Source organism: Sinohyriopsis cumingii, chromosome 14, assembly GCF_028554795.1.
Source record: "Sinohyriopsis cumingii isolate HCF-2022 chromosome 14, ASM2855479v2, whole genome shotgun sequence".
NCBI classification, from domain to species: Eukaryota; Metazoa; Mollusca; class Bivalvia; order Unionida; family Unionidae; genus Sinohyriopsis; species Sinohyriopsis cumingii.
The window spans coordinates 10,872,794-10,944,882 of NC_142974.1; the positions used below are offsets into that span (position 1 = coordinate 10,872,794).

Here is a 72,089-nt window from a genome sequence, read left to right on the forward strand (position 1 = left end):
AAAAATAAAACAGATACGCCGATATAAATGTGCCACCAGTTTCTCATATAACGAATGACGTCTTTATATTTAGCAACTGTCATATCATTGCCATCACTAAATTATATGCATTATAATAACAATCTTATACATATAATGGATCAGAAAGATACGTGAGTTTCGCAAATGAATTCGGAATCAGTGAAGGCGCAATATAGAGACGAACAGTTCTTTATAGGTATGTCTGCATAACTTTTATGTATACAACACATTGATTTTATTAAAATTGTATACAGTTTTATAGAATGCTTTAGCATAAAAGTCATTCAGATACAAAGTATTTAACCGATGAAACCAGTAACGTTCTTTAATTAGTCTGTTAATTTATCCATGCCAAAAGTCGATAATTTGCACTAAAATGTACTAAACCATTACAGGAGAACTGAGGATTGATAACATTTTATTTTAAAGGGTTTTATTCATTCTCGTAGAAACATGTTGAAGTTTTTATCCAAAAGATTGCACTTTTACAGATTATCAAATAAATTGCATCAGTTGATATGCAGTGTTGAAACGTTGAAAAACAATTCCTTTGTACTGGATCTACTGCACTAAGTACTTTCTGTAATATTTGTACATTGGAAGAACCGATGTTTGTTACATCTGTAAAGTTTCTATTTTGAAAATTATAATTTTGACACCCTTTATCACTTCATTTGCATGTTAACATCTGACCAGCAGATATTGAATGAAATGGATACACATGAAAGACCGGCTAAAATGTAACAGTCTAAAAATAAATAAGTACCGCCTCTAACATAATATTGACATCACCATTAGGTCTCTCTCTCTCTCTCTCTCTCTCTCTCACACACACACACACACACACACATGCGCAATGACAAACACATAATCACAGAGAGAATATTCCCGTTTAACCTTTACATATTTAATGAAAAACTGAAACAAATTAAAGCTACTTTCCTACGATGATGAAAATAAAACAATGCAGCTTTACTCTAATTCATAACCAATAAATTGAGCAGTATAAAAGATAAATTAAAAAAAAAAAAAGAATTACATTTTGAGTGAGTCTATCTAGAAGGGAATGAAATCGACAATTTGAAAATGCTGTCATGCATGACTTGGTGTTCTAAATTCAAGTTCAAGAGATAAAATGTAAGAAAAATAATAAATGTTTTGAAAATAAAGCGTTATAAAGCTTGTCTTAAAATACATTCCCTCTAAAATGACAATGATAGATAAGTAGAGTTTAACACAGCCTAGTTGTGTTAGAAACATCGTTTGTCATTGGATATTTAACTCGCGCATGAGCATGAGCAGAAGGGTAAAAGTTGGAGTTTGATTTTTTGATTATTTATTTTTTTGATTTTTTTTTTTTTTTTTTTGGTAAACGGAGCCATTATTTTTGTATGGAGAACACTCTTTATTCCAAATGCCCATCTTATCCTAATTTTTGCAAAGGCTCGTCTGTCTGTTTGCAGTTCATACCGGTTTGCCTTAGATCTGAGACGAAAAAGTCTAAAATCCGGACTCAAATCGGATTCCGACCACGGCCGATTTTTGGGTAGAGAAAAGTCGGTTCCAAAAAATGAGATTCTTTTATCTGAATTTTGTAGTGCAACTAGATATTCCAGATTATTTGGTATCATTGTAGAGCTACATCTGTCCACCTTTCTATGATGCCACCCACCTTAGTGTATCATGCATGACCATGACGCTACGGAGCTCGGCAGTAGGCTACTACCTCCTGCCCCGATAAGTCGTCGCTAGGGGTTAAGGTGTTAACAAAGAGGACCATTGACATCAGAAAGGGACATCACTCTTCCAAACAGTGCGAGAATAACATAAAAGTCTTACGCGATTAATTTTGGTTGACAGTATAAAATCTTAGTCTCACTAGTGCATCGGGACAGTTAGTAAACAAAGCCAAGGTAAAACGATGGGCAAAAGACCCTTGTGTTTAATTTGTAAATATTCACTATTGTACAAGTATTTCGAATCTTCAATGTAAAAATAATGTTGCATTCTTTTTATTTAAACTAATAAATAATGCTTGTATTAGCTACATGATACTATACGTCATGACGTAGTAATTGCGTCGAGTAAATGGTTCATACAGATTACTGTACAAGTTTACTGTTGACAAATCAGACGTGTTCTGTAATTAAAAGTGTTTTATAATTAAAAGTGTTCTATAATTAAAAGTGATTTATAATTTTGGGGTTAGATTAGTTCTTGTTATTATTCAACCAAAGATATCTGGTATCATTCAGTAGTACCGCCAGCTGTCGGTTGAACGGCCGGAATATGCCTTCTAGCATTTTCCTTGTTTCAGGAAGTATTTTTCCAGCAGACTTCTTCAGCTTCCCTTCGTAAAAGTGAGTTATATTGGATATCTCGTCTAGTTTCGTGGTAGGTATGGCATCTGAAGTAATGAAAAGAAAAACAAAGATAATCTGAAATGAGCACAGCCTAAGGCGAGCTCCTGACTTCTCGTGATTTTATCGGGACGTCACTAACTAGGTGCGTTACACTATGAATGTGTCATGTGAGCGTTCTCATTATTAGGAAAGGCAGTTATACCACATTACACGTTATTGATGATGATGGCGATGTCAATGATGATGATGATTATTATTATTATTATTATCGTACGTACGAATGAATACATACATATTATTTTGGTTTATTCTAAACTAATTTTAATGCTCTTTTAATTTGTCCATCATCTAAATAAAAAGAGCCACTGCTTTGCTAAAACGTACAGACCGAAATAAGTATAATTTATTGAAGATCTGTGGCTTTATCTCAAAGCTTTGTTCGGATTTCACGACAAACGTTCGTGCTGAAGTTTATTTTTTATTTCAAAACCGATCCAAACCGTTCTCCAGTTACGTAGGTAATACAGTCTGAACACCTTCGTCCTTTTCCTGTCAATCTAGAGAGAATCTCGAATGTGCAAAGTGGTTTTATTCCCTCATTTTGGGAAAGCAAACAAACAGTGCTATATTCTTGTGCAGCGAAATAGGTCTGGTGATTTGTCTACGGCGGGGTGCAGTACATATATTGTGACGGAATAAACAACAACGATCTGATTTTAACTTTCTCTCATCCCGCTGTCACAGTGTCCGATGTGAATAAAAACAATTCCGAATACAAATGTTGATGGCGGCAAATAACATTTCACGAATTCTTTTTTTGACTTGGCAGAACAGGCCAAGAATATTCCGATTGCACCACTGCCAGCACATACTGCGTAAACCCTGGTAAGCCCCATTTTATGATAGATTGAAACATGTGGTGATAAATATGAAAATTTAACATTTCCAGTTCGAATTGTTGCCAAGGCTTTACATTGTAAAGTTTTCAGTTAATTTGGCTATCCCCCTAAAAGGGAGATAAAAGCAAGAACAGCCATTTCTGCTAAAGAGTTACGAGATATTAACATGTGGTGGCAGTAGTCTTTCGATAAAAGTATGAACGCCATCTGTATAGTAGAATTAACACTATTAAAAAATTTTATGTCATAAACAACGCAACGACCAGCACGAACAGTTTGACACCGGAGTCAGATTTGTTTTGAAAGACATATTCTACTTTTTGTGAGGAACATTTTACAAAAATATAAATAACGTGAGTACGACAGGTGATTTAATTTATCTTCGCATCTTGGTCTTGACTTCATTGTTTGTAAGAGATTAAAAGGCATTCAAAGTGACAATTGTCAAACTTGTAAAGTTTTGGTTGACGAATATCCAGCTACATACGAAGAATAATCGTCATAATGAAAGAAAGGCGTTAAAAATGCACTTATCGACGTATCACCGTCATTGAAATGACTGAAATTTTAATGTTCAATGTAATTCCTCGAACTTTCGAACAAACGAAACGAAGAGATCACCTCAAAACTCTGTTGTTTGCATTTTTGTTAGTGATAACTCGTCATCAAATTGTCGGGACTTCAATGATGTCATTATGATGTAATAACAACAATTGGCAACAACTGTCAAATCATTTCAGCATTCAATAGCAACGACTGTGAAAGTTTCGAGTGAGCGCTATATCTTCTATCTTAAGCATGGTTTTGGTTTGCTGTAGGCTGCTGATTTCGATAAAATTAGAATAACGTTTCGTACTCAAAGACAAATCAAACTAAATAACCCAGACTGATCCGAGGGACGATCTCGGTTGCGAATCCAGCACGTCAACCACTGAGGGACTGTAGCTCATATCTACTAACTTAATCTTTAAATAGTGAGCAATTATCGGATGCTTTTGGAAATTTATTTTCCCTTAAAAAATATTTAATTGGGGAACGCCTCTCTGACAGCTTCTAGAGGCTTCAGCTTGTGGTGACAGGAGCGCTATACTATTTTTTTTTTTTTTGGGGGGGGAGAGGTAGCCCACTGTGAGATATATACAGCTTTCAATGCATACCCTGTGTACAAACTCCATAATCTTACACGTGTTATTATTGGAACTTAGTACTATGGAGTAAGCAAAACATAAGCTGGGTATAGTCGACAAACATTTGGTGACGCTACTGACTGACATTCCGCAAGGTACTGAAGGAGATGTATAGCAATACGACAAGTGGGAGTCCTTAGCCTTCGTAACAGAAACCGTGCTAAATTGCATGGTGTGTGTGTGTGTGTGTGTGTGTGTTTTACAGTCTATGTGTGTACCCCAACAACTCTACTTTCGTTTGTTCCAAACTGTATTCTAAGTGGTAAAGTTTCACGGTATTTTGTTTGCTCAAGAGGAATGGTCGAAATATTTAAAATTGTGTGGCGATCTTAGACTTTCTTTCGTACACTATTTCCATTTCAAACCTCTGGCTGACGAAATTTTAGCAAGACGTGCACTGCGTAACATCTGTATCTTGCAATAACTGTTATCAAATTGCTATTAACTTAACAATATATGTACTCATTGACACTCGTACCAGCTGGACGATTTGAAAAGTAAGCATTATTTCCAAAAATACTGAAATAGAGTTGTGCCAAAGAGAAAGTGCTATGACGCAAATTAATACATGCTGGTGTTTGACTAATATTGCCAATTTACAATGTTTATATAATACTGTCAGTTTAAACTTAAACTCCTTTTCTCGGCAATAATGATAGTTCCTTCCTGTCTATATTTAGACTAACTTCGGTTCCTTTTTGTCTTTTCTCGGTTGAGCTATATATGTTCATTTTGGATGGGTTTTTTTCCGTATCCATTTGTGGTTAATTTCGTTTTCCTTCGCTTAGGTGATTATTCATAACCTTCATCAGCCGTGTACCTTTACAGCTCAGAACCCCACCCTCCATTATGACTCAATTATTGACCTAAATATATTTGAACGAAAATTGAGATCACTTTTAAGAGCAAAAACCATCTTTGGAAACATTCGACAAAATCAATTTAATAATCGATCTAAAAATATTTTTTTCAAAAATAGTAGTGGTTGCTATGACAACGACTAGCACATGAATCAGAAAATTTAATAAACATGTGTTCTGCAGCATAAAACACTTGAAGGTTATAACAGAACAAAACTTTATCTATTTTGACGTGCACAAAAAGCACATATTCAATACAATACAAAATACATAAAAAATACAATGGTGAATAAATGATGGAATAAAGGCAATATAAAATGTGAGTTTACATAAATCCTCTGCGTGGGTGGGTGGAGTCGCATAGACAGACAGAGAGAGAGAGAACTATACGGTAAAACAAATCTTCAGATGGAATGATGAGCTGAGCAAAGTACAATAGCCGTTCCGTGCCGATCAGATGGTTTGTTGTTTTGGGGGCTTTTTGTTGTAATACATCAAAGGCTGTCTAGACATGACGGTCAGTGTATTGCATGCAGGAAGTACCTGGAAAAAACCGGGAAGAACCATAAACCCATGGGAAGCTACTGGCAGGCTTTCTCATGTAGCCACGTTTGCCGAGCCGAGACTCGGAAAGAGGTGAGATGTCACAAATATGTAAAGGAGAACGCATTAGACCACTCAGCCACCTACGATACTGTGCATCAATGTAGCTCTTTTGATTACAAGCTCTATTAGAGCTGGGGCCATGCAATTACATGTTTACTTTTATGCGTTCTGTACTTTATGGTGTATGGTAGTCCAATGAGAACTACTGCCATTTCGGTTTTCGAAATGTCAGTTACTTGTCATTAATATCGTAGCGGATTTTACTATTACTTCTGCGCCATTTCTCTGTCTCCCCTTGATGTTGATAATGCTTTGTGGTGGGATTTTGTAAGGAGCTGGCTGAAGGAGGACGCTTGTTTTATCCTGGTTTTAATGTCCGACCAAATGGCCCGGATGCCTCAGATAACTTTTTTTACAGTGGTATGTAGGTGGTTTTCCTTGTATGCCTCTAATGCACAGTCATATGCAAACAGAGCTTCGAGAAGTAGTCTTTCCAGTGTCGTTGTTCTTTCAGAGATCCGGCACAAACCAAACAGGGATCCATCAAGGCGATAATCGGCGTAGACTCCAATGTATAAGTCTTTCACTGCATGGTGTAGGCTTTGGGGAAAGAGAGGTTGAATAGTACAGTTGCGAGCAGCACACAGCCCTGTATCACTCTGGTCCAGACGCCAAAGTGCTCTGAGTACTCCTCGTTGGTCAAGACCTCTCCTACTAGGTCGTGATGGAACAACTTGATAAGGGTGTTAAATATTCTGGGGCAGGGACCAACCACAGGACTTCTCTATTAACGAGACGAAAGCTATGGTGGGGTCGATGAATAGAGATCCATGTGTTGTTACATTTATTTGTCCTGTACTTGCCCCACAGCTAAGATCATATCGACTGTGCTACGGCCAGGACGGAATCCGCACTGTGATTCATGGAATAGTTCAGGGTAGTGCGGACAATAATCTTCCCTTCAATAGAGAGATGAGAAATTCCTCTATAGCTGTTTCAGTCATTTCTTGTCCGGTAAGATGATTGTGGCGTCTCGTAGATATTCATACATCTCATCCTCGTCCCATATGTTAGTGAGGATGTCATGGAAAGCTGCAAATACTTATATGTCAAGCGCCTTGACTACCTCCGCAGGGATTCCATTTTACCTGCGTCTGTGCCACAGTTCATCTATTCGATGGGCTTCCATGCTTTTTACTCAGATGGAGGCAAATACAGCTCTTCGTAGATTGATATTTAATTGGTTTGTTGTAGTGTTGCACTATCGACAACGGATGGACGATCGAAGAGCTCGCTAAAGTGTTCCTTACATCTTGCATGATTCCTTCTATGTCTTTGATGGGTGGTGTGCCATTTTCGGAGAGAGGTAGAGGGATCCTTATTCGGAAGGGTCATCCCAATGCTCCCAAAGTCCTCGTCAATAAATAAATCCACCCCAAAAATAGCAAAACGGACCCGGAATATGAAGAAATAGAGCACTGGTGTCAATTCCAGGTAACAGCCCAAGGAAACGAAAAGCCCCCAGAAAAAGTAACAAAAGTCCCCAGAAAAGACACCAGAAAATGTATTATATCCACAAGTGAGCCACTTCAACCAGGACGCTACCTCACATTCGCAAACCCCGTCTTCAGTAACCTCTGGTTCTTCCACTTCTACGTTGCCGGTGATGCCTGCCAAACTCAGTTTGACATCCGTTCTTCCTCATTTGGTGTAATAAATGAAACCCGCGTCTCCAAAATCTTCTCAACCGTCAGTGACACACTCCTCCTCATTAGCTGCAGTAGCAGCTGTTCACAAAGTACCTACCCCGAAAATAAAAGTCCAAGAGAGATCGGCATGTTGCAGAGTTTACTGGATTTGTCCAAGCAAGAACTATCCCGATTTAGTCCGTTACGAGGCTCTCCTAAACGCGTGATGCCTGTCTTCAAATTGATGCAACGTATAAACAATCGTTGGCGATGCATTTAAGTATAAACAAGACATGAAACAAAGAATGGGAATCAGTGTTTTTGTGTTCCTGAATGGCCAAAGATGTCCCCCCATATAAGCGCGCTGCGTCACCGTCGTTATTCTTCTGTCAATAAACGAAAAGGCAAAAGAATGGATAGTATCGTCATCCGATAAAACGCTTAGCCAAGCATTGACGTCATCCGCAGAAAAGACACAATCGTGCCTCCAAAAAAAAGGAGCCATCAAATGGGAGGATTCTTATGCGATTTCGGAAAACATATAGTTACCTATTTTGCTAAGCGATAGTCCTAAAAAGATAAAGGGGTGTGTGCCAAATCATCGACGTCATTGTATTTTTGGTATGAGCCCCGGTTGCAACAAACAAAGATGTCACCACCCAGATAACATCATTCTTCACTCCCCAGTGGAAAGAAAAGGAAAGCACTTCCTCTTCGTTTAGACAAACGTTGGACGTGTTGTCCGTCCTGTCCAAAGCTTGTCAACCCAAGCGAAAACAACTAATTCAAGAAGCCTCCAAAGACATCATCGATACCGTGTACAAATGTTGTTTGAATGTCTTGAAAGACACGATAACTTTGTCTCCACACCAGAAAAAAATGCTTAGCAAAACATCGACACGTTCTTCGCCAAATGGTTCAAAGGGAAATACCTATCCGTCAAAACAAAACGATGTTAGTTCAAACAAGGATTTTTACCCCTGTTAGGAACTCTTGTCAAAGGAAAAGAAGGACCCACGTTTAGGCTCTTGGGAACTGTTTTACCCATGCTTCCAGGAAGATAAAAGAGACCTCTGGAGTACAAAGATCACACACCTGACCATTGAAATCGAATGGAAGGACGAAAACTGGCGTTACTGCCTTACAAACGATGGATAGAATACTGACCCGCATTTGCCTCCCGATCCTTATTTGACCGAAATATCCCAGATACAACACGAATTGCAATTGTTAATGGATCGCGACGATTTGTCCGAAACAGACAATTCTCAAATGTACGGTTAACTATTACAACGACTATTACAACGACTGCAACTCTTTCACATGAAATCTTTAGAAGACACAGCTCTGCCAACTCTGAAAGATTTTATGGCTCTGCTGAAAAGTCTATCGCCACTACCACCACTACCACCGCCACCACCTCCAGCGATCAAATCAGACACAGTGTTACGAATGCCTTAGGAAAAAGCGGTACGAGGAGTCTTTCAAATATCGTCCGCAGATCCCTTTTCTATTACGTTTTCAGCGTCCTTGTTGACCCTATCCCCTACTCACCAACGAGAAGAACTTAAATATTGGGTTATAAAGGTGATGTCCACTCCTCTTTCGACAAAAGTACAAACGAAAGAAGGGAAACAAGAAGGGAAAAAAATAAAAGAAGACGAAAGCCATCCAATTACCACTCCGCCCGCCACCACTGCCCTCGATCTCTACTCTCGTGTCACATCGGACACGTAAACCACCAATTGGCCCCATTCAAAGTAGCATCAGCGAAGAGTGTGTGACTTATTAAAAATGGAGAAAGTGTTAGGAAGCATTTACTACGATCCAACCCATCCTGCAGGTTACGGAAAAATTCAAAAATGATATAGTGCTGACAAAACCCGTCTGAAACGTTTCCATTTACCTCAAATACAACGATGGTTACAAGAACAAGCCACGTACACTTTTACATAAACCCATTCGACGAATTTTCCAGACGTCGCACCCGAGTGGAGGGCATCGATCATCAGTGGCAAGACGATTTAACCAATGTCTCTCATTTGGCCAGTCTTGTGTCATCGAAGTCTTTTCCAAATATGCCTCTCTCGTGCCCTTGACTTTCAAATCGAGCAGTGAGTTAGTGCGAGCACTCAAACTGGTGTTGAAACAAAGCGGTTGTCACCCTCTTCGATGGCCAAACGACAAAGACACAAAATGTCTAAACCAAGCTTTCCAAAAAGAATTGAAGAAACGAGACATTTTTTCACCAACGAGAATCGAGAAACTAAAGGTAGCATCGTGGAATGTTTTTAACGCACTATGAAAGAACGCCTGTAGAAATATATTACGGTTCGAGTCTCAGATTCGGCCAGTGTGGGTATGTGAGAAAGCATGCCAATAGCTTCTCGAGGGTCTGTGGTTCTTTCTGGGGATTTCCCGGGTTCTTCCTCCACTACGAATATTGGCCGCCATGTATAGCCTATCGTGTGTTGAAAAAGGGTGTTAAACCCTACAACAACAACAACAACAACGAGAAATACGCATCACACACTCTCAAGAATAGCGACTTCTTACCTCACTTTGTTCAAGCGTACAACCAATCCTACCCAGAAAGTGACTTCCGACAACGAAGTGACCGTTTTTGAGCGCCTGTTTGGTACGCCCCTGACGGTGTCAGTCCCCAACAGAAGTGGAGTGCTGGCAGCAGGAGATATGGTGCGCATTGGCAAAACCAAACGTAGTTTCGACAAAGGTTACTTACCCAACTGGACCACCGTATTGTTTCGTTTTACTGGACGATCGCGTGGTCATCTTCCTGCCGTCTATAAGTTTGAAGACATGAATAGGGAAGTGTTAAAAGGAGCGTTTTACTTGCCCGAGTTACAACGAGCGACCAACGAAGATGACAAAGTGTATGACATCGAAGCATTCGCAAACGAAGAACCCAAAAAGTGGGAAAACGACGTGTCAAAGAAGTAAAAGTTCGCTGGAAAGGATTTCCCCCAGTGTTGATTATTTAATCGACCCTTCGCAAGTCATCAACTATAAAAAGAAGTGACCATCAGTCCCTTCAACACAAACGCAGCTACCGCTATCACATCAGTGACCAATCCTTCACCCAGTTCTTCTCTGCAAGATCTATAAAAACAACCCTTGCGGATGTGGTGTGGAGAACATGTGCCTAAAACGCAAATCGTCTTTTTTCTGCCAAATATTCGTGGTGTATTGTGTCATCGGTGCTGCCGTTGCCAATTTGAGTTTTCAGCAAGGAGACAACCAGTAGTGTACCATTTTACTGAGCAGTTTCATCGGTTACCTTCTTCCCAGTCCTTCCCTCAAATACTCCTCTAACGGTAACAACGGCAGCCTTGAGTCCAACGTCAATGACCCTCCTATCAGTCAACACTCCAACCACCAAAATCCCCTTTTAGACACTTCTCTGACTTCAAGTGACCCCTCATACAGCAGAACTCTGGAATTATGAACAACAACAACCAATTTTACTTAACGTTAACTAGTGATAGTTCCATGTAGGTGTTTCTCAAATATGCTATCTGTTGTTACACAGCAAATTTACATTAACCCATCCAATTAGATCACGAAGCCCACCGGGAAGTGACTTGGGTGGGAATGATTCTCCTTTCGCAAGTTCTTAATGTCCCTGAGAATAAAAAACCTTTTGAGGTCCAAGGTATGGACGAAACACTGCAACAAGCCATAATTACCAGTAAGCAACATTAAAACTGCACTGCCAATCGAGCTGTACTCGGCACTACTCCGACATTGTACATCTAGGAGTTTAACATTAACCCAGGCCATTATTTGAGCAGTCAACATCTGGTGGACCCGATTGCTGTCAGATTCAATGCAGCATTTAACAAATTCCTGACCAAATTGAAAAAAGTAAGGAAAACGTGATAGGTATTAGATTTTGTCCTCCATTATAGGACATTTTGAGTGGGAAACTCAAGTTCATCAATGGTGTCAAAAACATTCGAGAAATGTCAATCATTGACGACAACTCGAATTTCGTGAAACATTTTCGTTCCCCGGTAAAACTGAATCAATGACAATTTGATTTTGTGTACTCTATTGTGGTGGAGTACAACGTGGTGGGACACACCTCCGTATCGTCAGTGCGTGTCATTCCTTTCAAAGTGAAATCTGCCACGAATGCTGACGAGTACGTTGGAAACACCTTCCTCATTCACCGCGAATTTGTGCATCGTCATTATTTACCCGTCAGCAAGTCGTATCTTACACTAACATTGCTATAAAAGGAGACCTGGGACGAAATATATCATTCACCAAATAGAAATTCACAGCGAAACTCCATTTTCGAACACGAGTCTCTGTGTATCCTGTGTACCGATACATCGCTCGACAGCGAGGACTGGGTTTAGGAGAAATGCTGAAATCCGCCTTTCGTTCGGTGACTCTTGTTTTGAAACCAATGGTGACACGAGGATTGCACGCCTTGAAATATGCCGCTTTAACGCAAGGCAAAGAATTTCTCGAAAGTGTCATCATGGAAAAACAAAACCCCAAAGAAGCTTTCTTGAGAGCAGGCAAAACTGTCTTGCTTCAAACGGGCAAAGACATAAATAACTTGGACGCTTCCGACTCAGGCATTTCTGCTTCCCTGACACCACAGCAAGGACAAGGCAGAAAGCAGCGATGAAGACATCCTTCCAGAGCCTTGACAACCCCAGAGCTAGAAAGACTAAGAAAATAAGAACCGTCCGAGAATTAGACATTTTTTATTATTAAATCACACAGAGAGTGAGAGAAAAAATGATGCACCAAGATTCTTGCACATGATCCAAGTCGGAACTGGATCTGTTTGCCATGCCACCAACTATGATGACGATGCAAGAATCCCAATGGGTCGAATTTCATCCCCTGTCCTATTTACGGATTCAGTTCCCATCGAGTTTGAAATCATAGGAGAGCGCGACGATTACATCGATCTGAATAGCAATTTGTATTTGAAAGGAAGAGTGATCAAAACGACAGACAATATCTAACCAGAGGACGACGATAAAATAGCCCCCGTTAACAATGTAATGCATTCTTTGTTCAGCGGAGTGGATTTGTACTTGAATAACAAACTGGTGAGTATCAGCATGGATACTTGCCCTTACCGAGCGTACCTATATAAAAAAATATTGACGTACGGAAAAGAAGCCAGGAACAGTCACCTGGCTGCGTGATATGGAAACCTGACAGAGCGCAGACGTTCGATGATACAGATGGTCAAAATAAGGGGTTCGTCGCCCATCGAAGCAAAGTCACACCAGCCAACAGCAGTTTAGAACTGACAGAGTGTTTGCTTTGGACACGAGAAGTATTTGCTGGACGTATTAGATGTCCGCCTGAAACTGAAAATCAACAGTACCTCTTTCCATTTGATACCTGATGACGCTACCAAATACAAAACCATCATCCAAGAAGCCCGACTCTACGGACGACGCGTGGAAGTGTTAGCTAAAGTGTGAAACGACCTCAGTCTCGCTTTGAGCAGAAAGACCGCCATGTAACCGATACGACGCGTGGAAGTGAAACCCTTCATCATTCCCACTGGAAAGCGATTCATGATCGTAAATCATCTGTTCCAAGGACATTTACCAAAACGTTTAATCATTATTGTCGTCGATAATTCAGCCTTCAAAGGATCCCCCAATACACATGCTTACGATTTTCAACACTTTGGCGTGTCCAAGATTGCAGTCAGTAGCGATGGCAAGACCTTGTGTACCAGACCCTTCTACCTAACTTTAAAGAGAAGAATTACTTCGAGATCATATTTATTGTGTATGAATCCCTGGCCAGAAAGGGACCAACATCAGTCGCGGCATTATGTACGTGGATTATGCAGGAGGCTATGCTTTGTGGGCTACTGATTTCACTCCTAACCACGGCAGCGAGGAGGGACAAATCCGGCCAGGTTCGTGTGGAACTTCAGTTTGTAAACCGAGAACTTGATGTAACTGTCAACGTCATCTTGTATACCGAATTTGATAATTCCATAGAAATCAACAGTTTAAGAGAAGTCCTTCTAGGTTATTATAAGTTATGGTATAACGTAATCCCTCTTTGATTGGTGGAGACTCTTTGGAAATGGAATGGGAGGATGCTGTGGAAACAGAAATCAAAGACAAATACGAGGAGGATGTGGTTGTTATTTACAGATGGCCAGAACAAGAACAAAATTTTATTTTGCCAAACGCCTGGCAGAACAGTTATGGCATTGATCAAGAGAGATTGCTATAGATGTCAAAACGATCATCCCAGCCAACTGCAACACGACAAAAATGTCTGATGATGAGAGAAGAAGACAAATTGGACGAATATATGTACGACACTTGCGGTAACATCTCAGAAGAAACCTTGTTGCATCAGTATTATCAAGACTTGCGTGATCATTCCTCCCCTCCATTGAGTGCTCTAGAGATCCGTCTCCTCGAATCTCTCTTGGCACAGAGTTCAAAGACGGAGCTAATAGATGTTTACTTGTCAGAGATTTACAGGCACAAAGTCAGAATTGAACTGATGACTTATCATTACTATGAAAGAAGAAAAATCAAAACAAAAAAAGGATACATTATTACCATTTGAACAACAGTTCGTACACTGCTTCTTGGAATCATGTGGTGTGTGCTAAAGATGAACTGCCTCATCGCAAACTTTAAGACCGTCAAGCTTATGTCATCAACAAGGACGACAGTCATCTCCCAGGAACTCACTGGGTAGACGTCTACTTCCCTAAAGAGGGTTTGTGGAGTATTTTGGTTCATATGGATTGCCACCTTTGGAAGACGACATCATCGACTTTGAAAGCAAAAATGCCCAGACAACACGATTCAATAATGTGAAATTACTTATTTTGGTCGTCACTCTTCTAGAAACGATGAAAAAGTAGATTGATGGTTTTGTGACCTTTGGTCCTTAGCTAGGAAACGTAGTGTAATTCAAAGAACCAATGACTTCCATCAGTAGAAATGTCACTTCACTTCACAACGTCGTCAACCTTGTCAAAAATAATTTGTTTGTTTGAAAACTTGTTTGTTTTATTGTTAATTGTTGATTGTTAGTTGATTGAATAACAAAATGTCGTGTTTTGAAAAAATGTGACTTTCGTTTGTTTTCAATTTTTATCATTATATATGCTCTTTGACTTATCCCTATCACTCACCCTGAAATCAACTATCGTAGGGGTCTGACCCGACAAAAAGATTGGGCCATCCATTGTTGACTCATCCTCCTATGAATATGTGTTCAAGACTACCCAAGCTGAATGAAGCTAACTTGAATTTACACCGTGTCAGGCAAAGCCTGATACCAAAGTCTGAAGAGATAGAGAATGCCTTAATGTTGAAAGGGACCGAAGATCTGAAAGAAGATCTCTTCAGAGAGGAAATCATAAAGAAAAAAGAAGAATGGACGGAGAAGTATAAACGTCAGAAGCAGAGAGAACAAAAGCAATAGTAACATCAGCAGGAACCATACAGACATTTTGTCGACCTTTTCAGGGCTACCCCAATACTCTAGAAAAGAGATACTAGTTCAACTGCCAAAAAAAGTGTCTATAAGAACTTCGTTCTTTGTTTGATGTTCAAAATTAGATGTGTTATTATAAGCACTTCCTTTCCGTATCTTGTCAAACAGTCTGCGTGTTTTTGTTTATAGTTGGTGATTGTGGGTAAAAAGTGAGTGAGTGTTTCTTTTAGGTTCGTTCGTTCCATGATTTTTGTGATAATAAAGATCTTGTTAGTGTTGGTGTCATTGAACGTTTTCCTTCAGGTACGCTCTTCACAAGCATAAAGGGAAGCGGTCGACAGTCTGCCCACCTGTCATTGATTCGTTAACTACAACAACATGAGCAGACTCATCAAGATTCTGGAACTCCAGATGCACCTGGAATATGACAGGCGCCTTTTAGATGAGTTAGCTATGGAGGCCATAGCGGGAAGTGATAGAATGGAAGAGGAGGAGAGGAAAAAGAAGGAAGAGAAGAAGGAAACTATCCTGTCTCACTTCATGCTGAGACCGTTGTGTGAGGTGAAGCCCGAGGTGATGAGGCCTTCATAACCATTAGCAGCACCACAACCAGTATCAGCACCACAGCCACAGCCACAACAACCAGTACAGCGTCCACATGAGGAAAGGAGGCCAGTTCATCCCCGAGTGTGGCACAGAAGACAGAGGGAACAACAACAACAAGTCTTCAATATTAGTTCAACACATGTTTAACATGGAACAACACGAAAGACAAAAACACATGAAAGAAATATGGCAAAAATACCGCCATCTGCGCTCCCACCCACATGCATCAAATGGGAGCAGGATTGAAGCAGACAATGTATCTGTGGTGCCCAGCCTGGGAGGTGCCAGGATTTAGCTGGTGCATCTGAAGATTTTAAAAAAGGCCAGCCCTTCTCAGGGCTAAACAATCCTCTATAAAAGAGACTATTCAAGTTGCCAATTTGTATGAGTGTGGAGTAGTATGACTATAAACACTCGCTCCTTCCCTGATGCGACTATGTGGAAGGTGTATTTGGGGTTTGTTTTTGCTTCTTCCCGTGTGTAGATAGTAGAGTGTGTGCATGTGTTCGCGTACGTTTGTCTGGATAGTAGATATTGTGATCGTTGTATTTTTTTCCTTATCGTGTGTGAATAGCATATTTGGGTTTGATTTTTCTTCTTTCCGTGTGTGGATAGTATATTTGGGGTTTGTATGCGTGTGCGTACGTTGTGTGGATGATAGATATTGTGTTTGTTTTTTCTCCTTCCCATGTGTGGATATTATTTTTGGGTTTGAATGCGTGTGCGTATGTTGTGTGGATGACAGATATTGTGTTTGTTTTTTCTCCTTCCCATGTGTGGATAGTATTTTGGGGTTTGAATGCGTGCGCATACGTTGTGTGGATAGTATAGTTGGGGTTTGTATGCATTCGCGTACGTTTGTGTGAATAGTATATTTGGGGTTTGTTTGTTTTCCCTTCCCTTCTGTGTCGATAGTAGATACTTTGTAGTTATTGTAAGGGATAGTTTCGTTCCGGTCCGTGCTTGACAAATATAAAGTCGAGCGTTAGTCATTCGCGCCTTTCAGCATTGAATAATCACAGGTGATGGCTTCAAACACAATGGACAAATGAAGACGTTGCAGGAAGTCGTGGATAAATTTGAGATAATAGAAGATATTCTAGTTAAACTGGATCTGGATTAGTATTCGTATAGCCCACATCGAGTCAAAATGGAGATCGACAACTTGAGAAAGTCTAAGGAAAAACTAAGCGGGCTTATGAAACAAGAAAGGGAGGAAAAAGAGGACGTAGAAGATAAAATAAGAATGAGTCGAAACGAAAAAATGGAAAAAGAAGAGGAGAATCAGAAGAGGAAGAAAAAGGGAAGGGAAAGAGGGAGGAGAAACAGGGAGAGGAAAAGAATGAGAAGAAGAGAAAACATGTTATGAAAACATTGAGGTGCTGGTGGATGAAAACAAGGAATTAGAAAATAGAAGAAACCGAAAAGTACTTTTCGGGGCCACTCATATGCCTGGAAAATATTTGCTTTCTTGCCTAATTTTTTTATAGTCGATATCATAATTAAGGTATGATAGATTGATGTTCATCAATCTATGTATATGTGTTGCATGTGTTATATATGTCTATGTATATATCTCTCCTGTATTTGTCTCTCCCTATAGTAGCTTGTATTTAGGTCAGGCCATTGCTACAGTGTTACCAATGTTTAGTACCGTTACGTCACATAAACTATTCCATTTTTATTATCGCTATCCAACAACCCCATTTTCCCTTGCCGCTAAACAGGTCCAATATTCCACATGTTCAATTCCCATTGACCCTAAACGTTCCCAGAGTGATCTGAAAAGTCTTGACACTAAACATTCACAGGGTGGGTCTGTGATATGTTTCGTAACCCTTGGTATCTGACTGTATTTATATTATATGAAAGTTATGTGCTTGATAGCAAATTTATAAAGAAGATATTACATAGCTAATGTTTTACACGGGGATAAATACATTTTTTGAGATATAAAAGTGCATTTGGATTGCAAAGGATCTATACACATATATTGGCAAGTTTCTAAAAAGAAAAACTATTTACAAGTTTGGGATTTTGGCTGGAGAGTCAGGTTAGTTCTTAGAAGAATTAAGTTATGTCCCATCGGATGGGCGAGGACACGTGAACAGGTATTGTGAAAAATTAGACTGACTAGTACATTCTGTCACGTAAGGTACATTGCGACATATAGGCGGAATATGTATTTACAGAAAGAATTGAGGAATCAAATTTATTCCTGTTTCATATTCTTATCTAATATGTTTCAATCAGTCTGCAGGTGTGCTTCATGTTTTGTTTAGATAATCTGAGTAGAGACATTGCTAGGATTGCTCATTGGAATTAAAAATTGCTTATTGGACTAGAACTTTGTTCTCGGACAAATGTAAATTATTCAAAGGAGTTTAGGACAATGCCATTGTGATAAGCACATTAGAGGATCTTAATTCGTTTCGACTTGAATATAACTTTTTACGATTGTTTTGGATTTAATTCACAATACGATCAGTTCATCTTCCATGACCATTTCATTAACTTTGATAACTAATTGTTTTTTAAGTTTTACAAAACTTGGTTGTTTCGCTTCTTTCTGGTATTTAGTTTATGACCATAGATTCGTAATAATACAAATTATAAGAATCACTTTACTCACATAGGAAAATGAGGGTAGCAGTTCTTAAAGCATAAAAATACATTGAAAAGCATGTAGTAAAATTACCTAATTCCAAAAATTGGAATATTCTTAGAAGACTCCCGGCAATATCTTTAGAATAATCCTCCGTCCTCATTATAAAAATCTGTTTTCTTGGAAACACCTTTAACCACTCCTTTAGGTGTATAGAATATAAGCTGGCAGAGATAGGAGTCTGAAATTAGATAAATAATAAACCATAATGCCAGTATGTCTTTATTAACTTTATGTGATGCCCAAGTATATTAACACATTGTCACACCAAGACAGGGTGAGTTCGGCTCTAGTATGCACATCTAGATGACTATACACAAATAACTAGTGATTTAACAATAGGTGATTAAAGGCACATCGGAACATGAATTGCTTTCAATGCCTACTCAAAGGTTTTCAAGTCCCTTGTCGACTGTTGCACCACGGCAGTCAACAGAGAATGATCTGGGCAGGATTCAAACCAGTAGCCCGCAGATTCTGAGTCCTGCACGCTGACCAATGCGACACCACAGCTCACTACCATAGGTATGGAAACAGCTTTGACAGATTTCAATAGAGTACTGGGACATGTTTGACATATTTCGTTAGAATGATGGGATAGGTTTTTAAAAGATTTCGTTAGAGAACCCGGACTGGTTCGACAGATTTCATTCGAGAGCTGGAACAGGTTTGACGAAGTTTATTAGAAAGCTGTGACAGGTTTGAAAAATTTCATTAGAGAGATGAAACAGGCTTTACAGATTCCATTAGAGAGATGGGAAAGGTTCGACAGATTTCATTAGAGAGCTGGAACAGGCGGAACGTATGTTCGAAAGTTCAACTAGTAATATTCATCTAAAGATTTCACCCTAAGGAGAGAGATGCAGTATGGTGTAATGATGCTGGGACTGATTTACATCCGTTGTGTATTCATATCCAATTATATCGGTTTGTTATTTGTGTTGCACGTTTTACGATCCCGAAACGTATGCGTTACACCAGCAGAATTATCCAGATTGTGAGAATAAACTTGTATGCCTACACAACTCAAACCCATCTGACTAACTGAGAATTTCAGCTCCTAAGCTCGCGTTAGACAGGAGACAGAAATTATATTTAATAGGCAAAACAGTTTGACAGGTAGTGGCATGGGTAAGGAATGAGAAAATATGAAAAGCATGTACAGATTAGATCCAGGTCAATAGTTGTCATGTAAACTTGTACAATAATGTGCACTTCTTTCAATATTTAAGTTCAGTTAGCCGCCCCCACCCCCCGACAGGATATAAAAGATAAACAAATAAGCGATCTCGAACAATAAAAGGCACAATGAAATTGCTCACTTTTAGTGTTTTGATTATTTCTTCTGTATACAGACATGCTCTCACAGATCGCTTCTTCGAGCATTGTCCCAATTTTTCGATGCTGGATAAGACATGAATGTTAAACTGCCTGGAATTACGGCCAAATGCTCCATGAAGATAATTGCTGAATAATCTGCGAAAAGAAACTAAATTACGTTGAATACGCACACTATTGGATGATGAAATACTATTCGAGAATGTGACAACATGGAATTTAAACTAAGAACGAACCATCAAAGTGATCAAGCAGCAAACGTGGAAGAAGGAACAAAATTAAAAATGTGAGAAAAAAAAACATGAAATAAACGAAAATTTCCAGGTTCTGCTTAACTGTGATTTTAAATTTTAAGAAATGAAATATAATTAATGCCATTTTTAGAAATACTATATAATAATACTTTGTTGAATGGAAAAATGTCATCATCTATGAAAAATGGCAAAATCCCTATATGTACAGGGAAAGACCATATAACGGAATTTAAGAACTTAAGACCATCATCCTTGTTAAATACAGATTACACAATTTAAAGTAAAATATTAGCAAACAAAATTAAATAATATATAGATGAAATAGTAAACATTAATCGAAAGATGTCGAGAAATGTCAGACCAATTAAAAATAATACATTAAATATCCAAAAGTTAAAGGTTTGTTTTAAAAATGGAAATGAGATAATGGGATCATGGTCCTTATTATCAGGAGAAAGCTTTGGACAGAGTAGAATACAGTTTTATGGATATTGTATTATCTACATTCTGTTTAGGAACATTTTTCCATATTTGGTTTAAATTACAGTACAAGAATATTTTGCCAAAAGTACAATTTAACTTGGGCATAAACTGATAATGCTAAACATAGAATGGTCCAGGGTATAAATTTCCATCCTATAATATGTAGAAGAATCAATAAAAAAGCAACATTAATTAAAGCTATATACCCAGTCTAAAGATAAACTTGGTGCTTAATTTGTTGGAGTTGTTCTGGCCTCTAATAGTAATTTAACACTGAGGCTATAAGACTTGGTTTAAAATATGACACTCGAGACCGAAAACTGTGACTTGAATGACAAACGGGAATCCTTTGTTAGAGTAAAATGATTTTAGAACCAAACGGGAAATTAATATTAGGTCCTCGTTTTTAAGGCACTTGGTGACAATCAGAAACTAACGTTAGGCTACCGTTGTTGTTAACTCATAAACCCAAGGGTAAATAAAAACTAGACCACCACTATTTTAGATTTCTGGGGACAAGAGGACATCCTTCGTTAGAAATATTCATTGGTTCAATATGATACATGACTAAAGAGGCAAAGGGAAATGAACATTAGGGCCACCATGTTTTCATATTCTATCGATATGGAGAACTCCTTTGTTAGAAATGGCCACATGTTTGTCCTTTATAAATCAATAATAAAGTTTCAGAGGGGAGGTTGAGAATTTGGTCTATCCTAAATTTCCGATTGTCACTATAACAAAATGCGCCCTATGTTGCCAATCTCTATAATTTTTTTATAAGGCCTGAAACGTTTTAAATTCATTTCTGGTCATATTCCATTACCATATTCAGGCAGAAAGTCCAATGACTTTCTTATTATTACTGCTTGACAAATATATTGGCACAAAAGTACATCAAAGAGAAAGAGAGAAGGCGGGGTATGGATTCATTAGATAAAAATACTTCACTTATCTAATAGTAACAATCGGTCGGGCTCCCAAAATAAAAGTCATTCATCAATGGTAATCACAGGTCTCCCGACATGTGTGTGTCTCAGTGTGTTCTCTCTCTCTCTCTCTCTCTCTCTCGTCGGTTTGACTTAACATTTACCATCACTCTTCATAGGTCCAGAGTCGTTGTGGCATTACATAAGCGAAAATCCTTTATTTTCGTCTTTTCATGAATTTTCGCCATTAGCTTGATACGATGGTCAACAGAAAGAAGGGGCGGCCTTTTGATATTTTCATATTTAATTAATAATAATCGATTTTTAGAACCCTACAATAGGTTTAAGAAACAATAACAACATCATTAAAGCCTTAAATACATTATATATGTGATCCCCGTAACTAAGACATATACCAAACTGTGTCGACTGGCAATTGCAACTTTGTATCATTGAGTATATAAACACTTTAGAGAGGTCCCAATGAAAGTGTAAACGTACATTTATGAAGAATGATATTGCACGTTACTTAGTGCAATTTCAGTTTGAATGTTTTTTATCGAACCCAATTTATTTTTCTCTCTCACTCCAGATTTCTGCATAATTTGTCCTTTGTGTTTGAGAGGGGACGGGGAAACGGAAATTGAAAGGATTGCGATTAAATTGTGTACCATGTAAAATTCATTTAGAAACGGTGATTATTATACTTTTTATCCGTTATTTTCATACGTCACTAATGATTAATGAGTGGAAATTCATCATTGATCTATAGGAATAGAGCCAACAGCACACAGTTCCAAGAATGTTTTTGTATGCGTATTATTGCGCCATGGGCGGATCACAATTTGATATACCAATAGCATTGGTATATCAAATTACTTTATACTAAAACTGATATATATATATATACATACACACACACACACATATATATCATCATCATCATTGGCGACTCGGTCTCGAAAGACCATGCGAACAGCGCCCTTGGGGTGTTGTCTGTCTCTGTTGGCATCGTCTGCTGTGGCTGTGCAGGCCTATACGTGAGTGACAGTCCCTATTGCAGTTGGTGCAGACATACTGAGAAGTCTGCGTTGCTGTGGTTGCTGCTGCGTTCTTCTTTCTCTTACGTTTCTCTGCCGCCAACTGGCCTCTCCTTGCATCAGCGACTGATATGCCATTGTTTACCATCAGTCTCCAGGTGCCTCGGTCCTCGGCCAGCTCTTCCCAGCCATCGGGTGAAATGTTGCATGCCTTCATGTCCCTCTTGCAAACATCTTTGAAACGGAGTGAGGGGCGTCCGACTCTTCTCATGCCAGTGGCCAACTGTCCATATAGGATGTACTTTGGCAGCCTTCCATCCTCCATGCGTTGGACGTGACCCAGCCATCGAAGGCGGCGTTTAATTAGCAGGGAGTACATGCTGGGGGTACTTGCACGCTGCAGGATCTCGCTGTGTGGAACACGGTCTTGCCAGCTGATTTTCAGGATGCGTTTTAGGCACCGTATATGGAAGGAGTTGAGCCGGCGTTCTTGCCTCATGTAGGTACTCCAGGTCTCACTTCCATATAGAAGGGTGCTGAGAACGCAGGCCTGGTAGACTCGGACCTTGGTGTGCTCTGTCAGCGCGTTGTTTTCCCACACCCTCTTCGTTAATCGAGCCATGATGGTGTGTGTCTTTCCAAGCCTTCTGTCCAGCTCCATATCAATCGAGAGAGTGTTGCTGATGGTTGACCTTAGGTAGGTAAAGTTGTTGACTGCTTCCAGGGTGACACCGTTGATTTTGATTGAAGGGGCAATGGTGGTATCTTGCACGCTGACATTTGCTATTTCCAAGCTGATGGTGAGACCAAACTGCGTGCAGGCAACAGCAAAACGGTCTCCCAGTCTCTGGAGGGCTTCCTCGGTGTGGGCCACAAGAGCTGCATCATCTGCAAAAAGCATCTCCCTGATGAGCACAGCTCTCACTTTGATCTTTGAGCGCAGTCGTGCCAGGTTGAACAGCCTCCCGTCGGACCTGGTGTGTAGATATATGCCATCCGTGGACGTGTCGAAGGCGTAGGACAGGAGCAGGGAGAAGAAGATCCCAAAAAGTGTTGGTGCCAGCACGCAGCCCTGCTTCACACCACTGTTAATTGGGAAGGAGGTTGAGGAGGATCCATCATACAGGACTGTTCCCTTCATATCTGCATGGAAAGAGATTATCATGCTGAGGAGTTTTGGGGGGCAACCGATCTTACTCAGAAGTTCAAAAAGGCCCTTCGTGCTGACCAAGTCAAAGGCCTTGGTGAGGTCGATGAACATCATGTAGAGTGGTTGACCTTGCTCTCTGCTCTTCTCTTGGAGTTGTCGTAGGGAGAAGATCATGTCTGTCGTCGACCTGCCTGCTCTGAAGCCGCACTGTGATTCTGGGTACACACGGTTTGCCAGCAACTGCAGCCTGTTGAGTATGATGCGGGCGTACACTTTACCAACAATACTCAAGAGCGAGATCCGTCTGTAATTATTACAGTCACTGCGGTCGCCCTTGTTTTTGTAAAGGGTCACAATTGTGGCATCACGCATGTCTTGGGGGACTACTCCTTCCTCCCAGCAGCGGCAAAGTAGTTCGTGCAGTGGTTTAATCAATGCTGGTTTTCCACGTTTGATAGCTTCGGGCGGGATGCTGTCACTACCTGGTGCTTTGTCGTTTGGAAGGCAGTCGATTGCTTTGCTGAGCTCCTCTAAGGTTGGCACTATATATGCGTGTGTGTGTGTGTGTTTTCATAGGGTGGTAATAGATCATATTGGATACATCTATAATTCATAACGGCTGGACCATGCTTGTCTAGGACAGGGAAGGAACGAAGTATAGTCACTGGTGAAAGAAGTTTGGATATATCACTCTCACCATGGGAGATGATACATATAGCTAACTGACGACCCAACCGTCACACGCCAAAAAGTTGTGCTAACAATTATGAGTCGAAATATGCATGTCATAAAAAACATTCTATACATGAAAACCTTTTGTTTCTCTTCATTGATTAGAAAGAAGTCATAATGGAATTTGTTACAGAAACAATAAATAATCCTGGCATCTACACAAATCAAGGGATAGGTACGACAAATGCAAAACCAAACACGCTAGGCTATAATAGGACGAATACATTGAGCCATTTCGATGATCACTATTAAGGTTTACAAATAGGGGAGGAAACCAGCCTGAAAATGCAATGCCTGAGAATAGGAGTAAGCGCCTTTTTCTGAAGACGACAAGGCTAGAAAAAATACAATAGCCATAAAATAATTATATATATATATATATATATATATATATATATATATATATATATATATATATATATATATATATATATATAACTCCAAATGTGGAAAATAAACCGCATTCTCTTAAAGAGATGCAAGTACAGCATATTCAGGATCGTGTGTCCTGTATTACTAAAATTACATATAATGAAAATGTAATTTGTGGATAGGGCAAATTAATGAACGTCCCAACAGTTAAAAATCATAAATAGTTTTTGACCGAATCCCTGACCGAATAAATAACACGTATTGGCCAGGACGATTCTGAAAATATGACAACGCTATTAGCAAAGATCGAGCAGGTTCTTTAAAAAATAAATCTATGAAAATACGCTACAAATGTGTGCTGATCTACCTCTGTGAGATTGCAACAGTCAGTTATTTGTATATGTTAAAGGGAAACTTTTTCAGATATGGAATTCAAGCAAACGTTTTGTAAATGACGCGACACAAATTGTCACAGTAATTGTACCAACTATAGCCTACTTATCTCAACTGTAACAACTTATCAAATATTAGCTTTACCAACAAGCCTAGTTATCATGTGGTAGTAGTACCAACTACAGCCTATTTACCACGTAGTAACTTATCAACTACAGCGTACTTATCACGTAGCAGATGTACCAAATACAGCCTAATAATTATGTGGTAGCTTACCAATTACAGCCTAATTATCACGTAGTAACTTATCAACTACAGCGTACTTATCACGTAGTAGATGTACCAAGCACAGCCTACTTATCAGTAGTAGTTTACCAACTACAGCCTACTTACCACGTAGTAACTTATCAACTACAGCGTACTTATCACGTAGTAGATGTACCAAGCACAGCCTACTTATCAGGTAGTAGTTTACCAACTACAGCCTACTTATCACGTAGTAACTTATCAACTACAGTGTACTTATCACGTAGTAGATGTACCAAATACAGCCTACTATTCCGGTAATAAATCAATTAACTACAGCCTACTTCTCACGTAGTAACTTTATCAGCTACAGCCTTCTTATGACATACATTTACCAACTCAACTACAGCCTACTTATGAAATAGTAATTGTACCAACTACAGCCTACGCATCACAATTAATTGACGTTTTAACTTGAACGTTTCTGCAACAACAAAACATTGGGAGGAGTACGTTGCCAAGTATTTGAAATGTATTATGCATCACATGAGCACAGACGACTACCTCAATTCCCATAGACCGTAATTTTAATATTTGGTCAAGTTCTTTACAACATCTCTGTAGGAAGACCGACAATCACGCTTGGATCTTCTAAACAATCTGTCGAAGGAGAATTTTATAAAATGAGGAGAATTATATGCAACGCACGATATATTTGAGAACAAAGTCCCTTGTAGGTGCTCACTATCTCCCAGTTTGCATGATAGTACTTGTGCAGCGACAAAATGAAAATGAATTGAGGTTCAAACTTTATACACATACGTAGATTCCTTCTGCAAAATGAGGTAACTGTTTTCGGTAGTTATTTTCATCTCATCAGCAATCAATTATGCAGGTTCCGTAGATCATTTAACAATTAGTTACTTGTTGAGAATATTCCGCGTTTATTCATTGTACCCTTATCTTTTTATATGTAATCAAGGGTTTTATATAATATTCTGCTACACACACACACACACACACACACACAGACCCCACCCAAACTTACCCATTTCTTTATTATTTTGAACCATTTGTCTGGTCTAGACTATCAGCTCACCTTTCAATCGGATCTCTTAAAAGTAATATAAGCTTGACACCTGGATTTACGTGCTTAACGAGATGTGGTGTTGTGTACACCGGTTCGTCCATCCTGGGATCATTCTGTGGAATCATTTTCCAGCTGGCTTGATCCCAAAAATCCATTGGATCACCGTGACCTGAAAATAAACGTCTTCTGAAAATAATTCAATCTACCAGTCCAATTTTAATTGTTTTCCTGCATTTATCATTACAAATTGCCCCACCATACATTTCACACACACCAATCAAACAGATATCCCATTGTTTTGAGACAATACAATTGATATTATTCTGTCTTATGAGATCAATATACATACTTATAGCACATGCTGTGGTTGTAAGATCGCTGTTTGACAGCCGCTTACAGCGTATACAATTGGTGTGTGTGTGTGTGTGTGTGCGTGTGCGTGTGTGTGTGTGCGTGTGATTTGGATTTTTAACACAGCTTAAACAGTTTTTTCAGTCATATCGCAGTGTGGCAGTTTATAGTGGTTTCTAGTACTGGGGAATCATATAGCATGATGTCCCACCCAATCACACTATCCTGACACCAGGCCGATCAGTCTTTACAATAATCTCCTAATGCTGTTAGTACCATTTTTATAAGTCTTTGGTATGACTCGGTTGGAGTTCTAACCCGCGACCTCACGCATCCGATGCGAATCCTCTGTCTTCTAGGTTGCAGGAGCGGTGCAGTAGTTATGCAAAAGCTGAATTATTTGATGACCACTTACACAATATACAATAGTACGATGAACAGACTGATGACCATTTACGGCGTATTCAATAGTATGACAAACTCTTTGTTGACCACGTACAGCATATTCAATAGTAGGACGAACTATTTGATGACCATATGCAGCATATTCAATAGTAAAAAAAACTTTTTGATGACCACTTACAGTATATTTAATAGTATCGTGAACTCTTTGATGACTAAATAAAGCATATTCAATAGTACGACGAACTCTCTGATGACCGCTTACACCGTACTCATTAGTTATGTGATTGCTGTTCATTGATGACGACCTAGTTGATATCCACAGGCATCACATGCAAGAGTTAGTAGACTTCCATTAAAGGTCGATCTTTGCCAGTGCTGCAATTTAGGCCACCTTACACTACGTACTGCGCAGTACGAAGTACACAGTATGTGTGGTTTGACCGCAGAAAATCGACTTACAAGAACAAATTAATGGTTGCTTGTATTTTCGAGCGAAGAGCTAAAATAATATCAACGATATATATATATATATATATATATATATATATATATATATATATATATATATATATATATATATATATATATATTTAATGTATCAAAGTAATGGGAATAGAAATTTGTAGGGAATGTATGAGCTGCGTGATCACTAGAATTACCCGACGGCAATATTCTTAGTGCTTTGAAGATCCGACCCCTAAAAAGAAAACGTCCCGATTATACACCACATAATGTCTCCCAATTCAACAAATGAATCAGCGTGAAGATGGAGGAGAACACTAACTCGGTGAGGTGATTTGTGTTTATTTTTTAAGTTGTAACCAGCGAGTAGACCCAGTAGAGAGGTCTATATCATTTCTTTCATTATCGGCATTGCTTTTGGAAGCATTTTTCATATAAAAAGTGGAGCATGAATCCGATGCATAGCTAGTCTGAATCTCGAAAGCCTCAGCTGCCAAACTATATTTACCTTTATAGTAGTTCAAATATTCACTAAGCCTCTGAAAAGTCAGTAAATCTAAGAATATATGATTCTAACTCAAGTGTCTTCGCACGAAGTGTTCAGGTGGCTTTCAGCCAAGTACGTCCCTCTTGCATTATTGATATTTATCATAAGTGTTTGGCCGAACTGTACCTGTTACCATTGGATGAAAATCTTCGTATTGGTCAGTATTGATAGTATACATTCTGATGGCTTTGGAGTCAAAACTATCAAGGAAGTCTTCCAGAGTCATCGCTTGCTTAAGTCGCGCTTTGTGAAATATTTCTGAAATAATAATAATAATAATAATAATAACAGCAACAAGAACATTAGCTCTGTGATCATTGTCATAGTCTTATCCTCGCTAATTTATTACTTTCTATTCAACCGAAACGCCCGCAGCTACGCTAATATGTTCCTTTCCATTCAACCAAAACACACTAGTTTCGCACATTTATTCCTTTCCACTCAACCCAACTACCCCTAGTTCCGCTAATTTATTCCTCTCCACTGAATCAAAACACCCCTAGCTCCACTCACTTATTCCATTCCATTCAACAAATAGACTCAAATCTCCGCTCTTCTTTAACTTTTCATTCAATAAAAACACCCCTAGATCCGTGTATTTATTTCTTCTTATTCAATCAAGCGACCCTCACTCCGCTCATTTATTCCTTTCCATTCAATTGAGGCACATTGCTTCCACTCATGTTTTCATTTCCACTCAACGAAAACACTCCTAGCTCTGCTCATATCTTCTTTTCCATTTAATCACAACACTCCTAGCTCCTCTCATTTACTCCTTTACAGTCATCCTAAATACCCCAAATCGCGCTCCTTTACTCCTTGTCGTTCAGTTCAAACACTCCAAGCTCCGCTCTTTTTCCCCCTTTCCATTCAATCCAAGCGCCCAAAACTCAGCTCATTTACTACATCTTATTCAGTTGAAACAACCATAGCTCCGCTCATTTATTCATATTTATTAAATCAAAATACTGTTAGCTCTGCTCTTGTTTTCCTTTCTATTCAATCAAACCACTCAGAGCTCAACTCAGTTATTTCTTCCTCTTCAATCTAAGCAACCCAAGCTCCGTTAATTTATTCCTTTCCATTCGATCAAAACACCCCTAGTACCACTAATGTATTCCTTTCCAGTCAATCAAAGCACCACTAGATTCGCAAAGCGGTCAGAAACACTCAAATAATAGTTCATTATTCATGGCTTGTTACCAAAGAAGATTTGTGACTGGTCGGCCAGGTGTCAGGATAATGTGACTGGGTGGGACATCATGTTACGTTTCTGCGGCATGATGCCCCAGTGCTAGACATCACTATAAACTGCCACACTGCAGACGTCGTAGAGATGTGACTGAAAATTTTTTAAAGCTACGTAAAAAAATATTCACCACACACACACACACACACACACACACACTAAAGAGGTGGCCGTTCACCTCTACCGGTCAAAGATCACAAAGGCTTATGCGATGGTCCTGCGATAAATATTCCTCCATCATGAGTTAGCGATTGTTTGTTGTCTTTGTTCATTTTTAACTGTGTGGATGAAAGTTATGAAACTTGGAATACAGTTTCATTATGATGTCTAATTGACCCTCTGGTTTTGATTTCAAGGTCGAATGTCTTTATTAAGGGTTTGTATCTTTGACGAGTTGTGAGCATAATAAGCAAAGACTGATGGATGACTTATGTGTTATCAAACTGAGTTTGAAGTTATATCAGACGAATGCACTGAATGATACCATGTCAATAATGTATTTTACAATTTCTTGTTCATTGATACGAGTTCAGTAATCTTCTATCCATGATACCAGGTTTATGGTCAAAAGTCACGTGAAAGATTTCTTACAACACGTATTTTATTGACATGTTAATTCATACACAACAGTAAGTATTTTCGTTCTAAATTATATCGTTCTATTGTAATGATAGTACACCTAAAGCCGTCAGTATTTCACTATGTCATTACATGCTAAAGATGGTACACTTAAAGCCAGCAGTTCACTATGTCATTTCATTCTAATTGTACACATAAAGCCAACAGTATTTCACCATGTCATTCCATTCTAATGATGGTACACTAAAAGCCAATAGTATTTCGCTATGTCATTCCATTCCAATGATGGTAAACATAAATCCAATAGTATTTCAACATGTCATTACATTTTAATGATGGTACACTTAAAGCCAAAAGTATTTCACTATGTCATCCCATTCCAATGATGGTACACTTATAGCCAATAGCATTTCACAATGTCATTTCATTCTGAGGATAGTACACTTAAAACCAATAGTATTTCACTATGTCATTCCATTCTAATGATGGTACACTTAAAGCCAATAGTATTTCACTATGTCATTCCATTCTAATGATGGTACAATTAAAGCAAACAGTATTTCACCATGTCATTCCATTACAATGATGGTACACATAAATCCAATAGTATTTCAACATGTCATTGCATTTTAATGATGGTACACTTAAAGCCAATAGTATTTCACTATGTCATTCCATTCCAATGATGGTACACTTATAGCCAATTATATTTCACTATGTCATTCCATTCCAATGATGGTACACTTATAGCCAATAGTATTTCACAATGTCATTTCATTCTGAGGATAGTACACTTAAAGCCAATAGTATTTCACTATGTCATTCCATTCTAATAATGGTACACTTAAAGCCAATAGTATTTCACTATGTCATTCCATTCTAATGATGGTACAATTAAAGCCAATAGTATTTCACTATGGTATGCCATTCTAATGATAGTACACTTAAAGCCAATAGTATTTCTCTATGTAATTCCATTCCAATGAAGCTACATGTAAAGCCAATAGTATTTCACTAAGTAATTCCATTCTGAGGATGGTACACTTAAAGCCAATAGTAGTTCAGTATTTCATTCCATTCTATTGATGGTACACTTAAAGCAAATAGTATTTCACTATGTAATTCCATTATAATGATGGTACACTTAAAGCCAATAGTATTTCACAATGTCATTTCATTCTGAGGATAGTACACTTAAAGCCAGTAGTATTTCACTATGTCATTCCATTCTAAGAATGGTACACTTAGAGCCAATAGTATTTCACTATGTCATTCCATTCCAATGATGGTACAATTAAAGCCAATAGTATGTCACTATGTCATTCCATTCTAATGAAGGTAAACTTAAAGCTAATAGTATTTCACTATGTAATTCCATTCCAATGACGTTACACTTTAAGACAATAGTATTTCACTGTGTTATTCCATTCCAATGATGGTACAATTAAAGCCAATAGTATTTCACTATGTTATTCCATTCTAATGATGGTACACTTAAAGCCAATAGTATTTCTCTATGTAATTCCATTCCAATGACGGTACATGTAAAGCCAATAGTATTTCACTACGTAATTCCATTCTGAGGATGGTACACTTAAAGCCATTAGTAGTTCAGTATTTTATTTCATTCTAATGATGGTACACTTAAAGCCAAAAGTATTTAACAATGTAATTAAATTCTAATGATGGTACACTTAACGCCAACACTATTTCACCATTTCATTCCATTCTATTGATGGTACACTTAAAGCCAATAGTATTTCATTATGTCATTCCATTCTATTAATGGTACACGTAAAGCCAATAATATCTCACTATGTCATTCCATTCTGAGGATGGTACACTTAAAGCCAATAGTATTTCACTATGCCATTCCATTCTGAGGATGGTACAATTAAAGCCAATAGTATTTGACTATGTCATTCCATTCTGAGGATGGAACTCTTAAAGCCAATAGTATTTTAATATGGCATTCAATTCCAATGATGGTACACTTAAAGCCAATAGTATTTTACTATGCAATTCCATTCCAATGATGGTACACTTAAAGCCAACTGTATTTCACTATGTAATTCCATTCCAATAATGTTACACTTAAAGCCAACTGTATTTCACTATGTCATTCTATTCCAATGATGGTACACTTAAAGCCAATAGTATTTAACTACGTCAGTTCTTTTAAAATTTATGCAGTCTGACTATTCCTATAGGAATATTTTCAATCAGTACAGCGTCTATTTTTGTATGTTGTGGACAATTCGGTATATACCATATTTTAAACGTGATGAAAGAATTTGTATGAAGATACTTAAATGTTCTTTACATTATAGGCATAATATTGTCTGTCTTCTTTGTTACAAAAGCAATACTGCTTGTTTAATATTACTAAAATAGCAGAAAACTTTGTAGCAGTATTTATAAATTTAGTTATGTTTTCTATTGCACTGAGCATACCATTGAAAAATAATAGAAGCAGCATGGCTCACAAAACACTTCATTTTATGTATTACAACTTTAAACTGTAGTCTTTGCTTTAATAGACTCTACCCCTTTAACTATTTGTATCCTATCATACAAAATAGTTTATCCAATTTTAGATGTTTCTTCTTATTTTGTGTGCCCGTAACGTTTGGAACCAATATTGATATTAGACCCTATGGATAGCGTTTTGAAGTCAAAGTTAATAATATATATTTCATGTCTTAGAATGTTTAATTAATGACAAATCAACGGAAAATATGGAACATGGTTTTCTGCACAGAGTACAACAGCATGATGTAAGAACAAGACATTACTTTATCGCTCAACTTATCGACGAATGCGAAAGGTTAATATTTTATGGATCTGGACATACTGTGCCTTGTTGTTGGAAGGGTGAATTTGTGATATATTTGTGATATATTTGTGATAGCTTTTGCAAAGATGCATGCCATATTATCATGTTTTCAGACTTAGGATCTAAACACCTCTTTACACACAGACACAAATAATAATAATAATAATAATAATAATAATTATTATTATTATTATTATTAGTATCATTATTATTATTATTATTATTATTATTATTATTTAGCGAGGAAGTACTTATGGTCAGAAAGATCCATCTATCACGTGGCCCTTAACACATTTACAGTTTCGTTTCATGAATACAATCACTTGCATAGTCTGGTATACTATAACGTTAGTTTAATTAGTATAGAGCCAGAACAATGCACTCAGTCGCTATCTACTGAGGTTTAAGCAGAGAAGTCAACAATATTATTTTAGCTATATTTGGAACAAGAGTGCATTTGGGACGATTAAGCGGCTTTGCAACACAATTTTAATGCTCTTGACTATTTAAAGTCTCAGTACCGAGAAAAGAAATTAATATTCTGTGGATTTGATGAAACCTATAACCCCAAAACTTGGGAACAATGGGAAGAGAAAATCAAAATGTGTATGCAGGATGTCCTTGAAATTAATAATGATGAACCATGGACAGGTGGTGGACACAGGCTCAAAAGCTATTTCCAGCCAAGGCCATGTATTAATTTTAATTACATTAAAATTATTAATTTATGTATTAAATTAATTATTGTATTAATTTTCAAGGTAACCCCATTGTGCAGTCAAAACTTCAGAAGAAAATAAAGACGAAGATAATAACTGGTAACATCCACACCCCGTTACAGAAAACTAATCTCGATAACTTAAGAGTGAAGAAGCATCGACATAAATCAAGCAGAAAATAAAAACATTATAACCAAAAACCTTGTCTTTCATTTAAAAAAAAGAATAGGAAGACCACGTTACCACAAGGATATCCCGTATATGATTCTCTTGACAATGAGGGAAATGTGGTTGAGTTATTAAAAGAAGAATTCTATCAAATTTGTATCTTACTATCCTGATGCTTTTCTCTTGTGGTTGGGGGTCTTAATATTGGAATTACCTTGTCTCATTGGTTTGAAAAGAGTGATTTTGCTTATTTTATATTAAAAAAATAAAACTCGTTCTATAAGTCAGATGTGATTTTGATTTTGATCTTAATATTGATTTTAAATGTAAAATTACTGACCGCTTGGTTAATAAAAATATCGGCATAAGTTTTAGTCTCGATGTACAAGAATGCATGCTCCTGTTTTTTCACCTGTAATATTGGTACCAGATAAGGTTACGTCATAGAGCCGAGAAAAACGTCCTAGCCGTATGTTTATTATCATAAATAGATTTACGGTTTAAGCTGATGACGTCGCAAATTATGCCCTTACAATCGGCCTATTGCTATTATAGATTAATATCACTGATACAGTCTGTGAAAAGAGTGGAATGTATGTTATTTAGATAACTCGGAATTTTGTTGCTGTCAAAAATGGTGGATTTAAAATGAGTAACGAAAAGTGCTTTTATACTGGTAAACAAAATTAAACCGCATCTGGGATTAAAAAGATGTCACTATACTTTACTCCCAATCTAAATGGAACTAAAGCATAAAAAGAACTCCAAATTAATCAAACAAGCTGCTACACACAATGATCATTGTTAAAATTGTCATCCTCAGAATCTTACAAACTATTTACTAATGTGGTCAGACCAGTTGTCACGGAATTGTGTATATTTATTGTTCATGAATATTGGGAATATAATGTACTTGGATTTCGTTTCTGTCTACACGGTTAACTGAGGGTGTTTTATCTACATCATACATTATTTCGATGTATTGAGTTCGGCTCACTCACTAAGAAGTGCGTGAGCGAAGTGCTTACGATAGAAAAACCGATTTTACCTTGAGATCACAAGCCGTGCATCGCAACATAGCCAGTGTAGGCTCATGGTACATTCAAACTTCACATTACGGAAGGTCATGTCAGTAAGCGGTGCAGTTTATGCATGTGAATTGTATGTTCCTCTCTGTATCATATGATAGTATTGCATCGTTTTATTGTTCTGATATTTATTGTGCATTTTAGTAGTCCCGAACTGTAATGCAATGTTAGATTTTATTATAGTACGTTTTCAAGTTCACCAGTATATAACTGAACAAAAGGACTGTATTCACATTAATGTTGCATGAATTAAGGAACGAGACAATGTTACTTCAATTTCTGTAAGATTCTCGTCAGATGCAAGTTCACATATGAACCTGATTATTATTATAACTTTATTCGGCATTCCCGATGATATAATTTTTATCAAATGATCAATCCCACTTACTCGCATGTGTCACGTGTGTCATTACATGTTATAAATGACCGTGTCACTTCTATTACACGGATTTATATATATTTTCAGCTGAAAACGCGTTACGGGCTGAAGGAGTGATAGAGAGATAGAGCGATAGTGACAGAACTATGCTGTATCTTTGTGATAGCACCGTACAGTAGGTGATGTTTTAGCCCTGGTGCTAATTTAGGTTGGTATATACCCGGTGTGCTGCTGTCGGTAGTGACGCTGACCCTGAGAAAGATACTGGTGATCTCGTGGTGAGGGACCAAAGCTTCAAGCCCAAAGGGTCTGCAGGGAACTAAAGGTTCTACGGATCCTTAGGCAAACCGTGATGGACGGACTATTCGTGGTGGCTCCTTGAACATCAGGCAGAGCGGTGGGGCATAAATTACCTTGTAGTTATTAATTGGACTTCACAAGCTACGTGCTCCAATTCATAATAAATCAGTTATCACTATTTAGGTTAAAAATTGTCATTCTTTACAGGAAACCAGTTATCACTATTTGAGCGAAGCCATATCATTGTTTGAGAGTTTAATTATTGTTTGTTTCTGTATTTAATTTTTATTTAATTTCATTTAATTTATTATTGTTGACTTCGTTTTATATTATATCTTACAATTCGTTCCAGTTAGGAACGGAATCATTTTTCGTTAGAGTATTTCAGTTAGCGTTCAGTTATTTAATTCAGTGCGCATCATTGTGTTCAAAGTACAGTCTTGGAATTTATGCGCACGGGTTTGGGTGTAGAATTTTTGTATATTTAATCATTTATAAATAAACATCGTATCATCGTTTATCTGACCAAAGCCCGGTTCATCTTGTCACACCTGTATTAAAGTATCTGCTTGTTTTGATCATTTTTCTTTTTATATTTTTTATTTGTTGGGTGTATTTTACTTGCAAAGTAGCATGCTTATTCAGGATAGTTGGTAAACAGTGGCACTAATATATCCAGGTCCATAACAAAGTTCCGTTGTTTTGAAAGTATAATCAGACGCTGGCGCACTTGCCGAAATGTATGTTCGATTGCATTAAAATACCGCGCTATGGCGTCAATTATACAACCTTATTCATACTGTGTCTCTCACTCTTGATTGAGGGGAGTAGATAGAGTTGGCAAGGTTGGGTACCAAACATACATATATTAATGATATATTTCAGGAACTGCGGAGTTTTAGATCATGTAACACACACACACACACACACACACACACGTGCGCATATTACCATGTTTATAGCGTTTCCAGGCCCAAAACCAGGTCTCTTTATTCAAAATGCCTTTATTGGCCAAGATCTGCGGATGTCGTATCATACGCAGAAAGAGGTCGGTAGTGCCCGTCTTACATACACCGATGATGTGAAAATATGGAAGACACCGCAGCCCATCTGAGGAGTTCCAACATGGGTTTTTGTAGTTTGGCAAGAAAGTCGGTCTCTTCTGTAATAGGATGGAGGAGAATGCAAATGTGTTTAGTTGTCCCGTTATACTTGGGTATTACGAAATCTAAGAATCAGATGATAATCTCTTTGCCGCGACCCTAACCTATTACTAGTCTTAAAATTTTCAAAATTTACGTATACAAATTTTGAAGCACATCCGATGCTAATAAAGGGCGTGATGATTACGTGAGAATTGGAGTAGAAAGGTAGCTTAATGCCGATCGTATGATAGGGTAGGTTAATGTACGGAAATATAAGTTCGATATATATCGGCAGGTTTTATGATTTGGTAAGTTAATGTACGGAAATCAATGCTCGATATAAATGAACAGGTTTTATGAATAGGTAGGTTAGTGTACGGGTAGAGTTCGATATGCATAGGCAGGTTGTATGATTGGGTAGGTTAGTGTACGGGTATATTATTCAATATGGAAGAGTAGGTTGTATGATTTGGTAGGTTAATGTACATCCATCCATGCATGCATGCGTGCATGCGTGCGTGCGTACATTCATACATACATACATATATACATACATACATACACGCATGCATACATACATACATAGATAAAATGTGTCATATGAAAAGAACTACATATAGAATTACACTGTTATAAGTTTTCCATTTCCTTTTCGTTGCTATCTCGAACTTAATGTTAAGCACATAACAATATAGACGTATTAACTTTTCGAAATATTATCATCAAGCAACTGTTAAAAGATCAGTGCCATGCTCAGCCAAATGATTGCAGATTTGCATAATTGCAGGTATTGAGATATTTCGTTTTGTCAATACGGTAGCTGACACAGTATTACTATTGTATTTTTGTCACTTTTCTGTTCTATTTTATGATCTTGTATTATCCTGAATTTGATTAATCTGATGTAATCTCTGTTGAAGAGGAAATAAAGTCAGTCAGTCAGTCAGTCAATCAGTCATACATACCTACCTACCTACCTACATACATACATACATACATACATATGGGAAGAGAGTTAGAAACTGCTAGATAGACAAGTACATTTTTACAATCCAGATGATTTTTGGACTTTGTGTTTTTCCTAAGTGACCTGTTTCTTCCTGTAAATATCTATTCTTTAAATATTTGTTTTGAAAAATTGATGGTAAACAAAGTGAAACTGCATATACCCAACAAAGAAGATCCTCTGCCACCGTTTTCCTTCCCGCATCAGAACAAGTAATATCTTTCTCCCAGTCTGCAGTTTCATACTCGTGAAGATTTCGATCTTTACGGATAAAGACATCACGCTCAGTGCCTGTAAAACTAGAGTTAGCTCCCTCTTCAGTAGATCCGGATGAGTTTGCAGATGGGTCGTGCGAGTTAAACCTTGACCTGGAGGAGTTCAAAGAAATCATATCCTTGTTTAAATCAAGTGTTCGTTTATAAAGTGTTCTGGCTTCGTCAGTTAGAATTGCACTTTGTATAACAATAAAAAGTCCCATGCAGGTCACCAGAAATACAAAAATCCATTTCTGTGTCGATAATTTCATCTGAAATTTAGAACAGAAAAATAAATGTTCACCGAGTCTTGTCAGAAACTTAGCGCAATAAAAATGATATGGATGGGATATAAATGATCGTAGTTTCAGGCATTCGGTTGCGAGGTTCAATATGTATTCTCAAGGCAGTTTTATACTTTTTATGAAAAAACTTTTTAAAAAGTCAGGTTAATTGGAGTTGTTTATATACAAATCATATAGGAGTTGTATTATTAATGTCGCTTAATATATGAACAAAATTGGATTAGTTTTGATGTAAAAAAAACTGTTAATCATTTCAGCACATTAAAACAACATCATAAATGAAGATTATTTTCGCCACTGAAGAATCTGAAAATTGGAGTCACTCCTTTTACGCAAGTACTGATGCACTTTGCACAACTACCTTTCAAGATTTTGGAAAAAAGATTACGTGCTTCTATATATAAACAATAATAAATAATACGCCGTTATAATTAAACAATAGATATGCTATCTCAGCGCCTTAAGGAGGAAAGAAAAAAAATAATAGTATAAAAAACCAAAACATTTTATATGATTCAGATCTCTCTATCGTCGAAATAAAAACTTGAATGAGGTCACTGTATATGCTGCTCAGTGTCAGTTTTTAGTACATACATTTCGGCACGAATCACATATGAACCTTTCGTGTCAGTTTACACCAGATGGAATTTTTAAACAGGTCGTATGTGGACTTTTCATGTATTACCTTACTATTAATATGGTTCCAAATGAAGCTTAATGAAATCCAAGTCTTTGAGTTGATTTTCGAAACGTCTGATAACGTACCAAGCTATATAGATCTGGTATAGTCATTCGATTCCACGTTCAGTACATCAAATAAAAGATTGGCTTAACACTGGGCCTGTCTCTATTTCACGCGCCCCTCCTCCTTCTCTGAGGGTTACTTTCCAAGCGATAAGTAACTTTTTGGAAAGAAAACTGGCAATTGATTCTTAAAAGCGACTTGCCCTTAAGTATCATCGGAGATGGATTGGGTTGGGTGGCCATGAACCGCCTTTTTGGGGCAGTACTAAAGGTCCGTTTCAAAAATCGAAACTTTTAAAACTGTTGAGATCTTATATTAAAAACACCGATCCTAGCCTTTCGAGACGGCATCATGAGGACCGCACACACACACACACACCCCTTTGTAGGAGGTATCTAAGGGGTAGCAGGGTGTGTTATGTAATAACTGGTTTATCATTGATGTGCTGACGGGTAGCTCAACCAAGCGTCTTATCGAGTCCAATGCGATATCGAGTTCTTGGATCGTGTAAATTAATTGCAATGAATCCATATGGGGTTTTCTGAGCATATGCAAAGAAGTTTGTAACTTATTTATGTCCATATCGCCTGGGCACCAAGTCTGATGAATGTTTCACAGCGTATGTGTATTAACGCCGTTAAAGATATCTAAAAAATTACAGTTATCTCTGATCACTTTAGGGATCTGACCGTATCGCTGCGTAACGTAATTGACATCCGAGATTTTATGCCTGCCTCGTGAAAATATTCTGAATGGATGTGTTGTTTGTCAAGCATGAAACCATCGTAACCACAAGATTGTCGATACCACCATCAGGATCTTCGACTGACGGTGCATTATTGACGTAAACGATAAATTCAACAACGTCTTCATCGGGCGATATGGAATCATTTGCAATATCATTGAATTCTTAGAGTACGTCAAAACATCGATGGTCGTCTGCAGATGGCACTGCTAAATAAAGTTTGTCCATTTGAGCCATTTCATTATCAGATTGATCAACAACTGAGTTTTTCCAGACCCAGACGGTACGATAGTGATGGCGCGGATAAAATTCGGTAATGCTGGATGACTCTTAATTGGTTTTTGTTCTTGTGTCGCTGAAAAGTCAATCACTTTCATGTTGTAGGAATATGTTAGTATGTATAATCATGAGTCTATATTTTGTTCGATGCAAGATGGTCACTGATACTATTGGATTATAGAGCAAAAACGACAAAGAATTGTAAACGAGTACTTTCAAGCACGTGCGTAAACTGAGGTACAAAAAATTTAACTTTGTATGCAATCCTAGTGGGCAAGGTCGTGGTGATAGTATCACAGCGACACTTGGAAAATTACCAGAAACTTCACGGGCTAAGTACCCGGATGAAAAACATCTTCCGAGATATAATTATTGTGGTCCTGAAACCCAGCGAGATAGCAGACTTGACGAGGAAAAACGACCAAAAGCTTGCGAATTTCCAGTGGATGCGATTGATCAAGCGTACTATGCTCATGACTTCATTTATAAAAGAAATAAAGATCCGCAACAACGACATATCGCTGATGTCAATCTGATTGACAAGCTGAAATCAATAAAAAAAATATAAGGGAGTCACTGGCCAAATGTTTGATAAGATCTGCGATGAGTGGTAAACGAGCGGCGGAGGTCCAACCCCCGGAGAGGTCAATTCATTGTCCGATAATTATATAATGGAATCGATTTATTGTAGTCCAAGAAAACACTGGAAAGGCACAGCGGCGATTAGAAGACTTGATGACACAGCAGGTGTCAAGCGTGATGTTGCTGCAGACGGGTTGTCCCGACAGGCAATACGGCAAATTTATTTGTAACCGCCTAAAACGATTCAGCGTGGACAGTTTGATGTTAGCACCCGCAACGAAGTTCATCAGGCAGATATCTTGGTTTTGTCCCACGACAAGGTACACATACGCACATACAAATATGCGCTGACGGTAGAGGAAGTTGCTAGTAGATACAAGGAAGCGGAACCATTATCAACTAAAACAGCAACTGAAGTCGTGGCCGCATTTGAACGAATTTATCGCCGTGGACTTTTACGATGGCCACGATTGCTACAGGTTGATCCTGGCAAACAATGTATCGGTGAGGCAGCATCGTTAATGCCGAAACATAATTTTGAAATCGGACATGGACGCGCCGCCGTACATCGTGCTCAGGCTGTATTATGAATAGGCATATATATATATATATATATATATATATATATATATATATATATATATATATATATATATATATATATAGGCGTTGTGGTCGATTGTTACCGGATTGGTACAAAACCCCGTCGGTTATTGTTTATACTACTATCAGATTTGTTTCCTACGTGGAAATGTCTTCTATTTTAGCTAACTTCTCTCAAACACTTTCGGTCCATTTGTTTATTCTCTTTGCGCGTAATTCTGTCAGTCCATTTCCTCGACGCACGTTCATAAAATATTCTGTCATTATTTGAGCTACGCAGTTTAAGAAACCAGTCTGGGTGCTAGCACCCCTCATCTGTTGAAGAACATTGATATTAGGTTCATTTAATGTATAAAGCGCATGAATAACGGCAGTTACAGGATATGCTCGCTCATAATACGGTCTGTTAATATGTGGCAGCATCCCCGGCCGGCATAGAAGTTTGATCTACGACGACGATGTGCTGTTTCCAAAGAGATCATCGGCAGTTTTTTTTATCAAGTCGTTAAAAGTTTCTGCAAAGATCAATGAACGCGTTTACATGAACATCATGCTCAGCTCTCAACGTGATTAATGTACTTTTAGTAATGACGTTGTTGCCGTCCATGTATTTCTTCGTCATCGTCTGATGCTGTTTCCTTCAAAAAAACAATTATATTTCCGTTCATCTCAAGTTCGCCGGTCATTGTATCGCCGGTTCTAGCAACATGTTTATTGATCTCGTTTCTGATCGTCGTGACTTATACGCTTGAGTCTCTGATTCTTCCAAAATCGATAAATACCTAAAATTCGCCGGATAATATCTACCCACTTAATATTGTTTGTCTTTCACCTTCCATATTGATCCTGAAAACGAGAATTTAATTTCTGCCAACTCAGGGATGTTCATATAATCAGCAAACTCGTCTCGTGTCTCATACGCTGACAAATCAGTGTCATCGGGACCAGGTTTTACCTTTGATCCTAGCGGCTTGAAATCTTCCTTAAATATATACCATTATAAATTATTAACGTGTTTAAATCGACGGATGGCTATGCCGTCCACTAGTTTATTTGTATACGACTTTATGCGGCGGTGCTGATGACCTTGATATAGCGCTAGGTAAAGCATTCGAGCAAGTGCTTCTGGGCCGCATATAGGCCGATCTGTCAATTTCTGTGTTTGTAATGTTGAGTACCAGATCGGGACGACAAATCCATCTATGAATTTTTAAAATTCTTCTGATGGCGCCAATCCGTACGATTCAAAATAAACAATACTACGTGGTTTAGGAGCGTATGAAACCCAGTGAGTACCTGGCCAGAATGACCATCAATATTAATGAGACCTGTTTTAATACGGTTTGGTTGTTCTTGTAACTGATCACGCATAACAACTCCTCTAAAGTTTTGATATTTGATCGCCGATTAACATGAAGTAAATCCAAATTAGACATTGGAACGCTTTGCGTTTTAAACTTGCTTTGTGAAATGTTTGTGGTAGGAACCGACCATAGCCGTACCACGTTCTTCGTTGTCGCAGATCCCGTTTCTTTTTTATCCCATTTGTGTGTGTTTTCTTAGGTCTTGAAGCCCGACTCTATATCCTGCCCCGTTGCTTTTTTCAATGCCATCCCGGCAACAATTCCAAAATCGCCGATTGTGGCTGCTGTTTCAATAGCTCGAGCTTCAGCAGCAATCAGCGCTAGTACAGCTGCAAGAAGTGGGTATATACTACCAGTCTTTATTGTATCGTTGATCGCACTAGCGGAAAGATCGAGTTTAATACCAATCTATGACTTCTTAGCGTCATTAAATTGTTTTATCTGACGTTCGGTCAACGATAATTTATATGGGCGCTGCAACGCCGTTGATTTCAGCGATATCGTTTTTCCAGGTTTTCTTGCTGATGCCGATTGTAGCTTATTCATCTGACCAGGTGTCATGGTAACATTGACGTGCTGATATGGCATCTTATACAATGTTATGAATGTATCAATTACATGTTTTGCACAGGTGGATCAGCAAACCCATATTCGTCCACCAACATATTCGAGCTGCATTGTTTTGTCTGATAATATCACAATTATTGTTCTGTAACCAGTAGCTGATGCTGGTGGCGCTCCTACACTAGCACGAAAATGGATGTCAATGACTGATTGTCTAAAGAAATCCGAGTATTCGAATGAGAAATAATAGACTGAATATAGCATATTGAAATCCCAATGAGATATCTGCATACCGGAATCAACATTCTGATCACACCCCATGAATGTCATCAAACGGTGGTACGCACGTGCGACATGATTGTTCCCAAAATCTAATAACACTTCTTCAGATGGTTCTTGAGATCTCTTTATCCTCAGGCCAACAGACCGTGAATTATCATTGGAATATCTTGCAAGACCCAGTATCGTCGTATCAACGTTAACACTTTCGAGACATTATTCAATATTTTTTCTATCAATCATGTATGTACCACTGTTAAATAGCTCCATAACACCATTGTTAACTAAACCCTCTCGATCTCCAAAACCACACTATGTATTATCTGTTTTCAAAAGTTGACCATCGATCTCATTAAATGCTTCGGAGGACAAGAAATACCTGCTTGTATCATGGACTTGTAGTTCGATTCCCCCACGTGCGTCAGGTACACGTTCATTGTAAGAATAATACTGATAATCACGCAGTGATTCATCCTTGAGGACGGGCGCGTCCATGTCATATGCGGGGTCAGATACACGCTTGAACATTTTATTATATAAACTGTTGTTTAAAACGATGTCGAGCCAGACCACTACCTGCTATCAGACTTGCGGTTATATTTTTTCTCTCTCAGCAGCTTGTTGTTTTGTCAGTCGAAGGTCACTGGACGATGGCATGCCAGCTTATTCTTTTTGTCGTTCATTGGCAGCTTGATTTATTATTTTACTGACACATGCTGGAATGACTTTGGTGTTGCGCAGTTTTGCTGCGGTCTTCGTCGTATCAATCGTGCGAGTCTGTTTCAGACTGCCGATAATGCTTTAACGGCAACATCACCAACGGCGCCAATAGTCTTGTCGCGAGCATCTTCGATGGATTTCATTCCTATTTGTTTTGCAATTGGGATCGCTTTTGGTGCAACCATTCTGAATAGATCATGAACAGCATAGCCAATCCCATCTCCGTAGATAACTTTATAAACTTGTGATCTCGAAATGTATCACCCTGACCATTTCAGGTCCTTGTTGAGATTGTGTTTGACCATGTTATTTTCTTATCACCTATCTAACTGTGTCGTCATCAGTCGCTGTAGTGATCATCAATAATCTCATCGATAAGTGCCCGATAGACGTGTTTGTTCCTGACGCCATCTGCGAATAGACGCTGACAACTCTCAGCTGCTTCACTAATGATTTCGGATGAATTATAGCAGGCTCGTCTTCCACCAATCAGAAGTTTATTGTTAATCACCGCCATTTCAAGGGTTATATCGTCACCATGTATTTTTTACGACCACGATGTGAAAACTCATCACGGGTTAGACCCTCTCCGATATGTTCTTCAGGTGATGATTCGCAATGCGAATCTGGCTGTTATACTAGAGCGCGTTGCTTGAGCGCCTTTGACTCAGCTTTTCTTTTTCCTTCCTTGTTTCAGATCTAATTTTTACGCCTAATTTTATATTCCTTCTGCTGCATGTTCAAGTTGGCGCTTCGTTTCTTCGCGTTTTTTTTTTCTTCTTCCCTTTCCTGTTACACTTTTGCAGCATGCTCCTCTATTGCTTGGTTAAGGAGCTAAAGAATTTGTTTTATAATCATTAGATTTAATTTGCTGAATATTAAAAGCAACGCGATATGCATCTTTAACCCAGTCAGCATTTGTTGACTGTCAAGATGTTCGGGTTTTAAATATTGATCTCTACGACTGTATCCGACGTGGAAATATCAAGTATTTGGTCTTTATCCCTGATAGCGGCAATATCTTCCTCTGAAAATGTATATATTATGTTAGTTATAACACGTGGTGTTGATTCCGCTGGTGGTGGTTGAACTTCGGGTTGCTGGGGTGCTGACTGAGCTGGATGAAAACGACTAGGAATATCAGCAGATAATGTCTCAAGAGCCTTTTTGTGCTGCCTCAGTTGTTGTAAATTAAATTTTGGGATGGTGCGAAAATTTCTTTGAAAAGCTGCTCGGTACCATCCGTAAATTCCATTTGAGTGTTCTGACGCTATTGTAGCTGCTGTTTGACCGAATCACGAACGGAAAGATATTTCTTAGTTGCCTCAAGTCGTTGTCGAGTTTGTTTAGCTGTACGAGATTCCATAGGGATCGCAGAATCACTCATTAGTATTGTTATAACAACGATTTAATTGCACATCAATGATAAGTCAGTTATTTTATAATACACCCTGCTAACCCCCTCCCGTGGTTCTCACAATGTCGTCGCGGAAGGCTCGGATCGGAGTTTTTAATGCATGATCTCAACATATTTTAGGGCCTCGATTTTAGAAACGGACCTTTAAAAACGCCCAAATAGGTCTGCCCGCTCCCCCACGCTGCTTAAGTCTTTCTGTGTATGAATTTATTTTCATTCCATTTTTAAGCCCTGTCGCCACTGGTATATAGGAGCAAGAGAAACCGGAATAAAATTTACAGAAATAATCCTACGAAATGTATATCTGCACATATCTGAATGTTAAGTATACCGTTCATGTGTGGTTGATTACTTTAGATTTTTTATCAAATTGCTTTAATAGAATTCCTTACTTACTGTCCCATAACACGATTGGTATCACAACGGTGTGATCACGCCTACCTACATTTTTCTACATGGAAGAAACTGACATTATTGTTCTTACAGTGAATTCATATTGATATGTTTGACGAATTTTAGAAAGAAAAACAGTACGAGTCATTTAGGATATTCTAGGAATGAGGCGGGAATAAAAAGAATGTTTTATTATATAAATGCAATTCGATAGGTTGGAAAGATGTGTGCTAGTTGAGAGACCCACGAAACCTAGCCGTCAATTGTTGAAAGAAAAAGGGGAAGGGGACTGATATTTCTCCTCATGGAACTCCTCTTCCTCTTTTCCAACTGCAGGACTGGCTAAAACCAAAGTCAGTATTGAATTTAATCTAAAATGATGAACCACTCTGTTTTATCTTTTTAATTTGACACAACATGGTTGACTTCGAGGGTAAAAGTTAGATTACGAGTATGAAAACATAATCAACGTTCATGTTTACCAGTATCAACACAGTATCAAAGTTAGATTACAAGCATGAATAATAATAATAATAATGAGGACTTTGTATAGCGCATTATCTTTAGAAGCTCTAACCGCTTTACAACATTAGACAACACCTATAAGATAAAAAACATATAATGATATGATTACAAAACAAACACCATAAAATTAGAAAACATAAAAAAACATGCTGAGAATATTTAAGGTAGGAAACATTATTAGGTCTTTAAGTTTGTTCTTGCAGTCGAAATAAGTGAGTTTTGAGAGAACTCTTGAATGGGATCACTGTGTCTTTGTGTCTAAGTTCAGTGGGCAATTCATTCCACGTTGCTGGGCCCTGGTATGCAAAAGAACGCTGTCCATATGACTTTGGTTTCATAGTGGGAATAATGAGTGTACGATTGTCAGAAGAGGAACGTAAGTATCTTGCTGGTGTATACAAATGGGTGAGGTCGGATAGGTATGTTGGACTAGAGTCCGACAGAGAAACATAGCACAGAGAACAAATTTTGTGTTTGATTCTGGATCGAATGGATAGCCAGTGTAGGGTACAGAGCAGCGGGGAGGTGTGCTCTGATCGTGGTACTCTAAGTATGATCCGAGCAGCTGTGTTTTGAACTTTTTGAAGATACTGGAGCAGATATTGAGATGAACTAGACAGAACTGAGTTACAATAGTCCAGTCTTAAAAGTGTTAATGAACACACAAGTGTTTTAGTGGCATCAGCTGAAAGATATTTGCGAACTGAGCTGATGCGTCTCAGCTCAAGATATGCAGCCTTGCATATGTTCATGACATGTTGGTGCAATGTAAGAGTACTGTTCAGAGTAACACCATGGTTTCGTACTGATTGTGTGAATTTAATGTTGGTGTTGCTGGTATTTATTGTTTGAGGTAAAGGATGTCAATGAGAAAGTCTTTGTGTTGTGACCAGAATATCCTCAGTTTAACATCATTCATCTGCAGCTTGTTACAAGTCATCCATGATTTCACATCAGAAATGCACCTCTCTACACTTTGGATGGTAGCATCAACTTCAGTTGGGTGGCTAGATTTTTATATTTGGGCGTCATCAGCGTACAATTGGTGAGACACTGGATGATGATCTATGACACTTGAGAGCGACTGAGTGTATAGAATGAAGAGAACAGACCCCTGTGGAACACCACAAAATAGATCAACTGGGCTGGAGTGTATTCCATTTGCAGATATAATTTGTGTCCTGTTGACCAAGTAGGACTTGAACCACAGTAAGGCTGTATCATGAATGCCAAATGCATGCTGGAGACGGTGAAGTAAAATATCACGGTCTATTGTGTCAAATGCTGCTGACAAATCAAGGAGGGTGAGGACTGTAATCTTTCCGCTATCCAACGCAGAGAGAATGTCATTAACTACTTTTAGAAGAATTTGTTGTTGTTGTTGTGGGGTTTAACTCCATTTTTCAGCATATGATAGGCTATGTATGGTGGCCAGTATTAATGGTGGAGGAAGAACCCTGGAAAACCCCGGGAAGAACCACCGACCCACGACAAGCTACTGGCAAACTTTCTCACATGCCCACATTGGCCGAATCCTAGACTCGAACCCACGCAGACAGAGGTGAGATGGCAGTGATCTGTAACGGAGAGCGCTTTAGACCACTCGGCTTTTAGAAGAGTAGTTTCAGTACTGTGGCAAGGGCGATATGCAGATTGTACATTGCTAAAAAGACTGTTTGAATTCAGATGAGATACAAGCTGGGATAGAACAACCTTTTCTAAGATTTTTTATATGAATGGGGATTAGAAACTGGGCGGTAGTTCTTTAAATCGTTATGGTCTAGTGTTGGTTTCTTCAGCAGAGGCTTTACAATGGCAGTTTTGAAAAATGATGGGAATTCCCCGGATGAGAGAGAGGTATTAATAACATCAGTTAGTGGAGGCAATACTGGATCTAAGCACTACAGCAGCAGTGATGTTGGAATTGGATCAAGTTCACATGACTTTGGTGCACTCTTCATCAGGATTGTACGTACGAAATCCATAGAGACAGGTTCAAATGCTGCTAATAGTTGCCGCTCAAATTATGTATCCCAACTGTATGGTGACGACGAGTCAATTGAAATTGTGGTGTCAAGCTTATCTCTAATGGTTTGTACATTGTCACGGAAGAAATTTGCAAACATGCCCGGAAGGTCGACTGGAGAGAAGGTAGTTGGAAGTGGTGTAGATTTGTTCCTTGACATTAGCTTGTTAGTATTCTCGAAGAGCTCTTTGCAGCTGGAACTTCCCATGATCTTAGCACTGTAGTGGGTTGATTTCGCTGCATGGACTATATTTGTGACATTCTTCTTAGCGGCTCCATAGATTTGCTTTTGAATAGTGAGTCTGGTGGAAAGCCAAAGCCTCTCAGCTTTACGGCGGTCTCTTTTAGGAGTGCGAAGCTGGTCACTAACACTGCTATACCATGGAGAATACTTTTGAACTGATACTCTGCACTTGGTAGCTGGGGCATTTTTGTGGAGCAATGAACGCCGGCAGTTATCGAGTTGTTCTGCCGTAGGAGGTAAGCAAGTTGTTAGGTTGGATGTCGTGCATTAGTTTGGTTATATTTATCATACGGCGGTATCTCTTAGTAGCACATAAACGTGGAGGGTTAGGGACTGATACGTCAAGATAGCATATAATGCAGAGGTGATCTGATGCAAGGTCATGGGATACCAGGGAGGACCGTAGAATGTTATCATCAGGTCTATGAAGAATCCAGTCTAAAATGTGACCATGTTTATTGGTGGGTTGGTTAACTGACTGTTTGAGGTTGAAAACATTAATGGAATCTATGAGTTTTGATGTGTTTGGGTTTCCGGGACAGTCAAAGTGAAAGTTGAAATCTCCAAGAATAATCAGGTTGCCACCTATCGAATTTCCATACTCCAGGAGATTCGGAAACTGCTCCAAAAAGAGAGATTCAGCCAGCTTGTTTTCTCTACTAAGAGGAGGGCGGTATAGGCAGAAAAAATGGACTGACCTTTGCTCCAGTCTGAGTGTGGTTTGGACTAGTTCAAACGATGTGTGGTCGAAATTGAATGTTGTGGTGTGGTTAAGACGTTTTATCATGAAGTTCTTTGTGATGACAGGAATTCCACATCCGCGAGAATTACGCGGGAACGATTTGATGGAGTAACCAGTGGGTGTTAGATTCGCACACTTGGGCTCATCGCCTGATGTTTTTAGCCATGTTTCTGTCAGGAAAAAGACGTCAATATTCTGGTCGTTAATAAAATTTACTATTTCTGTGCATTTTCCGGTGGCCCTACTGATTGGGCATTGAATAATGCAATCCGCAGAGGTATCTCTTGGATAGTTGACACAAAGGTTGACGAATTAATAGGGATTTGAATTAGGTTATCTAAATTAACGGTCGAGTTTTTTTTAAATTGTTGAGCCGAAATAAGGGAGATAACTGGAATTCTTCTTCCTGTTCTACGCCGGCCAGCTTTGAAACAACGTTTCTTTTTTCGCTTCTGTTTACATTTAGGTGATGATGAATGTAGTCCCAGTTCGTTTAGTCTAGAGCACAATGTAGTGTGGAGAGCCGAGGAGTGATCATTTAAAGCAATCAGAGGTTCTTTAAAAGTAAGAACACGGTATCAAAGTTAATGGTTAAAGACAATATCAAAGATAAGGAAACATTAAAATAGATTTCACTCTAAGAAACTATTGACAAAAATATGACATCTATCAATCAATGCATCTAAAAAAATCAATTTGCTCAGAATGTACAATAGAAACCGCACACAGTCACACACCCCACCCCCAATCCATCCCTCCCCCAATATTTATTTTACAAAACAATACAAAATAATGATTTAATTTCAATCATTCTCAAACCACTTTTGAATTGCCGATACGAAACACGGATTGTATCACAGTTTTTACTTCTAGGTTATGCTGATTGTTAATCTTTTTAAGACAAATTTAGCACAGCTAAACTATTCTGATTGACTGGTTTATATGCGTAATTTGTTTTAAAATGATCCTTATCTAATTGAGCCATCGTTAACCCACTGGGAAGCCAGATGTTTTGGCTTTCCAACAAAAGTGTTGTCAGCTGTTACTTGAATTTCTTAACAACAGCTTGTGTAGAATTAGCGTTTTCATTGAACCGTATTTGCTATCTTTCCTTCTTAAATTGGTTCTATCGATTTTCTGTTCTGCTTAATGTCCGTATGTTTCGAAATAGGAAATGTGATATCTGCTGAATGTTCAGGATTTCAGGTCCTATTTCCTAGCTGGATTTGTTTTACATGTAGACGTGCAGAACAAACAAAAAAAATCTAGTTTGCAAAATGTTGTCTTATAATGATTATAAAATAGCATGACCTATACCCTTAATGCGGCAAAATTTATATCTAATGGATGGAAGATACAAAATGTTTTAATGAGGTGTCAGGGATTAGGGGATTCAATTTCAATCACAATAAATATTAAAATTATCTATTTCAAAATATCATCTTTATTCAGCAATGACAGAACTTGAAGTGATCAATCTTAGGTTATGAATGGACGGATATTATATTAAATAATACATTTTCACGTCATCATATTGGTAATAAATTAATTAATTTTAGACACGTTAATGCAAAATTATATATTTTCTCTAATTAGCATATATGGGCCAAAGAGCGGTAATACAAAGCTTCATCTAGAAACTAAGTAGGATATAACACGTTTTAGTAATGATTTATCAATTGGGGGGGGGGTGTGTGATTTAATCTTATTCATGCATCAAGAATTTGATGCATGTCATAATATTCTAAGCAACCCTAGGGCAAGAGGCGTCGTTCTTGATGTGTGTACAGGACATGATTTGAATTACGTATGGCCCAAAAAAATATTTGATATAAAAGTAAATACCGAGGTACCTAAAAGAAACCAATCGAGTTAAGCAAGTCAGGCTATATTATTTTCCCATTTCAGAAAATTATTTTACAACGGCGAAGGAAGCCATTAACTCGAACAATTAATTATAGAAAGATTTTGATAATAATCGCGTTTCTCTTCCTAAATATAAAATGTTCATCATTGCAAAAGTTATTGAATTTACTTTAACTAACCCTCACATTTTGAGCAAATTCCACCTTCCAGCGGGTTTGCTACAAATCAGCCTGTTCATTAATGAAATTAATCATATCACACAGCTTAACGGTACTATTCAATTACACAGTGGTGTGTGTGTGTGTGTGTGTGTGTGTGTGTGTGTGATTTGGATTTTTGACGTAGCTTTAAAAAAAATTCCAATTATATTGCTACGATGTTTGCAGTCTGGCAGTTTATAGTGATGTCCAGCACTGGAGCATCATGCAGCAGACTTGCAGCATCATGTTACACCCATTTACATTATCCTGACACTAGGTCAACCAGTTCTAGTACCAACCTATTAATGCTGAGCGTCAAGCCAGGCAGCTGCTAGTACCATTTTTGTAAGTCTTTGGTATGAATTGAACCTTCAGTCCGAATAATAAAAAGTCTATGATTTGATCAGATGGGTTTATATATGAGGTTTTTCTTTTATTCTAAAAGGTCCTGGCCAATTTTATGCTAGAACAATAATCGTTTCTTACAAATCTTGGGATTTATCATCAAAGCAAACAAAAGCTGGAATGATTTGTCTTCTACAAGTTGATAAACCGCAACTATATTCGAGGAATTTGAAACGCATTTTTGAATTAATGTAGTTTACAAAATTGTATCGGCGTATACTGCACAGAGGCATAAGTATGTTTCCTTTGTTTCGCCTTTTCCTGTCGTTATTGTACTCATTGTAATATATGGAGAAATAAAGATATCAATCGATCAGCTAAAACTGATCAAAGTGGTTTCGTTTAGGGAAGATATATGGGGAAAGCTATTTGTCACTTTTTTTGCAGATTTAACCCCACCTCACAAGGTACTCCAAGAGCTAGATCCTATTTTCTCTTAGTTTGGTCAGAAGCGTTAGAGAGACAAAAATAATTAGTCGTATAAAAATTAATATTGGGTTTGCCTTAAAATGGTTGATATGAATTCGTTTCTGGATTCCATTAATATATCCTGGAATAAATATAGCACATGTCGCCCCTTAAAATAAACATAACACGTTTTTCTTCTCTAGAATTAATATAGAACATGTTTTTTTTTTTGTCTTTATAATAAATATAGCACATGTTGAATAAATATAGCAGTTTGTTTTATTCCCTTTAAAAATATAGCACACGTTTTCTCTCTTCAGTGCAAATATAGCAGGTGCTGTGTTTGCTTTGTTTTTTTTCCACTGGAAAATAACTTTTGTTACAGGAATGGATAAAAGTCGGAATAAGCTGTTGATAGACCATTTTAATCACATGCAAAATTTAAAGGCTTACACTGAAAATAAATGTATCGCAGAAACAGTTATCAATCAAAATTTAAGAGGCTTTTAAATGTGATAAAATTTTACAGAATATGTGTTGTATCAATATTGATTTTAATAGTAAATTCTCCTTTATATACGCATATGTTGTACTCACATACCTCTTATATACCCATCTCTTTTACTTAGATATCCTTCATACACCCATATCCTATACTCACATACCTTTTATATACCTATCTTTTGTACTCACATACTCTTTATATACCCATCTGTTAGACTGATATACCCTCCATATACCCATCTGTTAGACTCATATACCCACTGTATACCCATCCGTTAGATTCACATACCCTTTTTATACCCATTTGTTGCACTCACATACCCTTTATATACCCATCTGTTCTACTCACATACTCTTTATATACCCATGTATTAGACTCGCTTTTCGTTTATACACCCATCTGTTCTACTCTCACGCCCTTTATATACCCATATGATATACTCATATTCCCTTTATGAACCCATTTGTTATACTCACATACCCTTTATATACCCAACTGTTAGCAGTACATATCCTTTATATATCTATATGTTATATTTACATACTCTTTATATACCTATCTGTTGTATTCAAAATACCCCTTTATTTGCATGTGTGTTCTACTCACAATATATGATAAAATGGGTTTTAATAGAATTTACTAAACACGTATATGCAATACTTATGTGCTGGCCTCGATGGAGAAAGGGGAACACAAAATTTAATTTTGTTAATATGAATGAATTAAATTGACTGTTTTCCTCTTTCAAAAAATGACATAGTTTTAGATGGTGTCACAAAGTCACAGAGTTCGAAATGGTGCCAAAAAGAGACATAGATTTAGATGGTGCCAAAAAGTGACAGTTTGAGATGGTGTAACAATGTGACATAGTGTTAGTTTTAGATGGTGTCACAAAGTGACATATTTTAGATTGTGTTACTAAGTGACATAGTTTTAGATGGTGTCACAAAGTGATCAAGTTTTAGATGGTGTCAAACTAAGAAGTTATACGGTTTCGCCAAAGAGTGAGCTCCCTTTGTAAAACCTATGTAGAAACCTTATTCCCATCTTAGTAATGTCTAAAGCATAATCAATCCTAACATCATAAGTGGATATTGTTGTTGTTGTAGGGTTTAACGCCATTTTTCAGCACAAGATAGGCTATACATGGCGGCCAGTATAATTGGTGGAGGAAGAACCCTGGAAAACCCCGGGAAGAACCACCGACCCACGACAAACTACTGGCAGACTTTCTCACGTACCAACGTTAGCCGAAGCTGAGACTCGAACTCACGCAGACAGAGGTGAGATGAAAGTGATCCGTAACGGCGAGCGCTTTAGACCACTCGGCCACTCGGGGCCCCCATAAGTGGATATAGAGTGAGTACAGCCGTCTGTACAATTTGTATGTATCAAAGAGAAAATTTCACTTAGATCTTGATATAACGGACAAAAGAAAAACCGCTGAAGTTATAAATTTATTTATATTAAAGTTGAAATTATACATTTACAAATTTACCAAATATACCTCATTAGAAAAGATGAAACTACATTTTTGGTCAAAAAAAGTATTCCGCATACATAAGCGTACATAGAACAGTTCAGCAAATGACAACTACATAAAAGGTTCCTGGACTACTCGACCCATAGCAGAGTCGGCCCATTAACGTTATCGGCACACACATGACGAACTCGGTAGGTGCTATTAACGTACCGGACATTAATGCACTCGGTCCACATTACGTACCGGTGCATTATATAGCGGGCCTTTCAGTTCACGATTTATGTAATAGTAATATGGAAGTAATATTCTTTGTTAAACGATCATCTCATTTTCTGTTATTCTTTGTAGATTTCTTTCAAATGCCATTTTTGCACTAGAAATGTAGTGGAACCAAATCATAATTCCAGAATAATTAAATAATATACTGCACAATCAAGATTTGATACTGCTCTTGTCCTGCCACTGTTTATTGATAACCGAGCTGAACGTAGCACGTGTCTACCGCTTGTGACAGTACATAGGTCTTAACACGTGTAATCTAATTATACTTACACTTCCTATCGGTAAATTTTGTATCAATAGTAAATAATGTCCAGTATTCTAAGTTTAAAACGTATTTGTCCCTGTAAGGAGGCCATGTTATTTGAGTTGAATATATATATATATATATATATATATATATATATATATATATATATATATATATATATATATAATAGAGAGAGAAACAAAGCCAACACATTAAATTCTTATCTGTTCATATTTTTAGTATAAAAATTGTATATCTTTGCTCGTCTGTGCCATGTCTTGTTCCATCTCTCGATATTAACTGTAATTAAATATTGTAATTATATAAATATATTATCCGAAGAAAATGTTCGATGTACTCTTTCCTTGACCCAATGTAATGCCAGTTAAAAGTCCATATGATGAAAGAAAAAAATTCTGGAAATGTGTTGAAACATTTTAAGGTGCGGAGCATTCAACAATCACGATTGAATTGATTTGATTAAGATATATTAGTATTAATATGTAGAACAAAAAGTAATATTTAATTGAATCATGGTATATGCGTCTACATGACAACGTTGATATAAACTTTAATTAACCCCAGGAGTAAACGGTTGACAAGAACATTCAAAGCATGCGATATTTATTATTCAATAGCAGCGAGTGTTACGGAGCCATACAAGATCAACGCTAAGTCCGACATTGTTGTGGGCCTAATTCGTAATGGGCCGAGTGTGTTATGGGGAAATTTCTTATTTAAATTTTTATGGCCGAATCCGTATTGGGCCAATTTGTTTATGGGCCGAGATCTCCAGGTAGCATATAAATGTTTAATTTTAACTAAATATTAATATTCTCATATTTGCCATGCAATTCATAATAAGATGCATGGCGATATTTGCTTCTGCATTCATATATATTTTAGATGCAGTGCTCCGTGAAAATGGACATATTTCGGTATGAAATACAATTTTCCGGAACTACTCGGCTCATAGCTTAATCGGCCCACTAACCTCGGTCCATGACGAAATCGGTCCGTTACGAAATCGGTCCATTACGTACTCGACCTAAGTGGTACAGAACATGTAGGCATTCACTAACAACTATTTAAGTAAGTAATGTAATTTTTTTGACTTTGAATGTACCAACCTTTAAACGGCGATCATGAACAATTAAAATTCAATTTAATCTAAGGAAATACGCCCACTGAAGTACACTGAGGATTTACAAGGGCGCTACTAAACACCACTAAGGATTCCTTTGTGCAGCAAGATAGACTAAACAATAAATGGCACTGACCACTGAAATTACATCAATTCTCCTTCAAACTTGATGCAAATTATTTAATAACCAGGAGCATTTTTGGCAAAGAAGTTATATTTTTATTATTATTTCTACGTTTGAAATCTATTCGGTCAAAGAATTAGTTTCAAGTATGTTTTAAAATATTTTTTCTGCATATTCAAACCTCATCATTGAGCAAACGAAATTGTAACTGTCATTGTGAACGAAATTTGGGTACGAAACAATTATTGTGTATTACCTGCATTACAAACACTGTGTTGCCATGAGTTACAGGAATCACAAGAGAGGGTGACTGTTTACTTTTCTTTTTGGGGCACCAGACAGATGCACCGCCCCCACCCCCATTTTTCCGAACAAAAAAGAAAAGGTCTGTAGTGTTGTATTTTTTAATTAAAAAAGTTTGTACAAACAATTATCTATATATGTTTTCTAAGCTGGATATTTTTCCTAATGTTCTTCTACCTAAGGAGTTGTTCGTCTGACCAGGGACTTTGCTGTCCGAGGCGAATTCCCTTTCATTGCTTTTTGTGAGCTTTGACTGTTTTCCTAGCTGTTTTAGTTTAAAACAATCTTTCGTCGAATCCTTCAACAAAAAACACACGCGTTTTACAAACAGACATTGTTTGCTCCATATTGTTCAATAACAACAAACGTTACGAAGCCATGCAAGATCAAAGGTATGGATCACTAAAAATACTACAACCTTTTTGTTCAATAACAACAAACGTTACGAAGCCATTCAAGATCAAAGGTATGGATCACTAAAAATACTACAACCTTTTTGTTCAATAACAACAAACGTTTCGAAGCAATGCAAGATCAAAGGTATGGATCACTAAAAATACTACAACCTTTTTGTTCAATAACAACAAACGTTATGAAGCCATGCAAGATCAAAAGTAAGGATCACAAAAATACTACAACCTTTTTGCGCAAACGGCCTTGTTTAATTGTAAGGCAAAGATAAGGATCACATGAAAATATAAACTTTAAACGAAAACTGAGAACAGCCTTGTTTGATTGTTGTTGTGGTTGTTGTGATTCAGATTTTTAACGTAGCTTCAACAATGTTTCAATCATATCGCTAGGATGTCTGCAATATATATAGTGATATCTAGTACTGGGGCATCATGCCGCAGACATGCAGCGTGATGTCCCACCCATTCACATTTTCTTGACACCAGGCCGACCAGTCCTAACACTAACCTCTTAATGCTGAACGCCAATCGAGGCAGCAGTTAGTACCATTTTTATAAGTCTTTAGTATGACTCGGCCAGGGATCGAACCCACAACCTCCCGCATCCGAGGCTGACGCCCTAACCACTAGGCCACCGGAGTGGTTATTGTTTTATTGTCAACTTTATTGCCATGACAACATGGTGGTAGTTGTAACATTACGATGGCTTTGACTCGAGTTCGGTGAATACTGTCCGCCTTCACATGGAAAAGAAAAATAATGATTCTGGTTAAAACGAACTCTGTCCTTTAGTGAAACATTTGCAATAATACATATGTAGGATTTATTCGAGATTCTGTTTGAATTTAGTACTAGCTACAGGTAAGTGTCAACATACAACGTTCTAATTTATTATAATGTGCAAAGTTAATTGTTAAACGATGTTATCTTTGCTCTGGCAGTATGCCAATTTACCCATGTCTTTTTTCTTACTACTTAACTGAAGAATGGGACATAATTTACATATCAAAAGGAAAGGGACGACATTTAGCACCCCTCTGGAGTTTCCAACCCTTGTACTGACCAATCGGCAGAGCGGAGAAAACCACATGAATTACACAAGTATATTAAGCATAAACTGAAAATAACAAAACATTTGGTTGAAAAATTGATCAAGTTATATCATTTTAAGTTTGTGTATGTTATATGGTGTCAGTCAGTTATGTGATATACATTAGATAAGAAAGTAAGTCGAGATTACAGCTTTATATGGAATAATACCGAATATAAGTTACCGATAGTACTGGTCAGCGGCCAATAAATATAGGCACGCGTTTAACTTGGATTGATATCTAATCGAAAGATGACTATCAAATAATGTCCCTTCTAATAAACGCTAAACTTAACAAAGGTCTGACAGTGTAACCGGCGGACACGAGAAGCAATGTCATCATCATCATCATACAAATGTCTGCCAGAGTAACGGACTGACACCTGCAAAACGGTGTCGTTTTGAGCATAGAAAGGTCTGACACAGAAACGGACTGACGCAAGTGATACAGTTACAGTGGGCATGCAAAGGTCTGACTACGTAAAGGACGAACACAAGAAATAGTGTAAAACGCTGTCGTGGTGGATAGACAGAGGACAGACAGTAAAGGACTTCCACGAGAAACACTGTTATCGTGAAAATACAAATAGAAAAGCTATAATTGCCTTTCTGTGGCTGCAAATAATACATTTTCACCTTACCTTGAATCATTTAGGGTTGGTTATACTTCTTTAGAACTTAGGTACATGCTTTAGAGCACTTATAAAATTAAACAATATATATATATATATATATATATATATATATATATATATATATATATATATATATATATATATAAGAACTATTTAGATAGTACGGAAAATATAAAAAATTGAACCCGTTAATAAATAATTTGCATTTAACGAACTTTGATAAAATGAAGTACTAGTTAAGTTTGAATGATTAAATCTTCACCTATTAATAAATTTAGTATTAAAGGACAAATTTTTGCGGACTCTACGAGTGGTGGTAACATATCATTACAAAAATTAATGTTTCAAACAACGAAACAAAAAAAACTAAAACAAATGGAAAAAAGTATGTATCTGTTCCCTATTTTGGTTATCTTTATTCTTTTCGTCATTATTTCCGATGCTGAATGATTCATGAATGAAACAAAAAAAAGGCGTGATACTAACTTAAGAAGAACAGTGCTTCCCAATTACAGGTTCTAGCAATATATTGGCTACGTTACCTTATATGGTGATTTCTCTCTGATTCTGCGTTACAAAATTCAAATGTAAAAGCCTGAAACATAATCCCTTCGACAGTTAGACCTGCACAAAGATATTGATAATACCTGCATTCTCCTACTCCATCTAGACATCGAATGAAATTATTTATTCTCTGGTTTGATACAATGTGTAAAGAGCACGAAATGTTCACTGTGCAAGAAAGTCTGCATGACACTTGAGCCGTATTGGGAAATATACTGAACGTGTATCTCAATGAGTCCTTATGAAATACAACAAAATATCGATGCGCACATGTGCGCTCAGCCCACACAAAGGTACGTGGAAGACCTATTCAGCTTTGAGATCACGTGAGCCAAATTCAGTGCGAGCTAACTTAACTCTGATTGATGAGGAGAATGGAAAGAATCCGCTCGTTCAAAGAGAAATATGACGTACATCGATTTGTAGGTAGCATACCTTAAATTACTGATGTCCATCTTACTCATTCGGCCATTCGCTTGACCCAGATTGGTCTTTATATCTTCATGTCATCTAGTTTGAGTCATGTATTCATATCGATCATCTCTCTCTCTCTCTCTCTCTCTCTCTCTTTCTCTCTCTCTCTCTCTCTCTCTCTCTCTCTCTCTCTCATTATATTCTTTGATATCTCGCTGTAGAAAAGACCATTTCTATTATATCGGAATTTTGTTTGTATTTTCTTGCATGCTTTATGTTTGACAGTGTTTGTCAAATCAGTAGAATCATGTTTACAATATTCCATTAACGTTTTTACCCCAATTGTATAATCTTAAACAATGCAGTAGTTCAAAGTTATTAAGTGAATTACCTTAAATGACACCTGAAGTCTTTTTGGCAAATATACACTGCAGTTTCCGGTGTCCTGCGACGTTTCGTTCACCTCTGGTGGCAGGAAGGTGTTTATGGACAAGTTTTGTTCAGATCTATTACAATCATATGACACTATGTCTACACAGAATATATGCAAAGCCACAGCCTAGTACAAACGTTGTAACATTAACTTTAGAGCCTACTACAAACAGTGTAGCATTAACTATAGAGCCTAGTCAAACCGTGTAAGATTAAGCTTATAAACTACTACAAACAGTGTAACATTAACTTTGGAGCCTAGTCAACCTGTGTAACATTAAGATTATAAAAACTACTACAAACTGTGTAACATTAACTTTGGAGCCTAGTCAAACTGTGTAACATCAAGATTATAAACTACTACAAACAGTGTAACATTAACTTTGGAGCCTAGTCAACCTGTGTAACATTAAGATTATAAAAACTACTACAAACTGTGTAACATTAACTTTGGAGCCTAGTCAAACTGTGTAACATCAAGATTATAAACTACTACAAACTGTGTAAAATTAACTTTGGAGCCTAGTCAACCTGTGTAACATTAAGATTATAAAAACTACTACAAACTGTGTAACATTAACTTTGGAGCCTAGTCAACCTACTAAAAACAGTGTAACATATACTTTAGAACCTGCTACAAACAGTGTAACATTAACTTTGGAATCTACTACAAACAGTATAACATTAACTTTGGAGCGTAGTCAAATTGTGTAACATTAAGATTATAAACTACTACAAACAGTGTAACATTAACCTTGGAGCCTAGTCAAACTGTGTAACATTAAGATTATAAACTACTACAAACAGTGTAACATTAACTTTGGAGCCTAGTCAACCTGTGTAACATTAAGATTATAAAAACTACTACAAACTGTGTAACATTAACTTTGGAGCCTAGTCAAACTGTGTAACATCAAGATTATAAACTACTACAAACTGTGTAAAATTAACCTTGGAGCCTAATCAAAGTGTGTAACATTAAGATTATAAACTACCGCAATCAGTGTAACATTAACTTTGGAGCCAAGTCAAACTGTGTAACACTAAGATTATAAACTACTACAAACAGTGTAACATTCACTTTGGAGTCTAGTCAAACTGTGTAACATTAAGATTATAAACTACTACAAACTTTATAACATTAACTTTGGAGCCTAATCAAACTGTGTAACATTAAGATTATAAACTACCGCAATCAGTGTAACATTAACTTTGGAGCATAGTCAAACCGTGTAACATTAAGATTATAAACTATTACAAACAGTGTAACATTAACGTTGGAGCCTAGTCATGCTGTGTAACATTAAGATTATAAACTATTACAAACTGTGTAACATTAACATTGGAGCCTAGTCAAACTTTGTAACATTAAGATTATAAACTACTACAAACTGTGTAACATTAACTTTGGAGCCTAGTCAAACTGTGTAACATTGATATTATAAACTACTACAAACTATGTAACATTAAGATTATAAACTACTACAAACTGTGTAACATTAACTTTGGAGCCTAGTCAAACTGTGTAACATTAAGATTATAAACTACTACAAACTGTGTAACATTAACTTTGGAGCCTAGTCAAACTGTGTAACATTAAGATTATAAACTACTACAAACAGTGTAACATTCACTTTGGAGCCTAGTCAAACTATGTAACGTTAAGATTATAAACTACTACAAACTGTGTAACATTAACTTTGGAGCCTAGTCAAACTGTGTAACATTAAGATCATAAACTACTACAAACTGTGTAACATTAACTTTGGAGCCTAGTCAAGCTGTGTAACATCAAGATTATAAACTACTACAAACTGTATAACATTAAGATTATAAACTGCTACAAACTGTGTAACATTAACTTTGGAGCCTAGTCAAATTGTGTAACATTAAGATTATAAACTACCGCAATCAGTGTAATATTCAGTTTGGAGCCTAGTCAAACTGTGTAACATTAAGATTATAAACTACTACAAACTTTATAACATTAACTTTGGAGCCTAATCAAACTGTGTAACATTAAGATTATAAACTACCGCAGTCAGTGTAACATTAACTTTGGAGCATAGTCAAACCGTGTAACATTAAGATTATAAACTATTACAAACTGTGTAACATTAACATTGGAGCCTAGTCAAACTGTGTAACATTAAGATTATAAACTACTACAAACTGTGTAACATTAACTTTGGAGCCCAGTCAAACTGTGTAACATTGATATTATAAACTACTACAAACTATGTAACATTAAGATTATAAACTGCTACAAACTGTGTAACATTAACTTTGGAGCCTAGTCAAATTGTGTAACATTAAGATTATAAACTACTACAAACTGTGTAACATTAACTTTGGAGCCTAATCAAACTGTGTAATATTAAGATTATAAACTACCACAATCAGTGTAACATTAAAACTTTGGAGCCTAGACAAACTGTGTAACATTAAAATTATAAACTACTACAAACAGTGTAACATTAACTTTGGAGCCTAGTCATGCTGTGTAACATTAAGATTATAAACTACTACAAACTGTGTAACATTAACTTTGGAGCCTAGTCAAACTGTGTAACATTTAGATTATAAACTACTACAAACAGTGTAACATTAACTTTGGAGCCTAGTCATGCTGTGTAACATTAAGATTATAAACTACTACAAACTGTGTAACATTAACTTTGGAGCCGAGTCAAACTGTGTAACATTTAGATTATAAACTACTACAAACTGTGTAACATTAACTTTGGAGCCTAATCAAACTGTGTAACATTAAGATTATAAACTACTACAAACTGTAACATTAAGATTATAAACTACTACAAACTGTGTAACATTAACTTTAGAGACTGCTACAAACAGTGTAACATTAACTTTAGAGCACAGTAACAGCTGTTGAACACTACTTTCGTAGTTCAATTAAAACAGTGTAACATTAATTTTATAGCTTGGTAAAAGTGTTATATTAACTTTATAGCCCATTATAAACTGTGTATCATTACTGTACAGCCTAGTAAAACAGTGTAACATCAACATTACAGCCAGGTAAAACAGTGTAACATTAACTGTACAACCCGGTAAAACAGTGTAACATTAAGTTTACTGCCACGTAAAACACTGTAATATTAACTTTACAGCAAAGTAAACAAGTGAAATATTAATTTTATAGCCCAGAATAAACAGTGTATTATTAACTTTACAGCCCGGGAAAACAATGTAACATTAACTTTACGGCCCAATATAAATAGTCTAACATTTACTCAACACCTTTATACCTTGCATTTTGATCACTATTGTCACATTCCAATTTTTAATTGGAAACACAGTTATAAATTCAAAGAGCGACTTTGAATGCCGGTGTCTGAGAGCAAAATTTACCTTCTGCTTGACCAAGACAGAAGCAACCTTCCCCGACTCTCATAACCATTTTGCCTCAGGGTTTTTCTTTCTTTCTTTCTTTCTTTTTATCTGGTTTGTTGTTTTTTTCCTGAGGTAAAATCTAGCGAGAAGACAACTGCCCAAAAACTATAGAGTAATTTTTTTGCCTCGCTGCTGTCTATTTTATGGGAGAGGAGGTACGGAATCTCGCCAAATGAGGACAATTAACTTGAGAGATTATTTTATGGTAAAGCCCTTTTTAGTTTCAATATAACCTCAAAGGTCATAATTGCAACCGAACATTGTTTATTTTTATTTACATAAACCTCTTTTTCATTAATAAATAATCAATTAGCTATATAGTATTTTCATAATTTTTTCTACTCTCCAAAAATCGTGTATTCAGCTTATATCGTTGATGTAAAACTATGCGCAATATTTATTACTTTTAGCCATATTTACTTTTTTCCTGTAATTGCGCCAGACCCTTTGAGGACATGCACCCTTTTATTCTGTCATTCGTGAATTTTGAAGAGTAAGTTTATAATCTATTCCTCGCTACATAACTTTGTCACACTAGTTCCTTATAAGATTCGAATCTATTCTCGATTCACACCAACATTCGTTTACATTCATTCTAACATAAATACATACATACATGCATACATACATTCATCCATCCATCCATCCATACATACATACATACCGCTCCGGTGACCTAGTGGTTAGAGCGTCCGCCTCGGATGCGGGAGGTCTCGGGCTCCATCCCGGCCGGGTCATACCAAAGACTTACATAAATGGTACTAACAGGTGCCTCGCTTGGCGCTCAGCATTAAGAAGAGGTTAGTGTTAGGACTGGTCGGCCTTGTGTCAGGATAATATGACTGGGTGGGACATCATGCTACATGTCTGCGGCATGATGACCCAGTGCTGGAGATCACTATAAACTGCCACACTGCAGACATCGTAGCGATATGAAATCCAAATCACACACACACACACACACACACACACACACACACACATTTCAAGATATACCTTTTCGAGGAAGAAATATTTGCAGTTCAGAAAGTAAACGGAAATCAGAAAATCCTTATCTAATATTATTTCAGTACTGGAAATCATTTTTGGGGGTTACATTTTAACATATTTAATTAAATTGGTGTCAGATCTCTAAAGCAAACTTTATTGGCCGAAGTTGGTTAGACAAAATCCAACCAGTTGTATTAAGTTGTGTTCTGTGTGTGTGTGTGTGTGTGTGTGTGTGTGTGTGTCCATCAGATTAGCATTCTATGTGGAAATGTAACAAGTACAATGCATCAAGCTAGATATATTGCAACTAGACCTTATGAAAATCTAACTTATGTTTTTATCATTGAAAAAGACGTTTGAGGTGTACTTCATATTTTGTCTAGATAATATCTAGTGGAGTAAGTAAATAAGCTCACAGATGCTCAAAGGAACCGCCATAACTACAGAAACAACGTTTCTTTAAATAAAAAATCAAATTTCTTCCGCAAAACGCAATAGTTTTCCAGCTAATAGCATTATATCATAATATATGCACCGGCCTTGACAAATGGATGAATTGTGTGATCTTCAGTTATATTTCTAATACATTTGACCGCAAAAAAACCCACAAAGGACTAATATACATAAATGAAATAGTTACGGCAATGATATCAGTTTTGTTAATTCAATCACAGACTACGTGTCTAGAATAGATCAAACTATCTTTGTAAATACAGTCGAATTTACTACTTGGTATGTTAATGTTTGTGTCTCGCAGGGTTTCTATTAGGCCCGTTATTATCCATTGCCGACATCAGTGATATAAGTGATGATCGTTGAGCACGCCAAGCCTCTTTAAAGACGCATCTGCTCAAACTGTATACGAGGAAACAGCCTAAAATTGTACGTGTCGCTTCTCATTCGTATTTTTCCGAAATATTGCCTCCATTAGGTTGGTAAATCAAACACAATGATGTTGGTAATAGCATACCTACAAGCAAGTGAACTCTCGTCTAAATATGATTAGAAATTTATTTTTAAACTCAACCGTTCACTTTTGGAAGAAACCTCCATGATTCAATATAAGAGAAGTAAATTGTTTAATATTTTAAAGTGAAACCGAGATAGATACAACACACGTGGCGTCCTCTAATGGAGATGGGAATAAAAAATTGAATATCATGCAGGTGCAAATTATGAATAAATGTAGAGATCGACAGGGTGACCTGCACAAGAAACATGAAAGAGGTAATCGTTTATGTATATGTGGTCACAACATTGAAAATGCCTAACAACACACACACACACACACACACACACACACACACACATATATATATATATATATATATATATATATATATATATATATATATATATATAACCAAAACCAAGCGATTATCTGTCTCGATTTATTCTCTCTTTGTTTTTTTTTATTATAGATTTACTTCTTTATTTCAAATCTGTGCAGGCGTTTCTAGTTTCCAAAGAGTCAAAATATACACCATTTGCAACTGAATGGTTCAATTCTCTCTCTCTCTCTCTCTCTCTCTCTCTCTCTCTCATCAACATATTCCTTTTTTATTTCAATAATATATTAATTTCTTAAATTTCGTGTCTTTCAATATGCAAAAATGTTAGAAAAATGAAACTGAAACTAAATGCAAAAACATAGTGTTGACGCGTACACCGACACCGATTTTGGAAATGAAATAGCTATATCAAGCCTCTTCTATGCAGGCGAGACAAAAATAGCATACTTCTATTTTTTAGAGCATTCATCAGGACTCTATCATGATTTCACATCTTTCTTTCCCCGGTTACAAAGAACCACAGACAGCCATTAACGTTGTATTTTCTTTATCTGGAATTTGCCGGGAGATTTGTTTCGGATAAAGGAAACTTAATTGTATATGTTTTAATGCACCGCAATATGGGCTAGTGGACCCATTAATTTAAATAAATTTAAATTCAAATTATGCGTACTTCATTCTGCCACAAACGTAGGGCTGTTAAATCATCTACTCAGAGATCGACTGATAGTTTTTTTCTTTTATTTCAAGTTAAAGGATTTGAAAGCTAATATGGATTTAGTAATTGACAACAATGGCTGAATCAAACACAAGAGTGAGTGGCAGCTGTATAGTTCTCTTTGCAGAAATGTTAATGTTAACAAACTTCACTGGTGTACGCGGCAACTGTCCCAAAGACGATTTACACCTCTAGGGTTTTCTCTCTGGAAAAGATGTCATGGTTATTAACAAAACACATGCATGTTAGGAAACGTTGTTGAAAATAGCAAAAAACAGATTCAAAGATATAAAGATTTGAGTCAATGTATGTTTTATATGATATATGTTGACCGAACGCCAATTCATACGTGTAAGTGAATACGATCGATGAATAATTCACTGTAGAATCTCCAGATCAGCAATGTTTACCTTATCAAATAATTCTCTTTTGATACATCAATTGTTTAATATTTTTAAAGTAATTTTAGTCCATTTGTAGACTACATTTGATAAAGTTCTTTCTAATTATTATCAAACAGAGGTAGATAAGTGTATTTTATGTATATTAATGTACAAGTACTTTACTTAAAATATTAATTTCAAACTTTGGAAATATTGTTTTATAAAATGTAACCTATATTTGCAAGATCTATTTCTATTTTATTTTGAAAACAGATATAAAATCCACGCTGTCACATATTCATGTACTTTAATTGATCGTTTATGATCGATTTTTAAAGATGTTCTTTTTTTAAAATATCGTAAAAGTTCTATAGTCATGTTATCCATCGTATTATAGATGGCATAATCCGTTAATTTATCATTTTCAAGTTTCACGATTATTTTTGTTTTATGTAATTAGATCAGTTGCAATGAACTGTTAAATACCAGAGAGTAAATATTCAGGTACGAACGTCTACATAATTAAGACCTTTCTATAAAATTTTTATCGATTTTTCAGTTCTAGAATAAATTATATCAATTAAGACTGCATTGCAGCGATTTCCATTCTTGATATAAGAAGCAAATTAGAGTAGTGTTAGTGACATTTCACATGTTAATTAAGCCGTGAAAATATATCGAAAAGAGGATGAACAAAATTCGGATATATGTATATTTGAGGTTTCACATCTTTATTCTGACTCAGTTAAACACCATTGGCTGACGTGTTCATACCTGAATAAGTGCAGCTTGATAAATATTGATTTAAATGGGTTATCTAATTGAACAGCCAGACGTCGATATGGGATTATTGGGGTTACCTTGTTGATCTCGGATATTTATAGATACTTTCATAATTAAAAGCAGACTGAAGCAGACAAAAAGGAGTGAGTGACGGCTGGCTTTTCCCAGTGTATAAAGGTTCACGTAGAAAAAAACGCACTGATGTTTATGTGAAACCGGGAAAACGTTAATAACATATCTGCATTAAGTTAACTTGACAAATCACACACACAAAAACACACACTCATATATATATATATATATATATATATATATATATATATATATATATATATATATATATATATATAAAGATATACGTATTTGAGGAAGAAATATTTGCAGTTCAGCAGTTCAACGGAAATCAGAAAATCCTTATCTCATATATTTCAGTACTGGAAAGAATTTGTTGGGGTTACATTTTAACATATTTAATTAAATTAGTTCCAGATATATAAAGCAACATTTTATTTGCCGAAGTTAGTTAGACAAATCCAACCCATATCATTTTTTGTGTTGTGTGTGTGTGTGTGTGTGTGTGTGTGTCTATCTGTCCATCAAATTATTATTCTATGTGGAAATGTAACAAGTACAATGCATCAAGCTAGATAGATTGCAACTAGACCTTATGAAAATCTAACTTATGTTTTTATCATTGAAAAAGACGTTTGAGGTGTACTTCATATTTTGTCTAGATAATATCTAGTGGACTAAGTAAATAACCTCAAATATGCTCAAAGGAACTGCCATAGCTACAGAAACAACGTTTCTTTAAATAAAAAATCAAATCCGACTTTATGATAAATAGCAAATGTAATGTGTTTGCACAAGAAGGGCTAAACAAGTGATCCTTCGAATCACAACACTGTCTCATTAGTAGTCTGTGTTGGGAAAGAATTCATAAAAATTGTTTATTAACTATTTTCAACAATCACTTACACGCATATCAGTTATGATTTCTTCCACAAAACGCAATAGTTTTCCAGCTAATAGCATTATATCATAATACATGCACCGGCCTTGACATATGGATGAATTGTGTGATCTTCAGTTATATTTCTAATACATTTGACCGCAAAAAACCCACAAAGGACTAATATACATAAATGAAATAGTTACGGCAATGATATCAGTTTTGTTATTTCAATCACAGACTACGTGTCTAGAATAGATCAAACTATCTTTGTAAATACAGTCGAATTTACTACTTGGTATGTTAATGTTTGTGTCTCGCAGGGTCTCGATTAGGCCCGTTACTATTTATAGCCAACATCAATGACGTAAGTGATGATCGTTGAGCACGACAAGCCTCTTTACAGACGCATCTTTTCAAACTGTATACGAGGAAAAAGCCTAAAATTGTACATGTCGCTTCTCATTCGTATCTTTCTGAAATATTACCTCCATTAGGTTGGTAAATCAAACAAACATGGTCTTGGAAATAATAATACCTTCAGGCAAATGAACTATCGTCATTTATAAGTAAAAATGTCTTTCTAAACTTAACCGTTCACTGTTGGAAGAAACTACCACAATTCCATAAAAGAGAAGCAAATTGTTTAATATTTAAAAGTGAAACAGCGGTAGAGAAAACACACGTGGCGTCCTCTAATGGAGATGGGAATAGAAAATTGAATATCAACAGGTCCAAATTAGGAATACATGTAGAGATAGAAAGGGTGACTTGCACACGAACCATGAAAGAGGTAATCGTCTATGTGAATGTTGTCAGAACAGTGAAAATGCCTAACAACACACACACACACAGACACAGACACACACATATATATATATATATATATATATATATATATATATATATATATATATATATATATATATATAATGTTTGGATAAATCGCTAATCGGATTTATCTTTTAATGAAATCCGCATATATGACACATAAATTAAACTTATATAAAAAAAAAGCCAAGAGGTTCTTTTGATTCGATTTATTTAGTTTGTTATTTGTAGATTGACATCTTTCTTTCTGGGATTACTTTATTGATCTCGGACATTTATAGATACTTCAATAAAAAGCAGACTGAATCAGACAAAAAGAAATGAGTGACAGCTGGCTTTTTTCAGTATACAAAAGGTTAATGTGGAGAGAAAAAAAACCCGCATTGATGTTTGTGTGAAACGAGCAAATCTTTGTTGAAACAGCAATTTCATAGAAATTAGAAATACAGTCATTCCTGCCAAACGTTAATAACGTATCAGTGTTAAGTTAACGTTACAACGCACATACACACGCACGCACACACGAACACACACACATACATACATACATACATACACACATACACACTCACACACATACATACATACATGCATACATACATACATACATACATACAGACAGACAGACAGACAGACATACCGCTACTGTTCATCTGGGATATTATTGTTCACATTATTTTAAACATTTTAAAGATGACATTTCTCTTTCACTGCACCATCATAACATTTTCAGTCCATCAAGTGTGCATTTCAGACACGTGTTAACAACCACATTACTAAACGCATTTATAACTCTTAATTCCCCCAATGTTTGTTTACAAGTAAACAGACTTGTTCCCACAACAACAACAACAACAACAGACTTGTTTTCGGTAGAAATGATTTGAATGTTTATTCACGTGGAGCACGTTTCGTATTGATGTTGCCCTATAAGGTCAAAAGCAGACGACATTCTGCCCATTATCCCTGGACGATGGGCAACCTGGTTATTTCTCCACTATGCGACCACCAAAATTGACAATTTTGAACAAGGCACACTGAAGTAAAATCAACTGACAAATTACAAATATAGATACTAACAAAAAGTCTGGTTTGCGTTATGTTTATGTTTGTGTATTTTGTAACAGTATTTTCAGATTCAATGATTTGATTTCAACTTCCAAGCACCGTATGAACTCAGTGATAAATATGTCCGCATACCAAATATGACTGCTGATGACGTCATTCGGGAACTATCAATAAGTATCATCAGAGAATCTCAGCATGACGTCCAATCAATCATTGATGCCACGAGTTCTGGCGTTGAGAACGCGTGTCTATTTGAAATAAATATGACAGTAATTCAGGATACAAACGTCTTTAGTAGAAAGCCTTGAATGTGATGGAGGAATATAGAGGACTCCATAATACCGTCAACTTGCGAACCATTTTTCTGGACTTGGAATTAATGTATGTGATCTGAATAAGAGTTGATAATAGGAGAGATATAATCGATGCAACAACCGCGCAGTTAGTACTCATATGATGTTAGGCTATGTTCTTTTTGCCAACCAGACCAGGAAATCTAGCACGTGACTATACCAAATGACGTCAGGGTGATGATCGCTATTGCCGCTACAACGTGTTTGTGTGCAGGTGCTGTTAGAGACTCATTTTATATCTGATTGCACATTCTTATCACAAGGCTTGTCCACTTACATCTTAAAGGTCACTGGCTACATATATTGTATAAACGTGTGTTATTATTATAATCATAAATAAAACGCATTTGTTATGTATAAACACTACAAAAATGTTTAATTAGACTTAAAAATCCGCTTTTTTAAATGAAAAAAAAAAATATTCGACAATCTCCGTAAACAATTGGTAGTTACAGCATGCCAAAATCGGATATGACGTACATTTATCCCTTCTATTCAACTTAGCCATTCAAGAGTTTAATTTTTCCACGTAAATGTCTATGTGATATATCTAATGATCGTGCTGTTGTACAGCAAATATGGTGAACTATGTTGCATATGGATGTACCCAAAAGAGTGATGATGGGCAAAGGGATCTTTCTTTTTCCGAAAAACACTGTTTACCAGAAGAAAACAAAAGTGGATTCAAGCTAAGGGATCAAATAGGATAAGGGATGGGAAAGCTGTATAATTTATGCTGGATTATAATCAATTTGGCCCTAAGACAATTCGGCCCAACTCGAAAGAAAATTCGGCCCAACTTAACAATAGTTTGAAAAAGTTCTTTTTCTTCAAACAATAAGCTGATACTATGTAAGACAGGTTTAAGGAATCGGTTTTTTTGGGGGGGAACTAAATTTAAACAAACTATCTTGACATTCTTTCAAAGAAAATAATCATTCTTCGTATATATATATATATATATATATATATATATGAGATAACACAAACTGACATATCTTGCAAGTTCTAATTAAAATATTTATATACATTTTTTAGCTGAAAAATATATGCATCTGCACAACGATATTCGCAGTTTAAGTCTTCCGGTCAAATTATCAATATTGATTTATAAAACAAAAATATATGACAATTACTATTCAACATAATACATATAGATATTTCTAATGGTAGTAAATATGAGATATTATAACAAATATATTTAATTTTAGGTTTCAGGTTGTAACACTGCTGCATATAATACACACTTGATTACACATGAAAGAGAGAGAGAGAATAATGTTAAGCATTTTGACAGAATTTAGTTGATGCAATATGAAGCTCTTGCCAGTTGATTTTATTGTTTGTTTTTATTTTCAAGTT

General features: G+C 36.9%; 1 protein-coding gene across 1 annotated transcript; it reads right to left on the reverse strand.

Moving 5' to 3' along the window:
- Window positions 1-1,402: 1,402 nt before the first annotated feature.
- Window positions 1,403-38,145, reverse strand: LOC149783240 (carbohydrate sulfotransferase 15-like). The gene is made up of 7 exons (XM_089933086.1): window positions 37,802-38,145; window positions 36,439-36,649; window positions 28,296-28,427; window positions 26,414-26,573; window positions 19,700-19,853; window positions 18,411-18,558; window positions 1,403-2,428 (listed from the first exon to the last, which is right to left on the reverse strand). The coding sequence occupies exons 1-7, from the start codon at window positions 38,114-38,116 to the stop codon at window positions 2,232-2,234; spliced, it is 1,317 nt and encodes a 438-aa protein (XP_089789212.1). The 5' UTR covers window positions 38,117-38,145; the 3' UTR covers window positions 1,403-2,231.
- Between the last annotated feature and the right edge of the window lie 33,944 nt (window positions 38,146-72,089).

What these genes read in the sequence shown, in the direction of transcription:
- LOC149783240 (XM_089933086.1), bottom strand. Translation starts at nt 38,116, where the DNA reads ATGGGACTTTTTATTGTTATACAAAGTGCAATTCTAACTGACGAAGCC. An exon ending in CAGAGGATCTTCTTTGTTGG is followed by an intron (nt 36,650 to 37,801) that starts GTATATGCAGTT and finishes ATCCTATTACAG; the next exon opens with AAGAGACCGACTTTCTTGCC. An exon ending in CTGGAAACGCTATAAACATG is followed by an intron (nt 28,428 to 36,438) that starts GTAATATGCGCA and finishes TTATTATTTCAG; the next exon opens with AAATATTTCACAAAGCGCGA.